The sequence below is a fragment of the Notolepis coatsorum genome, assembly GCF_963971535.1.
Source record: "Notolepis coatsorum genome assembly, chromosome: 7".
NCBI classification, from domain to species: Eukaryota; Metazoa; Chordata; class Actinopteri; order Aulopiformes; family Paralepididae; genus Notolepis; species Notolepis coatsorum.
The window spans coordinates 126,533,217-126,605,305 of NC_140171.1; the positions used below are offsets into that span (position 1 = coordinate 126,533,217).

Here is a 72,089-nt window from a genome sequence, read left to right on the forward strand (position 1 = left end):
GGAACTTCCTTAGGCGCCTGAGGAAGTAGAGGCGTTGTCGTGCCTTCTTCACAACACTGTCAATGTGTGTGGTCCATGTCAAGTCCTCGGATATGTAGGCTCCGAGGTACTTAAAGCTGTTGACTCTCTCAACCGGTGCCCCGTCGATGCTGAGGGGGCTGTAGTCCTTGACCCCCGACCTCCTGAAGTCCACAATCATCTCCTTTGTTTTGCTGACGTTCAGGGAGAGGCTGTTTTCCTGACACCATCCCGCCAGGACCTTGACCTCTTCCAGGTAGGCCCTCTCGTCGTTGGCAGAGATCAGGCCCACCACCACTGTGTCGTCAGCAAATTTGATGATTGTATTGCTACTCCGCTGAGCCACACAGTCGTGTGTGTACAGGGAGTAGAGGAGGGGACTCAGAACACAGCCCTGGGGGGCCCCTATGTTGAGGGTGATGGATGAGGAGGTGCAGTTGCCTGCTCTCACCACCTGGGGTCTGCCAGTCACAGGAACAGACAAGGACTTCAAACAAATCCTTGACAAATACAACTCTGAAATCCTGCCAGTGTTGGTAAAGCAATACGGAAACCTCAGTCCCACTCAACAGATCAAGGTTTCTAAAGTGAATGAGTTCCTGTGTGGTATACATTTGATCAGTGGTTTGGCTCACCAGTCTAAGATGACACTTGAGCTTTGGGAGAAGGTGATTTCTGGAGAATCAAAGTTTGCTCTCCACATGAACAATGGGATGCCAGAAGTAGTGTCTAGAACAGAGCTTTTTGTGAGGAATTTGAGTGACTTTGCCAAAAAACAGGTGTGTACAATGGATGGTAAACCTGTTCACTTCAGAGACTTTTTGATAGATAGAGGAGAGTTTGAGGACATTCCTTTGACTGCGACCAGAGAAAACGGCATCAGTGGATTGTTTAAGGATGCAGCAGGAGTTTACAGCATCTGTGACGAGTTAGTTGAATACACCAGTAACCATGTGTTGAACCATGGATTCTTGGGAACAGCTACAGCAGATTTGGAGGTTCAGCATTTGAAAGCAGGCTGCAGAGCTCTGGGTCTTGTTTCCAAGCTCATCATCGATCCTCTCTGGAAAGCCCTGACATCTAAGGAAAACCTCCTGGAGATGGAAATGCGCTACCAAACTCTCATCTCCAAGCTGATAGAATGGCAAGAGGATTGAAGAGACATGGTAGAAGGAAGCGCATGTCTGTTTGATGACGTGCAGGTACAAAAGGACCTTGTTTTTGACAGGCTCACCATGCAGACTGACGCAGAGTTTTTTGAGCTAACAGTCCAGATTGTTGAGGTGATGTTAGCCAGTTTTGTAGAGGTGTCGTGTAAGATGCTGACCTCCGGGATAGACCAAGACTTGAGGATGGATGTGAACTGCAGGAAGTATTCACAGATTGTCGAACATTTGCAGGAAGCCAGGTTGAGAGATGTTCCTATTGTGTTTGACAGCATGTTCACATTCAAGGAAAAGCGCTCATGGGAATGGCTTCAGTCTCTGGAAGAAAAACAAGTGTCCCTCTTTCGAGAACTACATTACTCACTGATGCATCATATCAGAATTCACTGTGACACAAACTTCAACCCTGCAAACATTAAATGCTGACTCTACACATCACTTTGGAACTGTCTGAATATGAACTTGGGTCTAAACATTTACCAGATTTTTTCCATTTTTAACTCCATTCAGATTAGTTTACTCAACAATATTACTATTATTACACCCGCACCAGCTATGACTCTTACAGATGGATGAAACTTTGCACATAGGCTGACAGCAGGCCAATGACCTGAATTCTCTTTTCTCATTCTCAATTTTCAACAAGTATTTTATTTGAATTAATTTCCCTTATTGTCCATTGAAATCAATATTGAGATTAAACAAACGCACAAGGGCACCTAGACTCCTGTAATCAGCATTTCCCCCCCAGCAAATCTCTGTTACAATATTGTGCTATCAGAACAGTCTTCTGTTTGTAGGAGTGTGTTATACGAATTGACTTGACAGACATCTATTATTAAAGAGATTTGCACTACATTCATACCTCATTTCCACCTTACCCTAAGTTTTGTACCTCATTTCTGCATTGTACCTCACTGTTACCCATTTTACTCTGTATTGTATATGTATATTGAACATTCCTTTACTTACTTTTTACCTACTTTTTTTTTTTTTTTTTTTAATACATATGAAGCACACTCAGGGGCTCATACAGAAACAAGCATTTCACCATAAAGTATTCTGTATTTTATTGTGACAAATAATAAACAAACAAAACTTGAACTTGGCTCAAAGAACATCAGAGCTGCACCCACAGCTAAATTCATTAATAGCTGTGTGTGTATGCAATTCACTTTTATTCTGTTGTATATGTGTATTTTACTATTTTTGTAAAAATGTGTATATTGTGATGATGAATTGTATTTTATGTAGGCCTATTTGATGTATGTTATGTATGATAACCTTTTCACTTTAGGTTGATGCCTTTTTTTAACATCTTGGCCAGCGACTACATATTAAATCTAGCCTTCTGCCTAAATCTGGCATATTTACATTTATTGTTGATTAATATGCACTGTCCCTTTTGCAAATAAACTTAAACTTAAACAAAAGAAATATAATAATTTCCCTATTAAAAATATTTGTTCTATGAACAATTTTAACTCAACTCCCAGCCTTTGTACAAGCAAGGAGATTTTACTCTCAGAGCTATGTGGGATAAAGACATTGTGGTCAAACTACTGTATATTGTGTATTGTTTAGAGTGAATGTTAATTTTTCTATTGATATGTAAACAAAGTACTACAAACTCGGCAGCATGTTTTCTTCTACAGTGCTCCATAAGACCAGATGTTCCTTTATTAATCCCCTTGGGGTAATTCAGGGGTCATAGCAGCATAGGGGAAGAGGGAGGGGAGAGTAGCATAATAGAAATTACAATGAAAATAAAAAATTTAAGATAAAATGTTAATATACAATTTTTATATATAAAGTATATAATGTATATATTCTCTCCCCACCGTATGTATATTTCTCTCCCATCCACCCCCTCCCAATGTACAGTCTCCTCCCCATCATATGTATAATACTCTCTGTCAGGATCTATGGGTAACAGTACTGTATCATGTATGTTGTGTATGTCATATATGTCCTGATTAATTGAAAATGGGGGACCCTGATGTAAACAAGACGAAAGTCTTTCTCTGGTCTGCATCCCCTTAACAATTGTGTGTATTGAGCTGTACTGCAATCTGTTAATAACGTTTTCAATCAATCAAACCTAACCTCAGTATCTGGGAACATATTTAACTGAATATACAAACGTCAGTAGGTGGCGGTAATGCACCAAAACAGTTTGCCAACCACCATAAAAACAAGAAGAGGTACTTCATACGTCATCATGTTTTGGTAGCAGAGCTGTTTTCACAGCATTGGTGAAAAGTACAGGTAAACATTACAAGTTATAAGAAGTTGTGAACTTGAACGCACTATATACAAAAGTATCGCAATATGCCTGAATTTGCAGGTAAGCTTCAATGATTACATATTGTGGCTAAAGAGTATTTCTTCAGTAGCTTACTAACGTTAGTTAAGATTGTAGGCTGATTGCATTGTCTGCATGTCATGATGGGTTAGCCGTGGCTATGTTAGCCCTACCTTGCTAAACAGTAGTGGCATAAAGCCATAGTTTGTGTTTTGAATTATTTACTTTGTTATTGGTTCAATGTAGCAGTACTGTGTTACGATGAATTGAAAATGGGGAACCCTGGTGTAAACAAGACGAAAGTATTTCTCTGGTCTGCATCCCCTTAACAATTGTATGTATTGTACTGTACTGTACACATTCTGCAATCTGTTAATAAAGTTTTCAATCAATCAATCCCTACTACAGCACGAGCACGCTAGCTCGGACCGTCCCGAGTTCCCACGCACTACGTGCACGCGGCAATAGATAGTACAGATGGTGCACATTGCCTTACAAACTAGTATACTATTAGTTTACTAACTAGACCTGATCATTTTCACTTAAAATGGAGCAGGATATCCATCATATCAGATACATTAACAGAGGTTTCTGAGTGTTCAAACCTTCTTAATGGAAGCCAAAATTATCCTTCTCCATTTCCCCTTGAAAACGTAGGTTTGTTTGCAGCCAACATATTAGATGTGTGTATTGAGCCGTACTGTATTGTACCCACTCTGCAATCTGTTAAATAAAGTTTTCATTCAGATTCCAATTTATTGTCATTAAACTGCACAAATACAGTACAACGAAAGTAAGTTTGGCATCTAAACAGAGTGCAAATGTTACCTTAAAGTGCAACAGCAAGATCCTGATGAACTTTAAATGGGGGACCCTGATGTAAACAAGACGAAAGTCTTTCTCTGGTCTGCATTCCCTTAACAATTGTGTGTATTGAGATGTACTGTATTGTACCCATTCTGCAATCTTAATAAAGTTTTCAATCAATCAAGTGTACAGATAATTATGTTAAAAGAAAACAAAAAAGCATATTTTATAAATTGTACTCCAGTACAGACTTGTGCTGGTCAAGTAGAATCTTAAAATGCCCAATTGTTGACAGGCCTACATGTCCCTGTAAATTCCACAACGGTTTCTGGTGTAATAACTGATGTATTACCCTTTCTTTCTACCCTCTGTCTTTGTTAGATGTCCATCACGGGGTGCAGCATCATGAAGTAGTGATGATTGGAGCTGATTCCCCATCTGCCAGAGTAAGTGTGTGGGGTAAATAATAATAACTTGGATTCTTAGAGCATTTCAAGAAACCCAAGGACGCTTTGCAGGCAACAAGAAAAAGACATTAGGAATAAACATAATAAATCAGAATAAGAATAAATGACAGGGAGACGGTTAAGTTAGAGGGTTGTATTCAATCATAGTTGATGATGAGTTTTTCTTTATCACATTCACACTGAAAGTGATTTGACTTTACAACTGAAAATGCATGCACTGTCCAAAATTTTTTAAAACATAAGTTATATGGTTCCTCAGTGCAATCCTGTAAGTAGCTCATAGATCTACTGCGTGGTGGTATTGACAGTGATGGTTCTGGCTTCAGAACATCCCACTCCACTGACGCATGCCTTCTCTATTTGAACGACCACATCAAACAAGAGGTGGACGCGGGCAAATACTGCGGCATGGTCATGCTGGACCTACAAAAGGCCTTCGACACTGTCAATCACTCCATTCTGGTTGACAAGCTAAAAGCAATTGGTTTTGATAGTGTATCAGTGAGCTGGATGCAATCCTACCTGGAGGGGAGAGAACAGATGGTGGAAGTAAACGGTACTCTACCCCCCCCCCCCTCACAGTGAGCTGTGGTGTTCCACAAGGAAGCATACTAGGACCGCTACTGTTCCTAATTTATTCAAATGACACGTCGTCAGCTTGTGACTGCAACTTGTTCTTGTTCGCGGACCACTCAGCCCTGCTGGTCTCTGACAAGAACAAGTTACAGGTTGAAAAAACCCTCAGCTCAGAACTCGGCAGAATCTGCACCTGGCTCGCTGATAACAAACTATCATTACACCTGGGTAAAACAGAATCCATTCTCTTCAGATCAAATAACAAACTCAGCAAGACCGACGGCTTCTCAGTTACAGTGGGTGACAATATTGTCACAAGGAAAGATGAAATTACATACCTGGGTTCCATCCTAGAGGCAAATCTTTCCTGTGACAAAATGGCATCCAATGTAATAAAAAAAGTCAACCAACAGACTAGATTATTGTACCGGATCTCTTCTCTGGTAAACAAGAATACCCTGAAGACTCTGGCAGGAGCGCTCATTCAAGGGTACTACGACTATGCTTGCACCTCATGGTACCAAAGCACCTCAAAGGCGCTAAAAACAAGATTACAAACATCACAAAACAAACTGGTCAGACTACTACTTGACCTTACTCCTAGAACCCACCTCACCCCTGCCCACTTTGACTACCTAGGATGGCTTAGAGTAGACGACAGAGTACAGCAACTTGCAATGGGCCTGGTCTACAAGATACACTACACCACACACAGGTACCCATGTACATGTTGAAATACTTTCCAAAGGTCAGTGAATACCAACACCAGAGGGAGTTCCACAAATCATGTGCAACCCAGATTCGGGACAAACAAGGGACTAAACCCATTTCGCAATTATGCCACAACATATGATGTAAACAAGACAAACGTCTTTCTCTGGTCTGCACCCCTTAACAATTGTGTGTATTGAGCCGTACTGTATTGTACCCATTCTGCAATCTGTTAAATAAAGCTTCGGCTCTGGTCTGTTCCTGGCGTCAGTCAGATGTCAAAAGGACCGGCTGTTCTGCAGCATTTAGTGCAGGGGTAGGCAACCCTAGGCACGCGTGCCTGCATAGGCACGCGGGGGCATTTTCATAGGCACAGGGGGCAGCATTAAAAAATAAAAATTGCTTTGAAATATTATAGTGAAATATTTTGCACTGTTGTCGCATTTATCTTCCCACAGGTTCTTTTTACTACCACATATTTAATTGAAACCCTTTATTTGTTTATTATTTCAATTTAGCTGGAAATACATTGCTACATCATTCAGTAACATTTGCAGAGCCTTATAACAAAAACATTATTACGGTCACCATTGTGACCAGTGGGATTAATCAACAAATTTTATTATTTATTTTTCTATTTCATTGAACATTGCACATGTTAAAAGCCATTTTTACTCAAAATGTGAGTATTACCAAGTCAAATTGTGTTCTTAAAACAATGACAATAAAGATAGTTTTATTAGGTTGAAATAATGTGTTGTGTACTTGTGTAATTTTTCTGTTAACTTATTATGGATTGAAAACTGATAACCTTAATGCACAGTAACTGAACTCAATATTTTTAAGTTCTGGTAACTTATTATTATTTATTTTTTTACAGTAGTCTTGCGATCAATCAAAACTTATTTACACGATATACCTCACATTCACCCTCCATTCACATCCTGGTGTTCTCCTGGTGTTCTCCATTAGGCCTGTAGGTGGAGCTATGACAGCACACGTACAGTACACACACCGATGGTGTGTGATGTGTCCAAAAATGAATGGGCAAATGTGAGTGAAATGGTCGCACTGTATGCAGCTGTTTGTCTGCATTGCACCCCCCCCCCCCAACTCAGGTTTAGGGTTTCAAGTTTCTTCAAGTTTCTTTAATAGTTGTCATACAGAAGTACAGAATACTTTCATACAAAATGCTTCTTACTGTTACGCTCCAGAGACTGTGCTAGAGTCGGGGTTCCCAAACTTTTCAGGCCAGGGCCCAGAAAATAAGGCGTCAGAGAGTCGCGGCCCAATGCACATCGTCAGGCTTTTTTTTTTTCTTTTTTTGCCAGGCGACCGATTTTTTAAGCCAAATATCACTTCAATCCTATTAAGTTAGTTCAAGTTAGTTATTCATTTATATGTGCTATTTATGAGAGGGCTAACTTGTTGCAAAATAATAATGATAATAATAATAGCCTCATTAAAATACTATTGTTGCTTCGGTTGTTTTCAGCGTTTTATGTGCATAATCTGTTATTTAGTTTGAAATGTTCGTTGAAATAAGTAGATTTTTCGTTTTTGTTTATTTATTAAGTTAATATAAAACCATATAGTCACATTTTAGAATACAATAGAATAGAATCTTAGAATACAACTAGAAACACTGTCCTGGCTTGCTTCTAAGTTCAGTGGCCTGACAAAAAAATAAAAATAAAATAAAATAAAAAAAATAAAATAAAAAAAATATTTTTTTTAATTTTTTTTATTTTTTTTTTTATTTTTATTTAAATCATCTCGCGGCCCACCCGTGGCTGCTCGCGGCCCACCTTTGGGTCGCGACCCCGACTTTGGGAACCACTGTGCTAGACAAGATAGTATCAAATAACATAGTATAGCATGTAATTTAGAAGAAGAAAATGAGGTCACAGTGTTCGGTATAGACATATGTACAATGTTCTGAGTTACCATATAATATACAATACTATGCAGTGTACTAATGTACAGTACTATATAGTGCAAAGCAGAAATGGAATGAGGTACAGTTTAGGTACAATTTACAGTAAGGTGTACGAGTTGTAGTGCAATCCTTCATCAATAAATATAAAGTGTGGGGAGTGGGTGCTACAGTGTGTTTGTTTAAAGTGGGTGTGTGCTATAAAGTGTGTGGAGTGGGTGCTACAGTGTCTGTTTAAAGTGAGTGTGTGCGTGTGGATGTGTGTGCTATGTGCGTTTGGTGGTTGTTGTCGTGTAGTGTTCATTGTTCGTTTAGCAGTCTGATGGCCTGGGGATAGAAGCTTCTTCTGAGTCTTTCTGTGCTCTCCTTGAGACTCCGGTATCGCTTGCCTGACCGCAGCAGTTCAAAGAGGCAGTTGTTCGGGTGACTGGAGTCTTTAATGATTCTCTTAGCCTTGCCCTTGCAACGCTTGTTGTAAATGTTCTGGAGGGTGGGGAGCCCCCCTCCAATTGTGCGTTCGGCTGAACGTGTCACTCTTTGTAGTCTGCTTCGGTCTTGTGCAGTGCTATTCCCAAACCAGGAGGTGATGTTGCCGGTCAAGATGCTCTCTATTGTACATGAGTAGAAGTTCTTAAGGATCTTCTGACTGACTTGGAACTTCCTTAGGCGCCTGAGGAAGTAGAGGCGTTGTCGTGCCTTCTTCACAACACTGTCAATGTGTGTGGTCCATGTCAAGTCCTCGGATATGTAGGCTCCGAGGTACTTAAAGCTGTTGACTCTCTCAACCGGTGCCCCGTCGATGCTGAGGGGGCTGTAGTCCTTGACCCCCGACCTCCTGAAGTCCACAATCATCTCCTTTGTTTTGCTGACGTTCAGGGAGAGGCTGTTTTCCTGGCACCATCCCGCCAGGACCTTGACCTCTTCCAGGTAGGCCCTCTCGTCGTTGGCAGAGATCAGGCCCACCACCACTGTGTCGTCAGCAAATTTGATGATTGTATTGCTACTCCGCTGAGCCACACAGTCGTGTGTGTACAGGGAGTAGAGGAGGGGACTCAGAACACAGCCCTGGGGGGCCCCTATGTTGAGGGTGATGGATGAGGAGGTGCAGTTGCCTGCTCTCACCACCTGGGGTCTGCCAGTCAGGAAGTCCAAGACCCACTGGCAGAGGTCATAGTTCAAGCCCAGATCCCTGAGCTTGGCTATGAGTATGGAGGGGACTATGGTATTGAATGCCGAGCTGTAGTCGATGAATAGCATTCTCACATAGTTCCCCTGCCTCTTGTCCAGGTGTGATGCTGCTGTGTGCAGCACATGGGCTATGGCGTCCTCCGTAAACCTGTTGGGGCGGTATGCAAATTGCAGGGGGTCCATGTTGATGGGGAGGGAGGAGCAGATGTAGCCCTTTACTAGCTTCTCAAAGCACTTCATGGCTATGGAGGTGAGAGCTACAGGGCGGTAGTCGTTGAGGCAAGCAGGCTTGGATTTTTTGGGTACAGGGATAATAGTGGACTTCTTCAGGCAGGTGAATATGTCAGTGAATACCGGGGCTAGTTGGTCGGCACAGACTTTTAGGACGCGGCCGGGGATGCCGTCCGGACCTGCTGCCTTCCTGATATTCACTTTTTTAAAGGTCCGCCTCACCTCATGCTCTGTTACCCTGAACACTGAGTCTCCATCAGCAGCAGACCCCCCCCCCCCATTGCCGTGGCTTGTGGGCTGGTGTTGTTATTACCAGCATCAAACCTCGCATAGAAGGTATTGAGGTCATTTGCTAAGGAGATGTCACTGTTCAGTTTGAGGGAGGCGCCTTTGTAGTCTGTCATCGTTTTGAGCCCCTGCCACATAGCTCTAGAGTCAGCTTGTTCAAACTGGAGTTCAATTTTATCCCTGTAGCGCCGTTTGGCCTCTGTCACTGTCCTCCTTACGTTGTATCGCGCCACCTTGTGGTCATTCATGTTGCCTGCCACTAGGCCGTCGTTGTATGCTTTGGTGTGCTCTCTGAGCTTCATGGACGGATTTGTCTACCCAGGGTTTTTGATTTGGGTAAACTCTCATTTTGGTAGTGGGGATTGTTTCTTCCACCCTAGTACAAACATAGTCCAGCACTGTCTCCGTGTAGACATTAATGTTATCTGTGTCGCGGAACACGTTCCAGTCTGTGCAGTCAAACGCAGCCTGGAGTGTCTCCTCTGACGTCAAATCCCATTTCTGCACCTCTCGCGAGACTACGGGAGTGCTTTTGATTCTCTGTTTGTACTTTGGTGAAAGGAAAATGGACGCGTGATCTGATTTACCAAAGCCACTATCAGAATGAGCCTTGTAGTCACCTTTAAATTGCGTGTAACAGTGATCTAGGATGTTACCGCCTCTGGTGTTGCAAGTCACATGCTGATAGAAGTCAGGTAATACCTTTCTCAGATTGGCGCTATTGAAATCACCCAGCACTAAAATGGCGGCGTTAACGTTCGCCGCTTGTATTCTATTTACCTCGTCGTGGAGTCTGGAGAGCGCGACGTTGTTACTGGCTTGCGGTGGAATATACACTCCGATCAGGACGATCGCCGTTAACTCCCTCGGGAGGAAGAAAGGACGACACTTGATGGTTATATATTCCAGATCTGGGCAGCAGTGGTTGGATAATTCCTTCACGTTAGTTGGATCGCTCCAATTGTTGTTCAACATGAAGGCTATTCCACCTCCCCGCTGTTTACCGGATTCTGCTGTTCGATCCTTGCGGTGGATGAAGAAGTGTTCGGCCATTATGATGGTTGATACAACCATCATAATAATATTGTTACCGTAATAACAATAACAATAATGATGTAATAATGTAAAAATTATCATTAAAAAGACCTGATTATGAGGAAAAAATATTACGATGCATGGAATATTGTTGAGGCACACTAGTTACAACTATATTTCAAACAGGCACTCTATGTCAAAAAGGTTGCTGACCCCTGATTTAGTGGTTCTTTGTCATGAGATCAATTCTGAACATTTCTGACAGTGCTTGTCTTTTTTTTATTCCCAGTCAGCTGAATTGCTTATAAGCAGTTGATGATGACATCTGTAACCGAGACAACAGGAAGTACTCTTCAAAGGAGTTGAGTGATGGATGCTGTTGGGATGGATGTCAACTTGCTCAGCCAAGGTTTGGAAGTAAAAGGAGTCGCAGACGTCATAGACCATGAGTACATATGGGAGCGCCGCATTCAGAAAAGTGCAGACTCTTTCCCAGACTGTGCTCAAATAGGTTTAGATTTTGATGTTGCACACAAACGAAGGGAAAAGCTGGATGTGGAACTGCTGACAAATGGCATAGTACTTGATATATGTGACTTTGCTAAAGCAGCTAATAAAGCTGAGAGGTACTTCATTTGTGAAATCCTAGAATACAACTTTGATCTGGGTATCAATGATGACATTCAGCGCCGTGAGTTTGCGACATGTGTCCACAAAAGTGCAACAGTCATGAAGGACACTATGAAAAATGACCTTAAGCAGAGGCAGGAAGTCTTTGTGCTTCCTGATGCAATGATATTAACATTGAGCCGTAAATCAAGTCTTTCCAGAGAGTGTCATGGCGAGCCACAGGAAATATCTAAGGAATCTGGAATCTCGGCAGAAGGCAGCAGAAACGGTGATGTGAACCTGATCTCATCAGAGCCTATCGAGGCTGACGCTAATGGAGAACTCAATAGTGAAGCAATAATCCACAAACCAAGAGAGCTAAAACTCAACTGTGATCTCTACCCTTTCTGTGCAAAGATTGGTCTGGATCTTGATATCAGACCGAAAGGCAAGCCCAAACTACATCTAGATTTGTTAACCAAGAGTGTGATGAATGAATTGTTTGATTTCGCCAAAGTGTTGTCCGGAAGTTTCTATGACATCGTTTTCGATGTGCTGGAGCACAATTTTGATCTTGATCTCCAAAGTGGTGAAGCCAAAGCACACAATGCTAGAATGAAAATAAGACAGGTTCTAGGAAGGGAAGAAAAGCTATGTTCAGGTCTCCAAGAGTTGAGAGATGCATTCCGTAAGGAAAGTCTTTCATTTGAGAACATTCCAACAAACATGAGGAAGGGGGAAGCTTGTACAGCCCCCAGTCATCAAAGACTAAATGTAATTACAGGAAGGCAGTTAGATCTAAGGAATAATCAAGAAGAAACATACAGGAGCTCAGAAATGAGATGCTCCTCAGAAACAGCCAAGGCAACAGAGACGATGCCCAGATTACTGCATGTAAAAAAGGAAGATGATGAGATATCAATTTCTTGTGAAGTCCCTGCTGCCCTCCCCCTATTGTCTAATACTTCTGATGAAAGTCACAAAGAGGATCAGTGTGTTGCCTCAGATTTTAAACGAAGGCGATGTTACACAAATGAAGAACAAGTTTCAGCTCCGTTTTCTGAGGAGACAGACACAGATGTGTACATAGATACAGAGACGGCCAGCAATCATGACAATGTCCAGAAATTTAAAACAAAAGAGAAAATCTTGTGGAGTCGTCGTTCTGCTCGCTCCAAAGAAATCCTCTCCGTGTCATGTGAAGGTAAAAGTGACCCATATGGCCATTGCCGGAAAGCAGGTCTAGATTTCAACGTGGGATCCGGGAGGAGGCAGAGTCTTGATCTCCAGCTAATGACATATGGTGTTGTAATTGAGATTTCTAAATTTGCCACACAAATGATCAAGGCTCACATGTTTTTCACAGAGATTCTAGAAAACAATTTTAACATACGTTTTCACAATGATGAGCAACGAAAAACTTTCCAGTTACAAGCTTGGTATAAAGTAAAGCCAGTGATTGATATAACTGGGCCAAGGGCGAGAGAGGTTTTTGAACTTCCTATGATTAAGGAGGAGGCTTATTTCGATTCACAACTGATCAAGGAGGAGGAGGCTTATTCAGGTTCACAACTGATTAAGGAGGAGGCTTATTCTGATGCACAACCATCCTTAACCAGGACACAAACAAGAATGGAACCCTACCCCTTCTGTCATGAGATTGGTCTCAATCTTCATGCAGTTGAAAGCCGTAAAATAGAGAAACTAAGTTTGTGCTTATTGACCAATGGGGTAGTGAATGAAATTGCCACTTTTGCTAAGGGCTTAGCTGGATCGCTTTGGCAGATTGTCCATGAAATCCTGGAGCACAATTTTGATCTTGATCTGCAAAGTGGGAAAACAGAACTTGCTAAACACATTGCGGCAAAGTCTGTTGCAGTGAGAAACAGATTGCAAAAGCAAAATGTCTCAAAAAAGGAACAATGGCTTAACACTCCCGTCCAAATTAATATTGTTAGAAGAAGTGCTCCTCAAACAACACTGCCTGGGCCAGAAAGCACTAGACTGAAAGAGGTAATGAAAAAAAGAAGGTTTGACATGGAGAGGAAGAAAGAAAGACTTATAGCGGCGAATGGAAATAGGCCGACCAAGACACATTTGAAAAAGCGTTACCCGCTTTGTGAGGGAGTAGGCTTGGAGCTTTGTGAGAGAAGTTTGGGGCTTATAAAATCAGAAGTGAAATCAAAACTTGACTTATCTTTACTGACCAGGGGCATTGTGTTTGAGATTCATAAATTCATTAAAGTTAAAAGAATGTATATTGGTAGCAATCACTCTATATATCTCTATAGAATCCTAGATTATAACTTTGATCTCAGTTCACAAGAGCACAGACGTAGAGAGTTTATCTCTGATCTTGAAAAGCAAGTGAAAGCAGTGGTGTATAATAAACTGGAAAGGATAAATGGGAATGAAAACATAGTCTTTCTATTACCTTTCAAATACACTGCAAAGGCAGTCAAACAAGGCTGTAAAGAACAATGTGGCAGCCATAGTACACAAAGCTCTGCTGATGCATACTGGCTGGACTGGCAAAGCCCAGTCCAAGATTCAGATGTTTGTGTGACTAACCAGTCTGATCAGCAGAGTACAGGGACCTCTCTTGGTTCAGCCAGGCCTTTCCAAGAACACATTTCTGCTGACAAAACACCAGACTCTGACCATACAAGCTGCTGGGGTGAAGACGGAGCATCACACCCAGAGAGACAAGTAGACATTTGCAGAAAGATTATTCATGACATTGTTATGAATGAAGGGACCACACCACAGAGGGAGATATTTCACAGACTAGCAGATATCTTCAGCGATGGCACAGGAACAGACAAGGACGTCAAACAAATCCTTGACAAATACAATTCTGAAATCCTGCCAGTGTTGGTAAAGGAATACGGGAACCTCAGTCCCACACAACAGATCAAGGTTTCTAAAGTGAATGAGTTCCTGTGTGGTATACATTTGATCAGTGGTTTGGCTCACCAGTCTAAGATGACACTTGAGCTTTGGGAGAAGATGATTTCTGGAGAATCAAAGTTTGCTCTCCACATGAACAATGGGATGCCAGAAGTAGTGTCTAGAACAGAGCTTTTGGTGAGGAATTTGTATGCCAAAAAACAGGTGTGTACAATGGATGGTAAACCTGTTCACTTCAGAGACTTTTTGATAGATAGAGGAGAGTTTGAGGATATCGCTCTGGCTGCGACCAGAGAAAACGGCATCAGTGGATTGTTTAAGGATGCAGCAGGAGTTTACAGCATCTGTGACGAGTTAGTTGAATACACCAGTAACCATGTGTTGAACCATGGATTCTTGGGAACAGCTACTGCAGATTTGGAGGTTCAGCATTTGAAAGCAGGCTGCAGAGCTCTGGGTCTTGTTTCCAAGCTCATCATCGATCCTCTCTGGAAAGCCCTGACATCTAAGGAAAACCTCCTGGAGATGGAAATGCGCTACCAAACTCTCATCTCCAAGCTGATAGAATGGCAAGAGGATGGACGAGACATGGTAGAAGGAAGCGCATGTCTGTTTGATGACGTGCAGGTACAAAAGGACCTTGTTTTTGACAGGCTCACCATGCAGACTGACGCAGAGTTTTTTGAGCTAACAGTCCAGATCGTTGAGGTGATGTTAGCCAGTTTTGTAGAGGTGTGTTGTAAGATGCTGACCTCCGGGATAGACCAAGACTTGAGGATGGATGTGAACTGCAGGAAGTATTCACAGATTGTCGAACACTTGCAGGAAGCCAGGTTGAGAGATGTTACTATTGTGTTTGACAGCATGTTCACATTCAAGGAAAAGCGCTCATGGGAATGGCTTCAGTCTCTGGAAGAAAAACAAGTGTCCCTCTTTCGAGAACTACATTACTCACTGATGCATCATATCAGAATTCACTGTGACACAAACTTCAACCCTGCAAACATTAAATGCTGACTCTACACATAACTTTGGAACTGTCTGAATATGAACTTGGGTCTAAACATTTACCAGATTTCTTTCCATTTTTAACTCCATTCAGATTAGGTTACTCAACAATATTACTATTATTACACCCGCACCAGCTATGACTCTTACAGATGGATGAAACTTTGCACATAGGCTGACGGCAGGCCAATGACCTGAATTCTCTTTTCTCATTCTCAATTTTCAACAAGTATTTTATTTGAATTAATTTCCCATTCTCATTGTCCATTGAAATCAATATTGAGATTAAACAAACGCACAAGGGCACCTAGACTCCTGTAATCAGCATTCCCCCCCCAGCAAATCTCTGTTACAATATTGTGCTATCAGAACAGTCTTCTGTTTGTAGGTTAAGTATTTAATGTTCGCTGTTGCCAATTTCGCCTCTGTTGAGGTTGATAAATCTAGTGATCAAGTCAAATACAGATCAAATACAAATGTTAGTTTAAGAGACTAATAACAGCTGTAGAATTGGATGTGGAGTATTATCAGGTGTGCCATTATGGTCAGTAAATGCGCACAGCTGTCAGACAGTGGTTCCAAGGACATGCAGTTAGAGGAGTTACTTTCATGGCAGGAATGAAATATAACCTAGTAATAACAAATGTTATGTTGATTATCTTGAGTGCCCTTTTCGTTTTTGTTATTGGTATTTTTATTCATTTTATTATCAGTTTAATTTATTTTAATTACAAATGCTACACCTATTTTCTCATTTCTCATCTATTTTCTTTTATAGTTTGTAAATAGGAGTAATACGAGTTATCTTAACTGTATTCAGATTAATTACCCACAATATTATTATTATTATTATTATTATTATTATTATTATTATTATACATGTTTGTATTGTTTTATTATTGATATTCTTGTAATTATGTAATAAATTCAGTTTTGATTTATTTGTATCTATTTATTTTCTGTGTTCTGCTTCATGTTATTTGTTTATACACTGAAGGATTCAACAGAAAGAGAGCTGTCTGTTTACACATTTTAGTCAGAAATTAAACATATTTAGCTATGTTTCAAGAAACGCATTTGCTCCAAATTTATGTAAATCGACTGGAAATCACATCTACAAGGTCATGCATTTCCCTCTCCACCTAATTAAACAAAAGTGGTAGTGATACTGTATGTTTATCGGTAGGAAAAGGGCATTCATCAATATGTTCCAAATGCATATAAATACACATGCACATATATAAATACATATGTTTTTCAAATGTTAAGGCTTATGTTACCAGATTTAGATTTGGTGATGTGTGCGTCAGATATGAATACTATTCTCAATTCTAGTTTGAATAAATCAAATAACTTGAATGCTAACACACTCAAAAGATTTACTCAGATTTTGTTTATGTATGGCAGTCTACTTCTCTTGTGTTTTTAATGTCTATATCTCTAACCGCATGAGTTTGACAAAATGCTCATGAATGTATGTTGGTCTTCAATCTAACTCCAGAAACAGGAGTTTTGTGACTATTTTGAATTGGAAATTGAAGAATTAATTTAGATTAATCAGCCATATGTGGATGATTCCAGCTTTCTTTTGGATTCCATCTAAAGTAATACAACCACTTCCTATGTTTCTAAACTAAAGGTGTAACTTACAGTAAGAAAATCTGTGAATTGGAGATGGATATATTATCCGCTGTTAATTCGGAAAGGTGAATTTGCTGTTCACAAAATAAGTCCTATATCTTAGCCAATAAATTGAAAAATAAAATATAATAGCAAACATATCCACTATAGTATCTGAAACAGGGACTCTGGTAACGCACCCTAATCTAATAAATAACTACTACATTTTCAATGCCTATAAATAATTATACAATACTGCATCAATGACATTAATTCTGTTTGGAAAATACATACATTTACTTCTTTATTACCAGAAGATTCTGCTGCACTAGAGGTCCCTATTGTTGAATTGTCACTTCAGAAGATGAACAAGGTCAAATCACCCTTGTATATGAATGAAAATGGACTGCATACTTTTCAGGACCTGAGGAAATCAATCGATCATCTAATTCACTTCAAGAATTTTCAGACGCCTCTTTCTATTAACACTTTGAGTGCCAGCCACGGCATAATTCGTTAGTTCATGCCAACCGTTGAGTTCCAGCCGACGAGATATCTCGCTTTTAATCGTTATTTTTTTAATGAGCGATTTCCTTTCATATTTCATCAATCTAGCCTCACGTTACCACTGCAAACTCTCTGAGCTCCATTTGGAAAATACCGCCCCCTATAGTCTCTCCCTGTGGTACTGCACCCCTTTGGATTGGATTGAATGAAACGCATGGGGGGGGGGGATCCTGCTTCCACATTTTACTTCTCAGGCATGTAACTCGAGCCGATCGGATTCATTGTGGACCATCAGAACAGCGTGGAATCGGTGTTTCGACCACCCAGCGTTGGATCAATAAACGTGATCGATATTTGGAATGGCGATCAGGAATTGGAATAATCTTTTTGGAGAACATCTGATCTGAGGTAAGGAATCTATTTTACCAGTCTTAGGATAATCAGAGCTTTTTTCACAGAGATATCAACATGGGCCCTGTGTGTGTGTGCTGATCAGGAAATGGATAATCGATTTTTCAGCCCGCTTCTATAGCGTGCATAAGTACACATATACTATCGATAATCTAGCGTTTATTTGAAAACGATTCATAAATAGGTCGAAAAATTACAACGTGTTTTGTGTATTCCAGTAAAGGGCGATTATCACAGAATCTTCTGAAATCTTCTGGAAGTTTCAAAATGGTATAAAACGGAAATTAACCGATTAAAAAAAAAAAAATCCGTTTCGACAATGTTGACAAGTCATTGATAAGCGACGGCCATATTAGACACATAGCCATAATTTAAGATATAGTTTATGCGTTTGCAAATATGAGAGCTCTATCATTGAAGTGGGTGGTGGCATTCAACGGGGTAAATAGGAAACGGAGGCCGGCACTGAAAGTGTTAAGACAGTTCTTGTATGAACCCTTACAAAATAGTTTATCATTTAAATGATTAATACATCTAAAGTTTGCACATAGAAAAAAGATAAATGATGAAAGTTAGTTTGTACCTATGTTACTGTATGCATATGATGTGAGTGTCATATAGTTAAGATATTTTGGGAAGGAGTTTCTAAATCCAGAACGGTTGAGTAGTTTTAGTCTGTTTGCCACAGTTAATGCTAAATTATGATATATCTCACCAGCCCGAATTCTTCATAAATAATTTTTTTCTAAATGTTCCCTTTGTCTTTTTGTCTTTAAATTGTATTTCTTTTTTCATAATAAAGATGAGAATCATACAGAAAAACTGTAGTCTAAAGTGGGAGGTTTAACAGCCTCTGAGGGGTGCATCATGGGAGGTTATGATTCATGATGGAGCAGGGAACTGGGAATATTTGGGAGGATATGGGGGTGCATTTAAGGGAGCATATAGCCTTGCTTAGATGATGGACTGATAGCCATGGATAATGAACAGGTCACTTATATGCATGCAAACTCTGCTTAATTCTAAATCTTTCTCAAGTCAAATCTTGGATATTCCTGCTGCCTACTGTGTTCTCTATCATTCTGATTATTTTCTTTTTATCCGCAATGTATCTGTTTCTCTATAATAAAAAGAAAATAATAACGTTTACTCTGATGGGGATTTATATCATCATTAGCAGCAATACACTACAGCAATGCATAGAATGAAATATAAACATTTGTGATGTTTGTTACCTTTAAGTATGTGGTTCATTTGTCATGATATTGTTTATTCCAGGTATTCTTTTCTAGTCCATAAGGACTGTTGGTGACAGGTATAGACAACGTAAGGTTATCCTATAACCCTAGTTATATGAATACTGGCTGAGCGTCTCGCTCTGCCTTCTGAGATATTATCTCCAGCACCTATTGTGCCCATGGAAACCAAACACACCCACTTGCATGTGACCACGCCTCTCCCCTGCGTGCCTCTACAATAGGCAGGAAGTGGTCACGCTTTCACCCTTCCAAGTTTGAATTCCATACGCAGAAAACATCCAAGGGACCTCAGGGTGCTGAAGAGCGAGACGCTCAGCCAGTATTCATATAACTAGGGTTATAGGATAACCTTACGTTATATCTCATACTGGCAATCGAGTCTCGCTCTGCCTTCTGAGATAAAGGGCAGAGTGGACGTGTGGCCACGTCAAATGCACCCCCTGAGGGCCTGTAAGCCCCTGCCAGGGAGGAGGGGAATCCCGTCCACCCGCCCGTCCTAACGAAGGGGGGGAGGCAGTCAACTACAACCAAAGTGCGAAAAAGGGGAACCAGGCACCCCCGAACGCACAGCGCAAGCGGGACCACGTGTGACACAGCACTCCGCGGTCCACACCCACACACTCCCGCTAGCCCACCTGATCGCGGGATGCAGGAGAGGTCCCGGACCTCAGGACTGCCTGGGAAACAGAACCCCCAGTCATGTCCACCAGCTAAAACCTAACGAAAGGACTCAGGGAGGACCAGGAGGCCGCAGCACAGATGTCCTCCACCGAGGCCCCCCCCAACAGGGCAGCAGAGGAGGAGGGCGAAACGCCTGAAGCACAATATCCCTGGAGCGATAAGAGCTCCAGATATTCCTTGGCACGAAGGCCGGATCAGGCCACAGAGTCGCCTGCTATCGGCCCGAACAGACAGGTACTCCGACCGCAACGAGAGAGCACACGGCTCACCCACGCATTCAGCGGAGGTGATGACCAAAGGAATGCGGTCGTAAGACAGACGATCCAACGGCGCCTGCTCAAGAGGCTCAAACGGGGCCCCCAACAGCCTTTCCAGAACAGTTGGAGGTCCCAACTCGGAGACAGAACGTTCCACAGGCTTGAGACGCCGTGCGCCAAGCAGGAAACGTCCCACGAGAGGGTGGCAGAACAGTGTTCTGCCCTCAAAGCCCACATGACAAGAAGATATAGCTGCGGCATATACCTTCACTGTTGAGGCCGACCGCCCATCCAGGATAGACTGCAGAAGGACAGAACCGAGTCCAGGGGGCATGACACCGGGTCCAGTCATTGACCAAACTTGATATGCATGACCTTGGTGGGCTCTAGGTCAACTCCTGAAAAGGGGGTCAATGTCAGACTTTGCAATCAAAAGTTAGGGGGCTAATAACCCTTGCCATAATTTCAGTGCGCCCCCTAACTTTTGATTGCAAGGTCTGACATTGACCCCCTTTTCAGGAGTTGACCTAGAGCCCACCAAGGTCATGCATATCAAATTTGGTCAATGTCAGACCTTGCAATACACTGTAAGGCACTGTAAGGCTACTGTCCTGCCTCACTTCCAGTGATGAAGCTAAGCTGTGCTAACGGAGCGTCTATTCCCAAAGCTAAAATGCACGCACAGAGACAAAAAAGGTATGTATCTTCTTGTCTAACTCCAGGGAAGATGTTAAATAAGCTAATTTCCCAAAATGTTGGAGTTCCCCTTTCAGAGAGATCCTCCCCCACGCAAGCATTTTCAGACCTAATGACCAAAACCAAGACCACATCTCCTGGGCCCCAGTTCACGTCCCAGCTGTGGACTTCCATTACCCAGCAGTTGGGTGTCTCACTCCACCACATTACAGCTTATCACCCGCAGGCCTGTGTGAACACTTTCACTGATCCATGAAGGCTGCCCTTATAATTCAAAACTACAAGGAGTACAATAGAGGCCTTGCATGGAATGTGTGTGTAGTTTCCTTTCTTCCAGCATGGCTGCCTGTAACATAGCAACCATTGTTTTGCACACAGCAGTGGAACAAATAACGGTTGCTATGTGTCTATATATAAGAAATATATCACACCTGCACGGAATGTGTGATTTAACAGATTAACAGGCAACCACTGATCACTGACGTGACGACACAGAAATATTGCGTGGTACAAACAACGTTATACTATTGGCTCACTAGCTTAGAACCTATTAGAACAATGTAAACAAACTAGGGATGTTCGATATTGGCTTTTTTACCGATATACCGATATTGTCCAACTCTTAATTTCCGATACCGATATCAACCGATACCGATATATGTTTCAAGTTTCAAGTTTCTTTAATAGTTGTCATACAGAAGTACAGAATACTTTCATACAAAATGCTTCTTACTGTTACGCTCCAGAGACTGTGCTAGACAAGATAGTATCAAATAACATAGTATAGCATGTAATTTAGAAGAAGAAAATGAGGTCACAGTGTTCGGTATAGACATATGTACAATGTTCTGAGTTACCATATAATATACAATACTATGCAGTGTACTAATGTACAGTACTATATAGTGCAAAGCAGAAATGGGATGAGGTACAATTTAGGTACAATTTACAGTAAGGTGTACGAGTTGTAGTGCAATCCTTCATCAATAAATATAAAGTGTGGGGAGTGGGTACTACAGTGTGTTTGTTTAAAGTGGGTGTGTGCTATAAAGTGTGTGGAGTGGGTGCTACAGTGTGTTTGTTTAAAGTGAGTGTGTGCGTGTGGATGTGTGTGCTATGTGCGTTTGGTGGTTGTTGTGTAGTGTTCATTGTTCGTTTAGCAGCCTGATGGCCTGGGGATAGAAGCTTCTTCTGAGTCTTTCTGTGCTCGCCTTGAGACTCCGGTATCGCTTGCCTGACCGCAGCAGTTCAAAGAGGCAGTTGTTCGGGTGACTGGAGTCTTTAATGATTCTCTTAGCCTTGCCCTTGCAACGCTTGTTGTAAATGTTCTGGAGGGTGGGGAGCCCCCCTCCAATTGTGCGTTCGGCTGAACGTGTCACTCTTTGTAGTCTGCTTCGGTCTTGTGCAGTGCTATTCCCAAACCAGGAGGTGATGTTGCCGGTCAAGATGCTCTCTATTGTACATGAGTAGAAGTTCTTAAGGATCTTCTGACTGACTTGGAACTTCCTTAGGCGCCTGAGGAAGTAGAGGCGTTGTCGTGCCTTCTTCACAACACTGTCAATGTGTGTGGTCCATGTCAAGTCCTCGGATATGTAGGCTCCGAGGTACTTAAAGCTGTTGACTCTCTCAACCGGTGCCCCGTCGATGCTGAGGGGGCTGTAGTCCTTGACCCCCGACCTCCTGAAGTCCACAATCATCTCCTTTGTTTTGCTGACGTTCAGGGAGAGGCTGTTTTCCTGGCACCATCCCGCCAGGACCTTGACCTCTTCCAGGTAGGCCCTCTCGTCGTTGGCAGAGATCAGGCCCACCACCACTGTGTCGTCAGCAAATTTGATGATTGTATTGCTACTCCGCTGAGCCACACAGTCGTGTGTGTACAGGGAGTAGAGGAGGGGACTCAGAACACAGCCCTGGGGGGCCCCTATGTTGAGGGTGATGGATGAGGAGGTGCAGTTGCCTGCTCTCACCACCTGGGGTCTGCCAGTCAGGAAGTCCAAGACCCACTGGCAGAGGTCATAGTTCAAGCCCAGGTCCCTGAGCTTGGCTATGAGTATGGAGGGGACTATGGTATTGAATGCCGAGCTGTAGTCGATGAATAGCATTCTCACATAGTTCCCCTGCCTCTTGTCCAGGTGTGATGCTGCTGTGTGCAGCACATGGGCTATGGCGTCCTCCGTGGACCTGTTGGGGCGGTATGCAAATTGCAGGGGGTCCATGTTGATGGGGAGGGAGGAGCAGATGTAGCCCTTTACTAGCTTCTCAAAGCACTTCATGGCTATGGAGGTGAGAGCTACAGGGCGGTAGTCGTTGAGGCAAGCAGGCTTGGATTTTTTGGGTACAGGGATAATAGTGGACTTCTTCAGGCATGTGGGGTTTCCCCCCCAAAAAAACAGAATAATTTCAGGTAATTAACATTACATATCTCTTGTTGTGGAATTAACACAACATTATGCATACTTTTGACAATAAATAAAATAAGAATTTGTTCTTACTTGCTTGCCTGGGTAAATAAAGGTTAAATAAATGTAAAAAATAATAAAAAAATATATTTTTCTTTTTTTTAAACCGATACCGATATTTTCCGATATTACATTTTAATGCCAATATCGGCCGATAATATCGGTAGGCCCAACGGGTCATATTGTCTGGCGAGTGTTCTGTACACACTCCGTCTGGTGGTCGGTATCGCCGTCGACCTTCCCTGCTCCGTGGTCAGGGGTTTGTGTCTATAGTGGAGCGAGTCTGTTTTGAAGCGCCAGACTAGTCCTAGTGTCATTTCTTGGGCTTCTCCTGGGATTGTCGCCATCCAGGTCTCGCTGCTGGCAGCCTTGTCCGCGGGGGAGAGGCTGCGCAATACGTGCGGGTCGCTGCTGGCCCACTGCCTGAGATCAAAGCCGCCTTTGATCAGGGAGGCGCGTAGCTTGAGTAGGAGAGCCTCGGCTTCTTCTTGAGTCGAAACGCTTTGTAAACAGTTGTCCACGTAGAAACTGTTCTTCACACTGTGTCGGACCTCTTCATCTGCTGCTGGGTCCTCTGCGACGTGTTTCTGTAGTGCAAATGTAGCACAGCACGGGCTGCATGTGGTTCCGAAGGGGAGGACTTCCCACTGGTAGATGGCTGGGTGCTCATCTCCGATCCTCTCTCTCCATAGGAACCGCAGCAGGGGCTTATCCTCCTCCACTAGTCTCACCTGCAGGAACATCCCTTTGATATCCCCGCTGATAGCCACCTTGTCCTGGCGGAAGCGTAGTAGCACGCCTAGTAGAGAGGGGCCGAGTGTGGGGCCGGGCAAGAGCTCTTTATTCAGATTTTGGGATCCGATCTGGTAGCTGCAGTTAAACACAATGCGATCCTTGCCGTTGTGGTGGACCTTGTGGTGCGGCACGTACCATGATTCGGTCGTCTGATCGGCCTCTTTAATGTCAATCTTTGTCACGTGTCCCGCTGTGATTAGCTTCTCAATCTCAGCACGGTACACACTCTCTTGAGCGGGGTCTTTGGCTAGGCGCCGCTCTGTGTTCAATAGATACCGCTCCGTAGCGTCTTTCTTTGCGTGAAAGGTGGGCATTCCCTCTCGCCTCAGGAGTGGAGTTGCGTATCTCATCACTCCGCTGACTGTGACTCTCTTTGTCCCCTGCTCGAGGAGGTTTATGGCGTAAATGTCTTCTTTAGAACGAATGTCTTTCTTTTCGTTCTTAAAGGGCATTGTCTCTAGTGTCCATAGCCTCTCGACATGCTGCAGGAGAGTGGTGTCTTCTTCTGTCACTCTGGAGTGGAGGCAGCTAGTGGCTGCTGTTCGGTTAAGAGATTTAGCGAGGGGGCCTTGTAATGTCCATCCTAGGCGGGTCTCGACTGCTGCAGGACAGCCTCTGGGTCCTGTATGGACCCGGTCTATCGGGACTATGAGGTCTGCATTGTCGGAGCCTATCAGCAGGGTCGGGGTGGCGCCGTCTATGAGCGGGATAGGTAGTTGACGCAGGTGCACATATTTATCCATCAGTTTGGCGATGGGGTAGGTGTACTGTGATAGTCCTATTTCTTGGCTGGTGAAAGCATTTGTAATCCTATACCGTCGCTCTGGCTGCCCGCTTGCTGCGATAGTGAAGGAGACATTCTCGCCTTTTATCGTCTTTAAATCTCTTCTTATTGTCCGAATCGTCATTTGGTTCTCGCTCCCCCGCAGTCCCAGCTGGGCCGCAGCGGACGCGAGCAGAAGGGTCTTCTCTGACCCGTCATCAAGGACGGCGTAAGTGTCCATGACTTTATCTTGGTAGCTCAATGTTACACGGACTACCTTTAAGAGCACTTGGGCGCCGCTGCTGCTGGCGGGGTCAATGTACATGACACTTGCCTTTGTGCTGCTCGATGGTGCAGGTGCAGGCTTTCTTCTGTTACTGTCGTGTAGGACATCTAGGTGGGCTCCGTCACACCGACTGCACCTCTTCTTTAGGCGGCACTCGGCTGCCATGTGACTGCGCGCACATCGGTAACAGCGCCTGTTGGACTTTATCCATTGACTCACTTCTTCTGCATTCATCTTTGTGAACAGGTCACATTGTGACAGCCAGTGTTCCTTCTCGCAGTACGGGCACACCATCTTCCACTTCTCTTTTCTCGAGGGGGTACTGTGGTTCTTACTGCTCGGTACTGATTCTGATTGGTGCATGACAGTCACCGATCTTCTTCCATCGTTTATTCTCCTGGGTCCCTCTCTGGAGCTTGGTGTGCTCCGCACAAACGTATCCAGTCGTAGGCTGCTGACTTCTCTCGCCAGGAAGTCGGCTAGATCGAGGAGGGATGGTTCGGGACCGTTAGGATCACGGTGGTCTCTCTGCCGCCTGAAGCACTCTTGTCTGGCGGGTGGCAGCTTCTCTAAAATCCTCTCGACGTTAGAGTTGGCGTATAGCTCGTGCATACCCTTTTCTCGTTGCGCTCCCAGCATCCCTACCAGGGACTGCACTTTTATAGACGGGTCGTCTAATGAGCGATTGTCTGTTGCTGGGGGTAGGCGGTCAATATGCCTTATCTCTTGGATTACGTAATCCCATATACGTCCATATCTCTGGTCCAGCGCTGCTAGAGCCGCGGTGTATGGGGTCGTAGAGGTGGCATAGGCTAGCGCTATATTGTGCGCTCGGGGTACTTTCAGGTGCTTCAGTAATATTGCATACTTGTGGCGTTCATCAGCGGCATCCACCATCATTGTCTCTAAGCACATCCGGAGCTCCGTGTACTGTGCTCGATTCTCATAGGTGAAGTCTGGAAACGTCGGTGTGCCAATGTATGACGCCGTGGATGGCTGATACATCGGCGAGCGTTGGGGGAGAGGCCTCCTAGGCGAGTCTCCTCTTGCGCCTCTCTGTGGGCTGGTACCGGCAGGGTACCATGGCCCGCTGGTCCAGGTGCTATTCCTCGGGGCTGGTCGTGCGTCATGCTCACCCGTGAATAGAGTCGGGGGTCTGTAGCGCAGCGCCGCGGGGGTATAGCCTGGGCTGTACTGGACCTCCTGGTCCGGTGGAGTACTGTGCTGTCGTCGGGCTTGGTTCTCCTCCTCTCCCTCTTCTTCTTCTATCAGGTCCTCTAGATCCTGTAGTCGTTTATTTAGCTTCTCCGCAGTGTATGCCGCTCCTTCCTTGTAGCTGGGTCTCGCTTGGACCGGTCGGGGAAGGGGGTCTGCGGGGGGTATAGGCTTGGTCTGTTGGTCAAGTTCAGGGTCGCTTGCTCGGTTAGGGGATGCTGCCCTTGACTGTTGTCTCGACGAGTTCCTTGAACCCCTGGCGGAGGGAGAGGGTGTTGCCTTGGTGATCAGCTGCTCCATTAGCTGCGCTTGTAGTCTGTCGCGCTCGCCCTGTAGTCTGTCGCGCTCGGTTTCGCGCTGGATGAGAGCGAGGTCGCGCTCTGCCTCTCTTTGGGCACCGTCAGCGGCGCGCTGGGTGTCTGCTCGGTCTCTTGCCATATTCTCTTCCATCTGAAGGCGTCTCATCTCCAGGCGTATGCGCTCTTCTTCGCTCCGTTGCTGCGTCTGGAGTCGATCGCGTTCACCCTGAAGTCGATCGCGTTCACCCTGGAGTCGATCGCGTTCGGTAGAGGCTGTCAGGCTGACGAGGAACGCCTGTGATAGTATCCTCTCCGCTTCGCTGGGGGAAGACGGTTGTAGAGGTGAGCCGCTCCTGGCTGTACTCGTTGGGGAGTCCTGGAGCTCTATCTCCTCGGCGCTCTCCTCATCTTGTTCCGTGCAGAGTTCTCTCTCTGTAGGGTTGTCTTCCTCCCGGGGCTGGTCGGGGACTACTTCTTCGGTATTGGCGGGGGGTAAAGGCATGTCAGCTCCCTCCTGGTCCCCACCGTGAGCTTGGTCAGTTACATTAGAACCCACTAGGGCCTCTGTGGTCGGGGTAACCTGGTCGTTAAGGTCAGACATAATTTTACTTTCTACTTTTACCGCGTTTACCGTTTGTCGAAGGCTAGGTAGTTGACTGACAGCGTAATCCTCTAAGTACTGAGGTGTCTGTCGTCTGCGCCGCGGGCGTTCTACGTTAGGAGGACCGTTTCGTGGAGTGTTCATCATAGGCCATTTCAATATTAATAACACTATATTAATATTACACTAGTTACCCTCCGGCTCGAAGGACCAATTGTAACTGAGGGGTACAATTCCCTGACTGTATTGATAAGTATGGTATCATTAAACCACTACCGCTTTATGTACTTTAACTACTGGCCACACAGTACATGATATAGATATGATGAACACTTTCCCACCATGAAACCAAGTCCACACAAATGTATAAGTCGAATATTTAATATATAGCAAAGGGTATATACAACGTTCACTTAATGACATTTATGATTTGAATGCACTTGTAAGGCAAATGAGTATTCGTAGGCAAATCAACATTGAATGTCCAATCTCTGGTTACGCAGGAAGCAAGTATACAACCTGGTTCTTTAGGGAACTATAGCGATGGTACTTAATGATTATAGCTGGATATACTAAAGGGGGGTCCTGCTGGTTGTAAGTCAGTAGGGGGGGGGGGGTTAGGAGAGCCGCCGGCGATATCCCATCTGGCCAACGATTTCTTGGGAGAATTCAGAGTGCTGAACACGGTGCCCACAGAACCTTGGTCCACAGATGAATACAGTTGGGCCCTCTTGTAGACGGTAGCTGCCGGTCCACAACGAAGAGACGTGAGGCGACCTCACTCGGGGTAGAGCGCCGTCTCACCTGGACTCCTCTCGGGGGGGTAGTTCCAACACTCACCAGTGTTGGCTGTTATCCATGGCATAAATCAAAGCACCCAAAGCAAGTAGATAATCCAAGCCGTGTAGGGCTCGCCGTCGTCCGGGTAAGGTAATCCAATGTGCAGGTCCACTCGTCCTAGCCCAGAACTCCTCGGATGAAAGCACCACACGTGGTCTGCCCAGCCTGGTTAAGACTCTAGATAACACGAGGAAACGATGGGGGTACTACTCACTGTATAACTCTAACCGAACGATGCACCATACATAATAGACTATTATTAACTTAATAGAAATACGTCCCACTCGACGGTATAGTGCCAAACTATGACAATTCAACTATTAATCCACACGATGTCTCAATGCCATTCTGAGGCCAAGTTGACCATACTGCACCACACGTGTATCGTGGGTGAGGCTTAACGTCTTGCCACTAGGTTGGAGGGTAAAGAACTAAGGGCTAAGGGACTAAAAGAAAGTTCTACTTTACTTGCGCCATATATATATGCGCTGTGAACAAATAGTACCATTCGTATTTCGCCAGACGTATTCCTACGCGGAACCGGGCTAGTAACGACATGTTCGTCGGCACGATTGAACTTGAACCAAGGGGCTTGGCTGCTGGCGCCAAGTTCTTGTCCAATGAGAGAATGAAACTATTATGGGCTGTTAGTAGACTAAAGGGATATTCAGTGTATATGTACAAGGAATATACAAGGGATATCAAACGATATACAAATACTATTAAATATATATCCATAAATAAATATATATATTCGGTTTAATCTGATCCTTCACAACATTCTCTACTCTCCAGTTTAATAGTGAATTAGTTTACCTGATGTTCTCTACTCTCCAGTTTAATAGTGAATTAGTTGACCTGATGTCCTCTACTCCAGTTTAATAGTGAATTAGTTGACATGATGTTCTCTACTCTGCAGTTTAATAGTGAATTAGTTTACCTGATGTTCTCTACTCTCCAGTTTAATAGTGAATTAGTTGACCTGATGTCCTCTACTCTCCAGTTTAATAGTGAATGAGTTGATCTGATGTTCTCTACTCTCCAGTTTAATAGTGAATTAGTTGACCTGATGTTCTCTACTCTCCAGTTTAATAGTGAATTAGTTGACCTGATGTTCTCTACTCTCCAGTTTAATAGTGAATTAGTTGACCTGATGTTCTCTACTCCAGTTTAATAGTGAATGAGTTGATCTGATGTTCTCTACTCTCCAGTTTAATAGTGAATTAGTTGACCTGATGTTCTCTACTCTCCAGTTTAATAGTGAATTAGTTGACCTGATGTTCTCTACTCCAGTTTAATAGTGAATGAGTTGATCTGATGTTCTCTACTCTCCAGTTTAATCGTGAATTAGTTGATCTGATGTTCTCTACTCTCCAGTTTAATAGAGTGAGTTGACCTGATGTCCTCTACTCCAGTTTAATAGTGAATTAGTTGACCTGATGTTTTCTACTCTCCAGTTTAATAGTGAATTAGTTGACCTGATGTCCTCTACTCTCCAGTTTAATAGTGAATTAGTTTACCTGATGTTCTCTACTCTCCAGTTTAATAGTGAATTAGTTGACCTGATGTCCTCTACTCCAGTTTAATAGTGAATTAGTTGACATGATGTTCTCTACTCTGCAGTTTAATAGTGAATTAGTTTACCTGATGTTCTCTACTCTCCAGTTTAATAGTGAATTAGTTGACCTGATGTCCTCTACTCTCCAGTTTAATAGTGAATGAGTTGATCTGATGTTCTCTACTCTCCAGTTTAATAGTGAATTAGTTGACCTGATGTTCTCTACTCTCCAGTTTAATAGTGAATTAGTTGACCTGATGTTCTCTACTCTCCAGTTTAATAGTGAATTAGTTGACCTGATGTTCTCTACTCCAGTTTAATAGTGAATGAGTTGATCTGATGTTCTCTACTCTCCAGTTTAATCGTGAATTAGTTGATCTGATGTTCTCTACTCCAGTTTAATAGTGAGTGAGTTGACCTGATGTCCTCTACTCCAGTTTAATAGTAAATTAGTTGACCTGATGTTTTCTACTCTCCAGTTTAATAGTGAATTAGTTGACCTGATGTCCTCTACTCCAGTTTAATAGTGAATTAGTTGACCTGATGTTCTCTACTCTGCAGTTTAATAGTGAATTAGTTTACCTGATGTTCTCTACTCTCCAGTTTAATAGTGAATTAGTTGACCTGATGTCCTCTACTCTCCAGTTTAATAGTGAATGAGTTGATCTGATGTTCTCTACTCTCCAGTTTAATAGTGAATTAGTTGACCTGATGTTCTCTACTCTCCAGTTTAATAGTGAATTAGTTGACCTGATGTTCTCTACTCTCCAGTTTAATAGTGAATTAGTTGACCTGATGTTCTCTACTCCAGTTTAATAGTGAATGAGTTGATCTGATGTTCTCTACTCTCCAGTTTAATCGTGAATTAGTTGATCTGATGTTCTCTACTCTCCAGTTTAATAGAGTGAGTTGACCTGATGTCCTCTACTCCAGTTTAATAGTGAATTAGTTGACCTGATGTTTTCTACTCTCCAGTTTAATAGTGAATTAGTTGACCTGATGTCCTCTACTCTCCAGTTTAATAGTGAATTAGTTGACCTCATGTTCTCTACTCTCCAGTTTAATAGTGAATTAGTTTACCTGATGTTCTCTACTCCAGTTTAATAGTGAATTAGTTTACCTGATGTTATCTACTCCAGTTTAATAGTGAATGAGTTGACCTGATGTTCTCTACTCTCCAGTTTAATAGTGAATTAGTTGACCTGATGTTCTCTACTCTCCAGTTTAATAGTGAATGAGTTGACCTGATGTTCTCTACTCTCCAGTTTAATAGTGAATTAGTTGACCTGATGTTCTCTACTCTCCAGTTTAATAGTGAATTAGTTGACCTGGCAATATCACCTCCTGGTTTGGGAATAGCACCGCACAAGACCGTAGCAGACTACAGAGAGTGGCCCGTTCAGCCGAACGCACAATTGGAGGTGGGCTTCCCACTCTCCAAGACATTTACAACAAGCGCTGCATGGGTAAGGCTAAGAGAATAATCAAAGACTCCAGCCACCCAAACAACAGCCTCTTTGAACTGCTGCGGTCAGGCAAGCGATACCGGAGTCTCATGGCAAGCACAGAGAGACTCAGAAGAAGCTTCTATCCCCAGGCCATCAGGATGCTAAATGACAATAACACTATGTAACAAACCATCAAATACACTCACAGCACACACATCCACACGCACACACTCACTTTAAACAAACAACTCACTGCAGCACCCACTTTACCCACTTTAGACACCTAACACACTTTATATTTATTGGTAAAGAATTTGCACTACAACTGGGGGCGGAGCTGAGCGATCATGGAGTAGACGTGTTTCACATGAGCTCCCTTCTACCGTGCTGAATATACGTTTCTCCCCATTAGTCTTTATTTTATTTTTATTTGTTTTTTATCCGTTTGCTAGGTCGTCGTGTTTAGTATACTGATTTTCTGCGATGACGGGGGTGGAAACCAGAGCCATGAGCGCCCCATCCAGCAAACCACCACCACCGGGCCTGGCCGCATTGTCGTCCGGTGCCGGGGAAATAAGCGAAGCTGTGCTCTTGGTCATGACCAAGCTACACGCAGACTCTGAGGCACGCGTCGCTGAAGCACAGAAGAAAGTGTTGGCGGATTTTTGTGTCAACCTCCGTCGTGAGATATCAGAAGAAATACGGCTGGCGGTGGTCCCGCTGACAGACAAGATGGAGTCGATTCACGCTGCCTCATCGGCTAATGCTAACGAACTAGCCATGCTAACGACGGAGGTATCATTACAGTGCGAGAAGATGGCGGGTCTCGAATCCGCCCTGCTGGCTAGGCAGGCTGAAGTCAACAAACTACAGTCGGCAATGGAGGAGATGCAGTCCCGGGATAGACGCCACAACGTCAGGATTGTTGGAGTACCGGAGACCAGCGGTGAAGGCCGTCTCTCTGAGACCATGCCCGAACTGCTGCAGAAAATACTAGGGACGGACGTCCTCCCTTCGCCTCCTGTCTGTGAGTCGGCCTACAGAGCGGGCAGGTTTTCTCCCGGCGTGAACAAAGAGCCGAGGCCCATCATAGTCAAGCTGAACAGGCTTCAGCAGAGAGAACTCATCATGCGGTCGGCTCGTACCAGAAGGGGTAATCTGAGGCTTGGCGATCACAAAGTGGCCATTTTCGAAGACTTTACGCCGGAGGTTCAAGCACAGAGAGGCGAATACAAGGTGGTCCTGACTAAGCTATGGAAACTAGGCCTGAGGCCCACGTTATTCGCTCCCGCGAAATTATCTGTATTGGAGAAGGTCGATGGTCAGCGTTCATTTTGGTCGTTGGCTAAAGCGAAGGAATATCTCGCGGGGATACCCGAGACTGTTGCTTGATATCTATGTCGGGTGAGTGACTTGGCGGTGTGGGCCTATATTCATTGATTAGGCCGACTATTCACAAATACTTGCTGTCATGCCCAGACATGCTAACTGCCCACTGCCCATCCAACTAGCGGGGCTTCCCAATGACTTCTGTTACTTGCTAAAGCTGACCTCATGGTCGTACTTGTGTATCGCCTCTTTGGAAGCTAACGAGCTAGCTGAACAATGTACATAATAGGCTAACGTGCTATCCGGATTCATCACTAGCTTACGCGCTAGCCTCGGGCTAGCTAAGCGGGCTTCGTCTATCGTCTGCGCTGAGACATTCGAGACCCGTTAATGGTTACGTATTTTGGTTGCTGTTGCTGTTCAAAGTGACATTGGTTTGCACAATTCAAGAGTGATCGGGTCCTTAACTAACTTCTGGTATGCTTTTATTTTTATATCCAGGTTGTTTTGAGCTTTGGGATCCAATAGTAGAAGCCAAGGTCGGTTGAATATGCATATACAATATATGATAACAGGTTGGGTCGGGTATGGCTTGCACTTTATGGCTATATGGTTATATGGCTTGCACTTTAGCCATAACCCTCTTTTCCTTTTTTTTCTTATTGTCGCTGTTTTTATGTCATCTGTATGCGCGATTTAAATGTGATCCGATTCTACCTTGGACTAACTGCTGATATGCCTTAATTTTGTTTTGAATTTTCCGTGATCCATTTGTGCTATAACGTTGCGACATTAATATGCAGACTCCAAGGTAGATGGTTACAGGGTTGATGTTGAGTAATTATATAATAATGGCTAATTTTTCCATTATAGCTGTCATGTTAGGGCCAAGGCTCACGTTGGCTCTCGACCGAATATACATAAAATATGTGATAACAGGCTGGCTTAGGTTTAGCTTTGCTTGCACTTTAGCCATAACCCTCTTTTTCCTTTTTCTATTATTGTCGCTGTTTTAATGGCATTTGAATGAGCAATTTAACTGTGATTCGATCCTACCTTAGACTAACTGCTGATATGCTTTGATTTTGTTTTGAATTTTCCCTTATCCATTTATACTATAACGTTGCAACATTAATATGCAGACTACGAGGTAGATGGTCACAGGGTTGATGTTGAGTAATTATATAATAATGGCTAATTTTTCCATTATAGCTGTCATGTTAGGGCCAAGGTTCACGTTGGCTCTCGAACGAATATACATAAATATGTGATAACAGGCTGGGTCAGGTTGTGAGGTTTTGTCCTTTGCTCACCTACTCGCTCTGTTCCTTTAAGCCTTCTCGCTCTGTTCCTTTAAGCCTACTCGCTCTGTTCCTTAGGTTTCTGTTAAATTCCCTTCTCCTCACCTCACTAGCCCCCACCCTCGCGTTCGTTTGCTCTCAGCAGCCACACCCTTGGACTACCTGTCAATATGTGTTTGATTGGTCTGGTGCCGAACACACACTTTTAGTTCAAGTATCAATTACCTTCACGCACCTGATGTTTATTCTAATTAGTTCCCCTGTGGGCTTTAAGTACCTCGCTCTTCCCCTCTGTCCCTTGTCGGGTCGTGCCGTATCATTCCGTATCATATTCTCTATCACCAAGACTCCTTCGGGAGGTCCTCTGTCTGTCTATGCTGTTTTCATCTCCGGCGTTAGATGCGCTCCAGCCTTCGCCTCCTGTCGCCGTTGCCTGAGGGAGACACTGGACTGCGCTCTCTAGACTTCCACGGGAGGTTCCCAGTGTTCCACTTCAGACCTCCGCGCAGCAGACGTCCTGACGCGCATCCAGACCTCCGCGCAGCAGACGCCCAGACGCGCATCCAGACCTCCGCGCAGCAGACGCGTTCTTCACTCCAGACGCGCATCGCTTCCTAATACTCTACGGGAGGATGCGTCTCTCCGAGCCGACGCGCTCTTCCGCGCAGACGCGCTCTTCACTCCAGGCGCGCATCCAGACGCACTCCAGATGCGTCCTCCGTAACGGCGCGTACTCCAAGCAGACGCGCACCACTCAGACCTCTGCGCCAGATGCGTCCTCCGTACCGGCGCGTACTCCAAGCAGACGCGCACCACTCAGACCTCTGCGCCAGATGCGCCCTCCGTACCGGCGAGTACTCCAAGCAGTCGCGCACCACTCAGACCTCCGCGCCAGATGCGCCCTTCGTACCGGTGCGTACTCCAAGCAGTCGCGCACCACTCAGACCTCCGCTTGGACAACCCGTTTCCCCGTGGCGACGCGCTCGCCCCGTTTTGATCCAACTCTCTTTACGCACAGCGCCTGGGTGAGTTTTTATGACTGTCTTTGATCCTATTCGTTTTTCGTGTGTTTAATTACACTGAAGATATCCTGCTTTTTGTCAGACTGTCACTCACCCAGCGTCAGCTTTTTGGACTGTTCATTGGGATAATATTTGGCCTTAACATCGCTCACTGTGTGTATACACACCGAAGATATTATCACTTGGATTTGTATTTTGGGACTTCGCTCACAGTGTTTATTTGCACCGAAGATTCTATCACGTGGATTGTGTTTGGGACGTTACTCACAGTGTGTATATACACCGAAGATTCTGTCACTTGGATTACTCTGTTTTGGGACAAGTCACCTCTCCTGTCACCTGCTCTGTTCCCCATTGTACTCTGAGCTAACCCACTCCCTCTCTCCCTCTCGGTCCCGTTTACCCACCTCGGAGATCTGCAGAGAGAAGTCTGCAGAGCGGCTCTGATGTACCCACCTGCTTCCCCAGACTAACCATCCCGGGAGAAGCTGCAGAGCAGCAACATTCATTAATGCTTATCCCAGGCGTTGTCTGTTTTCTCTGTCCCAGTATGCAGCTCCAGCCCTCGCCCTGTTCCAAGGCCTTACCCTGTTTTTCTCTAGTCCTCCTAGTCCTCCCTGTCTAGTCCTTCCAGTCCTCCCTCTCCCCAGCCCGCCTCCGCGGGCCTCTGTCCCTGTTTCCCCACTCAAGTCCTCCTAGTCCTCCCTGTCCCCAGCCCGCCTCCGCGGGCCTCTGTCCCTGTCTCCCCTCTCTAGTCCTCCTAGTCCTCCCTGTCCTGTCCTCCTAGTCCTCCCTGTTTCCTGCCTTGTCCCTTGCCCCGGCCCTGTTCCGTTAGCCTTCCCTTAGCCTTCCCCTTAGCCAGCTCGCCTCTTAAAGGCACTGTACCTTTCCCTTCTTGTTATCCAGTAATTTGTGTTCTCCCTTAAAGGGACAGTGCCGTTTTTCTTTGTTATTCAATAAATGCCCAGTTCTTGGCTTACTCTCATACCTGTCTTGTGTTGTGCGATTGGGGTCGGTTACAAACCATAACACAGGTTTAACTTTGCTTGCACTTTAGCCATAACCCTCTTTTTCCTTTTCCTATTATTGTCGATTCTTACATAGGTTATGTCATTTCAGCCGTTGTGCCTGATCAGAGGGACTGCTTCAGGGGTGCACTTTAACCATAACCCCTTTTTTCCCTTTCTTATTATTGTCATTGTTTAATTGACATTGTTCACACAATTTTGCACAATTAACCTGTGACCCGATCCTGCCTTAGACTATCGGCTGGGATGCTTTAATTTAATTTTGTTTTGAATTTTCCTGTACCCATTTGGGCTATAACATTGCGACGTTTGAAGTGGATTCCCAAGCTGTTTCGGTTCTGCTCTGCTTCAGAACCGGGTTGCCTAGTACTCTGCGTTGTGATTCAATACCTTAAAGCTGGGATCACTTCTCTTCAAACTGACTGAGCAGGCCTAAAGGCAGAAGGAATTAGGAGGAAGGTAGTTTAACAGTTGTTTAATCAAAGTTTAAGAGTGTATACAAATTACAATAAGAAGATGCTATGGTTGTTGATCACAAACACTATGCCGTAAGATGATACAACCAGACTAATATTACAGTATAAAGAATGATAATTGATAAGTTGTTGCTGGTCTTTGTTTGATAACAAAGACTTGGTTTTCCCTCCAAAAAGTCCTTTTGTTCTCGTTGCCTGCTTCCTTGGTGTTGATGGGTGAGATGGTAGGTGAGGTCCTGTCCTTGTGGGTTTGGTTGGTTCAGAGTCCTTCTGTTGTTCCTGAGTCCCTCTCCCCCCATCACACACCCATTATTATAGCCAAGGCCAGTCTCTTGGAGTTGATGACATCATCACATTATTGTCCCAATCACAAGCCTGCTAAGCTGGATTTGAAAATAAGGGTTTGGCTTATAGGCCAAACCCTCTTCACATTTCTGCAAATGGAGGCTGTATCAGCAATCTACCTTAATCAAAGTTTAAACATTGCATCATTTTCATTTCCTTATATCTATATTTGAATTACAATTGCCCACATATATATTTCTTTATCACTAAGTCTACTGACTTTCAGACAATATCTAACAAATCTAATCATTTAGCTTAATAGAATACATTTCAATACATAGAACAATCAATTAATCATCTTGAACATAAATGAAAATAGCACAGACACATTAACTAATTGTAAACATTTAAGTATGACCAAACCTAATTATATTTTAACTTACTTCAATGACTTAATTCAAGATTCAAATTACTATTTTAACAATATACCAGGAAATAGTTAGCTTGTTTGGAGATCTTCTGTGTGTGTGTGTGAATGTGTGTGTGTGTGTGTGTGTGTGTGTGGATGTGTATTTGAAAATGTGTGTGTGTGAGTATGTGTGTGTGTCTGTCTGTGTCCCCCAGGCCGTAAAGCAGCTGATAACACTTCATGGGCGCTTTGATCCTTTTAACCTCATCACTGTGTGTGTGTGTGGATGTGTATGTGAAAATGTGTGTGTGTCTGAATGTGTGTGTGTGTGTGTGTGAATGTGTGTGTGTCTATGTATGTGTGTGTATTTGAAAATGTGTGTGTGTGAGTGTGTGTGTGTGTGTCTGAATGTGTGTGTGTCTATGTGTGTGTGAGTGTGTGTGTGTGTGTGGATGTGTGTGTGTGTGTGTGACAGGAAACTCCAGCGAAATAACATGTTTACGTGACCTTTTGTCTTTTGTTTTGATCTCACAGAGCCCATTGTCCCAGGCCATGGCAGATGGTCCTTGGGTTGCGGTCGTAGATAGAATCATTTGACCACTCACTTCATGTGTAAATCGACCTGTGGCCACAATGGCAATCACGTCTATGTAAACACACACACACAATCTATGAATTATTGTTTTGAGGCCCAAATATTTCTACACATTAGTTAATCATGATATATATGTTTGGATTTTACAACAGTCCCCACTTGGATAGTTTACCTATCCTTAATATGTCAAACATAGATATCAATCTCTACACACTACTATCTAGATAACACTTAAGACATTTTAAATCATATTAGGATAACATATGTATGGTTTGCCACACTCAGATCCTAAAATTCAAATTAGCCATTTCAGTTTTTGTGATCATGTGCACAGTCTTTAATAACTTGTTCTCGTACCAAGATCAAATCATTGGTCTCAACTGTGAGTTGTCAAATTCTGACTTGGAGCATTTGAGGAGGGGGGTCCATGTTTTCTAGATTTGACCCTGCCTCCTCTTTATTGCTCAGAGCTGGTGCAGTATCACAACTGCTGGGTGCAACTCCACCTCTGGGAGGTGGAATTTAGAAAGCAAATTGCCTTTCTTATTACACCCCATCTTCTGTCAAGAACATCTTGACTCGTGTTGGTCTCTATTAGGGGGTAGAGCCCCCTGCTGTATCTTCTATCGCTGTCATCGCGGTGGGGAGGTCGTCGCTTGCTGCTCGACCCTCGTTGACCCTCGGATTAGTGGAAGAGGTTTGTTTCTCCTCCCCTCCGCCTGGTCATCGATAGGGGCGATAGCAGCTCCCCTCCTCGCTTGTTGACCCCCTGGTCAATAGTTGAGGCCTTGCTTCTGTTGACAGCCGGAGTTGTTGCTGTCTCCTCGTTGGTTGTCTGTCGTTTCCTTCTGAAGCCTCAAGACTCGGTCACTGCGTTGGCCAAGACTCTCCCGGCCCAAGAGGTAGGCGTCTCCTGGTTCTCCGCAGTGTTGTGGTTCCCCATGGAACCGCTGGGTAGACACTAGCCAGTGTCCTCTCCCATCCGTATCCTGCAGTGAATACATCGCTTCGGGGGACAGTGGGGATCACTTCTACCACAACAATTGATTGAGAATCCATAATTTTCCTCCCTCAGACTCTCTTTACTGGTCGGAGCTTTGACAACTTTCTTTTCCAAATCATTTATCTATATATTTCATGGCTTCTAGATCATTAAATTTCAAAATTCTGAAAAATTCACATGGCTCTCATTATATTATGCTGTCAAAACAGTATACGTATACTCCTCCACCTCTCGATGTGGAATACACATTCAAACATCGTTACCGTCTTCCTCTGGTTTTGAACAGCTGCACCCCGGGCCGGACAGCACTGACATCCATTCTCCCAGTAACCTGTGTGTATGGCAACAAAATCACAGTCCGCCTTAAACACACATCTTCCACATCACAAGCCAATTATCAATTGCACATGTTCACACCCTACACAAGACCAATTTGGCCAATAGCGACCAAATCTATTGAGCTTCATTAATGTACAGAGAATCATGCTCCCCAACACTATCACCAACCACGACACACCCCCAGCCCCTAAAACTGGGTATTCAATGGGCGGAGAACAAAAATCCATAACTAGCTCATGTTCCTTCACTTTGTTCCCAGTCCATCTTACAGACATATACTACCCCGTCCTGATGTGTCGAGATCACTCCCAGCTTGCCAGGTACCCTAAGAAAAAACACACAGAAAGAAAGAAAACAGAAAACAAAACACAAAGAAAACGCTGCCAAACCAATAAATGAAAAAATAAACCAAACTTGTGAGCTTTCTAGCTCATTTTTAACTAAGAAACAAAAAGGGAAATCAAATGAATAAACGAAATGTACGCTCCCGGCCTAAGTCAGGAATTGCTCATATCACACTAGAAAAGAGAAGTAAAAATAAAAGTAAACAAACACCTATCCTATTGCTCATAACTGTTAATATGCTTCTATCAATACTATAAAATACTAGAAACAACTATGAGTCTTTTCAATTTCTTAATCATGCAGTCCACCCCTTGATCAATCTGAATGTTGACCGAGCATGGATAATTTACTGATCACTAGCTGCCGCAGTGTCACATCATCACACTGTCTAATATCGATTAACTGTTTAACATAATTTGATCCTCTTGTTAGTCTGATTAGTTCATGCATTTGTCAGTCACCTATACATCCGTTTTTAGTAACTTTCATTCCTAATCTAATCACCTAACACCTCTATTTTTATTTTTTATTCTATTCTAATCTAATTAGGAGCATATTTTATCATTCAATATATCCCACCTCTACCCTAGTCAGTTGCATATATTTTTATTCTGCCGGTGGCCTCTGCAGACATGACCTTTGAAAATGACCTTTCACACCACAGCCCCAACAACACTGGCGGTCTCCCCCGGGTTGTGAGACCCGGTGGGTCAGTTGCCTGTGACCGGATGACCCTGGGGTCATCGGGCCCAGAACATGTCCTGGTGGTATGCCATCATCGCCATGGTTCCCTGGAGCCTGTTCGGAGGAGAAAGCCACATACCTATTTGGTCCAGTCACAGTTCCTTGAGAGGGGCCCGTGGTTGGGAGGGGCCCGCCACCTGTTCCTGTACAAACACGCTCTGTTGTGGATAGATGGGCCTGCTCTGCACAGTTCCGAGAAATGTGTCCGAGGGTCCCACACGTCCAACAGTGCACCTGCCGCACACGGTAGCCAATCGGATTCCTGCCTTTGCCTACACCTTTTCCTCGTGGTTGCCACCTCGTGGGTGGTCCTATTGGGGTTTGTTGTTGTTCCGGCACGGGACCCCCTTGTGGCCCCAACTGGGCCTGTCTCTGGCCATCTGGTTCTCCAGAGGGAGAGGGAGAGAGGCGATTGGAACCTGTCTCCCCTCCGGGCTGTGTGGACTGGAGTAGGCCTTGGAGATAGTCCACTACCCGTCTAGCCTCGGCTAGCTGTTCTTCGAGAGGGAGGCACGTCTGTAACTGGCAGTCATCTGCAACGGACACTTCAGCTTGGATTGACTCGGGTAATACAGCTGTCTCTGGGTCGCTTGCTGCAACGACTCCCTGTGGCGGAGTAAAAGACATTATTTCCAGTCCCTCCGTCTCACTGGACACTAAAGGGGAGTCGATCAAATTCCAGTCAATCAAGTCAACGTCCAATTCGGTCAATGTAATGTCTGCAGAGGTTATCGGCATTATCTTGCTTTGGGTACGCATTCTACACCGGCCTCCTTTAACTACAAGGTTCTGTAATGGCCTGAATATCTTTGGCCATCTTTTCGTCACTTCTATTGTGACATCTCCAGTCGTTGAAATAGACAGATTGTCTACCCTTTCTATGGTCAGTGCATCTAACCCTCCGGTTGCTCCTATCTGTGTATTTTCCATTCTCACCTTCCTTCAATCACTCGTAACGTCACCGTTTGGAAAGCAAGTTTCTCTGTATTCAAACTATTTTTACCAAACTTGAGTTAATTTCACTCACACTTCTATATTGGTGTAAACAGGAATTGATAATCTCGGTCTTGTGATACTATACCCCCTGACTGTCAACAGTCTCTTCGATTTCCCTGTTGGGGTTCGGAATTGTCAGCGCTGGCCATCCGTCCTGGAGCAGCTGTGAAGAGAGAAACAAAAAATACACTTAATTATCAGTGACATTTGCCATTCACAATCCATCATTTGTCTTTAAGCATGGAATGTCGGGCATCTCCTAGACTATGATCATATGAGAGCATTTGTGCAATTTTCGTTTTGATTTATCAATGACACAGCCTTAATCTTTTTTCCAGTTGTCTCCATTGGAAACCCAGACTCTCAATCCTGTTGTCAAGATCCTCCTTAATACCACTCCGGGGAACTTATTTTCCATCAGCTGTTTCCTGAGATGGTGGTCAATCAGAAAGTTGTTATTTACAGCCTATCATTTCTAAACATCTGTATCGGACATTGTAATTTAGGTGAATAATCTCACTTTTACTCTAATCGTTCTTTGCAAATGACTATGTGTATGTGTAACTATATTTATTTCTGTCCGTGAAAGCCTAGTATGTATTTTGCTCATATTACATTACACATATCAGTAACACACATATTTTCCATTCACAATCTCTCACACAGTTATTATATATCCCCCGTAACACCTAACCCTTTAGGTGTTAAAATAACGCGCTCCTCACGGGAACAGAAATCAATTTTCAGTGCCTCATGTCACTGAAGTCCCCGTGCATTTAGAACAGTGTCACACAACCCGTTCATAACCACAGGCGGCGACACCATCCCCACATTGAAAATCCTGCCGACCAATGACATTCCACTGGCCAACTCGTCCTGTGGCCCACGGCATCACCCCCAGTTTGCAACCTGGAACGTGACACCCCGGGCCCCCTACTCAAGGATATTCAAAAATTATTCCACTCACAACCACTGCCACACACATACAGCACCTCTGACCCCACCGTAACCAGTCACCCATACACTCACACACAATATAATTCGACGCGCGTAGTGTGGCAGCGAGCCTTTGACGAGTGCACGCATAGCGCACCCCCGTTAATGCGCAGTGGCAGACAGCGAGCCCACCCCCGCCACGACGTTTAGCAGTCCCCGTACCCCTGGTAAAATGAAAAATGTGCGCAGTGTGACAACGAGCACCGACGAGTTGCACACAGCGCACAAGGCGTGGAGGCAGACAGTGAGCCACGACGAACTGTCTACCCACACCCCCATCGCAGGCGCAGCCGAGTAGAGTATTTATGCTCCGACTTACGGCCCACCAACATGAACTGGAACGGAGCCCCAGCCGGGGCCCGTCCAAATGTAAGGAAAGAAGTACGAGCGCCTTGTCGAACAAAGCGTAGCGCCAACGCCAGCCAACACCACTGCCAGCACTAGAAATTCCCTAAAAATAACAATAAAACTGAATTTGGAATAACAACATACGCATAATAAGTCCCAAACTCAGCCTACCGCCTTTGAAACCTTACAGTAAACAGCATTAAACAATATACCTAGCACTACACCGCGTTTGAAACCCATAAAAAAAAAACTCTATATACAGGCCCCAAACTAGGAGAGAAAGAGAAAGCGTTTCGGGGGGGCCGAGGGGGGGAAATACATGGAAGAGAGGCGGTGTCGAAATGAGGGGAGCGAGCGAGAGGGGGGGGTAAGAGAGAGAGAGAGAGAGGGAGAGGAAGAAAGAGAGAGAGAGAGAGAAAGAGAGAGAGAGAGGGGGGGAGGTGAGAGGGAGAGGGAGAGAGGAGGGAGGGAGGAGGGTGAGAGGGAGGGAGGAGGGTGAGAGAAGGAAGGAAAGAGAGGGGGGGGGTGAAAGAGAAAGAGAGAGAGCGGGAGGGGAGGTGAGAGGGAGAGAGAGAGAGAGAGAGAAAGAGAAAGAGAGAGAGAGAGAGAGAGAGAGAGAGGAAGAGAGAGAGAGAAAGCGAGGGGGAGAAAGAGAAGAGAGAGAGAGGAAGAGAGAGAGAGAAAGAGAAAGAGAGAGAGAGAGAGAGAGAGAGGAAGAGAGAGAGAGAAAGAGAGAGAGAGAGAGAGAGGGGGAGAAAGAGAAGAGAGGGGGAGAGAGAGTGTACAATGAAAACGTTCTGTGAGCAGAATCCAAACATATTCATCCTGTACACTTCTGCCCCCTACTGTATTCCCAATAAACTCCACCTTCCCCTTAACAATGGACGCTCGCCACCCCTACCAAGATGGACGCTCGGCACCCTCCCAAGATGGACGCTCGGAGCCCCGTCAAGATGGACGCTCGGAGCCCCGTCAAGATGGACGCCCCCTCGCGAGACATACCGAGAGTCCCGTCATGCCATGACGTCAGCACAGTTAGCTTAGCGCGCACCCTTATGACGTCACAACCGGCGATCGCTTTAGCCGTTAGCGTGGCTAGGTAGCATTAGCTTAGCTTCTCCCATGATCCCATAAAAACGCTTCCCAACGACCCGTTTCGCCGCGCGGGCCGTCCCCTCGCAACGTTAATATAATACCACATACCCCACAACAGAATCCTATTCCCCTCAAAACGCCAGTGTAGTGATCTAAACAGAAATATAAAAACATAATAGTAAAACACTAGTTTGACCCCTCCGTCGTCATTTCCGGCGAGCTTAGAACGACTTCCGGGTCCCCGTCTAGATTATCCCAACCACATTAAACATTACACATCTATTTTATCCGCCACGAATATGAAAACATTTAAGTGCCTTACTTATCCCCGTAATCTCAAGACACTATCGATCGACCTTATACATTTGAATTACGTCTACTTTTCCCTCCGTTTGCTCCGGTGCCTCAGAGGCTAACACAACAGCTAACCGCTGCTGCGTTCGACGGGCCTCGGAAAACCGGCGTTCATTAAACTTCCCCACGGCCAATCGGTGACTTAAATTACATAATAACATAACTATACTCTCACACATCCCACCAATCACTCCTAACCATAAACATTCGCCAACCATACATTCATACACGCTTCCTAACACAATTAAAAAGTACACAATTAAAAAGTACAAAATCAGCATTCACGCACATTACCGTCTCTCGAACGCCGCACGCGGCGCGACCGGTAAACCTTTCATTAAGCACTATTTTTGTTACAGCCTAACGCCGTCTAATCGCAACACGCCCGCCCGTGCCCAAGGCTAAAACCAGACCTACTTGTGCTAACTCTCTACTGTAGAAAATACTACGCAACGGCGTGCTTCAGTCTACTTCCTATAAGACATACAACGCACGGTGTCTACCTTGGTCCAACTCTGAGCACGAATCTAAGACATGTTCCTACTCCCTTACTTGGTCCGACTGGCAACGGCGCCCCGTTCATTGTGCTAACATTTTACATTAAAATATACTACGCACGGTGATTACAGAGCCGCCCTCCCCAGCCAGAACATTCAATTTAATTTTCCCTTACATCATGTCTACATGAGGTCAAATTCTTTAGTTTCTTTCCCCAACCCCTTGTTGTTCGAACTGAGCAGCCCATTCTTCTTCCACACTCACCTCTCTCACAGGAACGAAGCTCACGCAGTTGTGTCCTCTGTCGTCCGCCGATGAGGTTGATGAGTGAAGGGAAAAAAATCTCGTCCAGGGCCGCCACTTGTTCACGGGTCAAACGGCACCAAAAATGAAGTGGATTCCCAAGCTGTTTCGGTTCTGCTCTGCTTCAGAACCGGGTTGCCTAGTACTCTGCGTTGTGATTCAATACCTTAAAGCTGGGATCACTTCTCTTCAAACTGACTGAGCAGGCCAAAAGGCAGAAGGAATTAGGAGGAAGGTAGTTTAACAGTTGTTTAATCAAAGTTTAAGAGTGTATACAAATTACAATAAGAAGATGCTATGGTTGTTGATCACAAACACTATGCCGTAAGATGATACAACCAGACTAATATTACAGTATAAAGAATGATAATTGATAAGTTGTTGCTGGTCTTTGTTTGATAACAAAGACTTGGTTTTCCCTCCAAAAAGTCCTTTTGTTCTCGTTGCCTGCTTCCTTGGTGTTGATGGGTGAGATGGTAGGTGAGGTCCTGTCCTTGTGGGTTTGGTTGGTTCAGAGTCCTTCTGTTGTTCCTGAGTCCCTCTCCCCCCATCACACACCCATTATTATAGCCAAGGCCAGTCTCTTGGAGTTGATGACATCATCACATTATTGTCCCAATCACAAGCCTGCTAAGCTGGATTTGAAAATAAGGGTTTGGCTTATAGGCCAAACCCTCTTCACATTTCTGCAAATGGAGGCTGTATCAGCAATCTACCTTAATCAAAGTTTAAACATTGCATCATTTTCATTTCCTTATATCTATATTTGAATTACAATTGCCCACATATATATTTCTTTATCACTAAGTCTACTGACTTTCAGACAATATCTAACAAATCTAATCATTTAGCTTAATAGAATACATTTCAATACATAGAACAATCAATTAATCATCTTGAACATAAATGAAAATAGCACAGACACATTAACTAATTGTAAACATTTAAGTATGACCAAACCTAATTATATTTTAACTTACTTCAATGACTTAATTCAAGATTCAAATTACTATTTTAACAATATACCAGGAAATAGTTAGCTTGTTTGGAGATCTTCTGTGTGTGTGTATGTGTGTGTGTGAATGTGTGTGTGTGTGTGTGTGTGTGTGTGTGTGGATGTGTATTTGAAAATGTGTGTGTGTGAGTATGTGTGTGTGTCTGTCTGTGTCCCCCAGGCCGTAAAGCAGCTGATAACACTTCATGGGCGCTTTGATCCTTTTAACCTCATCACTGTGTGTGTGTGTGGATGTGTATGTGAAAATGTGTGTGTCTGAATGTGTGTGTGTGTGTGTGTGAATGTGTGTGTGTCTATGTATGTGTGTGTATTTGAAAATGTGTGTGTGTGAGTGTGTGTGTGTGTGTCTGAATGTGTGTGTGTCTATGTGTGTGTGAGTGTGTGTGTGTGTGTGGATGTGTGTGTGTGTGTGTGACAGGAAACTCCAGCGAAATAACATGTTTACGTGACCTTTTGTCTTTTGTTTTGATCTCACAGAGCCCATTGTCCCAGGCCATGGCAGATGGTCCTTGGGTTGCGGTCGTAGATAGAATCATTTGACCACTCACTTCATGTGTAAATCGACCTGTGGCCACAATGGCAATCACGTCTATGTAAACACACACACACAATCTATGAATTATTGTTTTGAGGCCCAAATATTTCTACACATTAGTTAATCATGATATATATGTTTGGATTTTACAACACGTTGAAGCGCAGATTCGGAAATAGATGGTTGCAGGTTGATGTGGAGTTATTATTTAATAATGGCTATTTTTACCATTATGGTTGTCTTATGTTGGGGCCGGGGCTCAGGTGGTTTTCGACCGATATCTTTATTGAATTTTATTTTTATTATTATTTGTGTTTATTGGACTAGTGGGGGTTTACTCAGGGGTTTATCTAGAGGGGGGTTAGAGTGGGGAGCGTCTTATTGGATCCATGTCTCTAGTGGGAAGTGATAGGAAGATGACCATCCTCAGTGGATGGGGCATAGGGTGGGGATTGGAGAGTGGGTATAGGGGGGCTTATAATACAACGGGTGGGTTAGGGTTTAGAGTAGAAGGAGGGGGGGTTGTAGCTGGGGTGGTATTTTTATGTGTTTTATGTACTGTTGTCTTATATGTGTGTAATTGTTCCTCCTCTGAACTCCTGGGATTGACCGTCTGGGCCCGCCTGGATCAGCGCATCTGTACTCAGCCTGGCTGCACTGGTATGTTCTCTACGCATTTAGACGAGCTCGACCATGGCTAAATTGAATATTTTAATTTGGAACGCAGGAGGGCTTAACGCCCCACACAAGCGTGCCAGTGTCCTTTGGCTATTGAAGAGGAGAAATATTGACCTTGCTCTCCTTAGTGAGACGCATTTATTGGTAGGTGACGTGTCAAGACTGGCAAATCGGCAATATCACGTTATCTCCTCATCCTCAGCCGATGATAAGACGAAAGGAGTAGTCATAGTTACAAGACGTAACCTTGATATCAAAGTCTTGGATGTATGGTCGGACACGGAGGGAAGGATTACTATAGCAAAAGTTGAATTCTTGCATAGGAAGATGGCTATAATAGCATTGTATGCTCCTAACACATTTGATTCAGCGTTCTATAATACAATCACGAAGAATATGTTGGAACTTAATGGATACGCTCTCATTGTGGGTGGCGATTTTAATGCGTGCTGGGATGCGGAGATGGATAGGTCCGGGCCCTCTGAAACGAGCGACCAAAAACGGGCCTCTAAGGCCCTTAGGATGTGGGCCAAGGACACGGGGCTCACAGACCTTTGGCGCTTATCCAACCCCACCCTCAAAGATTACTCTCACCTGTCAGCCAGACACAAAAGCTTCTCTCGAATTGACTATGCATTCGCGTCCCCTAATATGTTTGATAGTTTCGATGTCTCATTGGTTCCCTTGGCTCTCTCAGACCACAAGGGGATTTTCCTTACGGCAACCTTTGGCAGGCTCTCCGCAAGAGCTCCCAGATGGCGTTTTAATTCGACCTTGCTAAAGAACGATGACTTCTGTTCTGAGTTCAGGAGTAAACTAGCTGAATTTTTGCAGATCAACGTTGGCACAGTAGAAGACCCTAGGGTCCTGTGGAACGCATTGAAAGGATTTGTCAGGGGTCATGTCACACTATTTGCCTCCAATTTGCGAAAATCCCGGTCAAAAAAGCTAGAAGGACTGGAATCATTATATGCGGACCTATACGCATCCTTGCAAACTAACTATAATGAACGACTAAACACACAACGTAAGATAGTCAAAAAAGAAATAAACTCCATACTTAAACAACAGTCTGAGTTCTTGATACATAGGACAAGACAAAATTACTATTTTCACGGCTCCAGACCTAGCCATCTATTGGCAATGAAAATACGCTCAAATGATCATTTCTCGGATATCCCCTCGATTAGGACGAGCCAGGGTGCAGTCACTACTGATTCGAAAAAGATCAATGACACTTTTAAAGAGTTTTACTCACAGTTATATAGCTCAGAGGGTAATCTTGATGACTCTAAATTTGAATAGTTCATTGGCGGGCTTGAGATACCCCACATTTCTGAGGAAGAGGCCAAGGAACTGGGGAGACCGATTACTCTCGTGGAATTGAGGGAGACGATTGTTGAAATGCAGAGGGGTAAGGCACCAGGCTGGGATGGTATGCCACCCGAAGTGTATTTAGCTTTCTGGGACCAACTGGGTCCATTGATGCTCGATATGATCAATTACGCTATCGAACAAGGGGAGTTCTCAAGAGATGTCAATATGGCGTTGATTTCTTTACTTCTCAAGAAGGACAAAGATCCCAATGATTGTGGTAGCTATAGACCCTTGAGTCTTCTCGGGCCGATTTAAAAGTGTTTGCCAAGGTGCTGGCCCGTCGCCTGCAGAGATTTATGTCTGTATTGGTACACTGCGATCAAACTGGTTTTATCCCGGGGCGTCTGGCTGCAGATAATCTTAGGAGGCTGTTGCATGTAATCGATAACAGTAAAGACAATACAACTCCATCCACAGTTCTGTCTTTGGATGCCATGAAGGCGTTTGACAGACTTGAGTGGTCATACCTGTGGAAGGTACTTGAGGTCATGGGTCTTGGGAAGAGTTTTATTCATATGATTAAAGTCCTGTATGCCTCGCCGTCTGCGATGATACTGACAGGCAAAAACTGTTCCACACTCTTTCCAGTCTCCAGATCTTCTAGACAGGGTTGTCCTCTGAGCCCAGGACTGTTCGCGCTTTCCCTCGAACCTTTGGCCCAATTTATTAGGCAATCGGAGGACATCGTCCCCATAATGGTCAATAATACTCCACACAAAATTGCTCTCTATGCGGATGACCTGCTGATTTTCATGGACGACCCCTCCCGGTCGGCCACAAAATTATTGAGGATAATCGACGACTTTGGTAAATTGTCAGGCTTTAAGATTAATTGGAACAAATCAGCCTGCCTACCTCTTAATGAACTGGCCAAGGCGGTACGACTACCAGCTGATATCCCCATAGTAGAACATTTTAAATACTTGGGCATAGAGATATTCCCCACGCTGAACCAAACTACTAAGTACAACTTCACGGGTACTTATGATAAAATACGCCAGGATCTAGACAGGTGGTCGTCCCTTCCTAACTCCTTACAAGCCCGGGCTTCCATAATCAAAATGAACATCCTGCCTAGGATAAATTTTATTAGCTCAATGCTCCCCCTGCCCCCTCCAATAGACCACTGGCGCAAGGTACAATCGATGGTGTCTAAGTTTATCTGGAATAACAAACGCCCGAGAATCAAAAGGGCTACTACTCAACGTAGAAAACAAGATGGGGGCCTCGCAATCCCTGATTTTAAACTTTATTTCTGGTCCTTTTCACTGAGACCTCTGATGTGCTGGCTAGACCCTGTAGAGGCTGTATCGTGGCGCTCCTTAGAAGCGGCGGCGGTATCTCCGCTAAGATTGCAGGATGTAGTGTACTCCACTGTCTCTATTTCGAAATGCCGGCTGAGGTATGGACCGATCATAACTCACGTGATTCAAACGTGGCGTAATGTACAGAGGTCGTGTGGGGTTAAATGCCCATGGCACCTGGACTCTCCGATTTTTAATAACCAGCAATTACTTGTTGGACACAAGCCGGTTAATATTCCTCAATGGCAAAGGAGGGGAGTGCATACTCTGGAGGATATTTATGATAAGAACGGCCTCTGTGCATTTCAGGACTTAAGAGAATTTTATGATCTTCCCGGCGAGTCCTTCTTTCTTTACCTTCAACTAAGGTCAGCACTGAGGGCGCATGGCGTACCGTGGGCTCAGGCCTCGCACCCACATTTCATACTTATCTTGTCATGCACAGTCTCTGGAGCGCAACAGTAAGAAGCATTTTGTACAAAAGTATTCTGTACTTCTGTATGACAACTATTAAAGAAACTTGAACTTGAAACTTGAAACACACCCCTTCCTCAGGCTCATAGTGGACAGGACGACATCCAGAGGGTTTGTCTCCGACTTTTATACGCTCTTAATTCAATCCACGTATAAAAATGTATCATTGGATACAATCTGGCGTGTGGATATCCCGGAGTTGGACCCCGAGTTTGACTGGGATGATGTTTGGGCAAATGTGGCATTATCTTCCCGCAACCCCAATCACCAGCAAATTAATTTTAATTATATTCATAGGACCTATCTTACACCTAGGAAGCTATATGCTATGGGACTGATAACCGACTCTCGGTGCACTTTGTGCTCTCAAAAGGCCACTGGCGCACTTATATGCATATGTATTGGGATTGCCCACCAGTGGCCCGCTTCTGGAGGTCAATAACGGACAAACTTTCAGATCTGTGTGGCTTAACTATCCCATTCACAGCTGTTACGCTACTCCTGAACGATATAACGACACTACCCGCGCGCCGTCCGTACAACTGAAAAGGGTTGTCCTAGCGGGCGTCACAGCAGCGAAGAAGCTAATAGCAATGAGATGGAAGGAGCCTGAGAAGCTTACAATGATTAACTGGTCCCTAACTCTATTGGATGTGATTTATCTTGAGATATCCACGGCCCGGGTGATCGGGGTAGGGCAGGCTGGAATTGACCTGTGGTTCGCAGCAGCTGAGAAGGTAAAGACCGCAGTGTGCGGCTGAGCGGGGTTGGGGCGCTTGATCGGGGGGGTCCGGCGGTCTCTGGGGAGGGGGAGGAGGAAATGTCTTGTCTGTCTTGGTTTTTGTCTTGTCCTTCTTAACTTTGACTGGGGGGATTTTAGGGGGGGTTGGTATTTAGCTATTCTGCGCTATATGTCAATTCACATGCCATCTCCCTAAGGGACTAATATTGGCAGACTGATTGACCTGTCAACCAACTTGGAGGAAGAATTTCTTTCTTCTTACACTTTACCTTCTGCGAGTTTGGCAGTCTTGAACATGTGTAAGGGACCTAGGCTATCTACAGTAAATCTGCGGCAACACTCTCATAAACAATCTTTTAAGTCACTCCACTTTGTAAAGGTGGGGAAAGGTTGCCATGTTTTGAAGACCCTTTTTGTTATTGAAGTAGCCATCTATATTTGATAGGTTGGACGCTGTTTCTTTTTCTTTTTGTCTTTATAATTTATTATTCTGTATTATTATTGTTTGTTATTCTCCTGTGAAGTTATGTTTTTTTGTTACTGTGGTTATTGTGTTGTCCTGTTTCATGTAATTAATAATAAAAAAAAATTTATCAAAAAGAATTTGCACTACAACTCATATCATCACAACTTACTGTAAATTGTACCTCATCCCATTTCTGCATTGTACTGTATATTGTATTGTAACTCAGTTACTTTTCTACTCTGCATTGTATATTGTATATATGTACATTGAACACTTTTGTCTACGTACTTGACTTCTATTTTATACTTATTATACTATTTTATACTTATCTATTTTTATCTAGCACAATCTCTGGAGCAAAACAGAAAGAAGCATTTTATATAAAAGTACTCTGTATTTTTGTATGACAACTAATAAAGAAACTTGACCTGATGTTCTCTACTCTCCAGTTTAATAGTGAATTAGTTGACCTGATGTTCTCTACTCTACAGTTTAATAGTGAATTAGTTTACCTGATGTTCTCTACTCTCCAGTTTAATCAGTTCATCATTCTGGGCTCTAATTGGACAACTATTTTAAATACCACGACCACAGGGTATCACTCGAGATAATCAGAAAACATTTGTTGATGCTCTGACTGTGACATCATTCAGGCATAGTAGTTGTGCTCCTGTGGGGGAACCATCTTGAGGAGTCTGTATAGCAATGCTGCTCTCACAACATGAAATGACTACACCTAGGGGCTAGATCCACAAAGAATGGATTGCACGGTGCTAATTGCACCCTTACTTACAATTCATTATGAATTGAAAATGGGGGACCCTGATGTAAACAAGACAAAAGTCTTTCTCTGGTCTGCATCTCCTTAACAATTGTGTGTATTGAGTCGTACTGTATTGTACCCATTCTGCAATCTGTTAATAAGATTTTCATTCAATCAATCACAGCGCACCACTGCATTCACCTTGACACATTCATTCATTACTGGACATCACCACATCTCGTGAGTCACATGGTGTACATTAGATGGCCTAGAGGTGGAGAAACAGACCAGAATCCAAAAGGCCACTGGTTTCACCCCTGTGTGAATTTCTACTATGAGCTAAGGGTGGCTGGTGTTACATCTTTGCCAAAGTGCCCTTGAACAAGTAAGTAAGTAAGTAAGTAAGTAAGTAAAGTTTATTTATATAGCACTTTTCACAGAGACAACTCACAAAGTGCTTTACATACAGCAGAAATTAAATAAAATAAAAAGCAAGAACCATTCAAGAGATAAGAGACAGAACAAAACACAATGCATCACAGAGAAACAAAACTAAACGAAAGACATATTTTATACCTGGAGGAGAAGCTCAAACATTACCCAAAGGCCTGTTTAAACGGTAATGTTTTTAGCTGATTTAAAAAAAATTAAACAGACGCTACAGCTCTTAGGCCACGAGGAAGGGCATTCCAGAGTCTAGGCGCTACAGACTGAAAGGCTCTGTCACCTTTGGTGATCAGCCTGGTGCGCGGAATGACCAACAGATCCTGGTCAGCTGTCCTCAGGGTCCTGCTGGGCACATATGGTTCCAGCAGGTCAGTTAAATATTCTGGTGCCTGGCCGTGCAGAGCTCTGAAAGTGAGCACCAGGACTTTGAAATTAATTCTAAAATGTATAGGAAGCCAGTGCAAGGAAGCCAGAACTGGAGTAATGTGACACCTTCTGCTTGATCTGGTTAGCAATCTTGCAGCAGTATTTTGGATGAACTGGAGGCGGTCTATGGATGATTTATTGAGGCAGGTGAGAACCGAATTGCAGTAGTCTAGACGAGAAGAAACGAAGGCATGGCTGATCAACTCTAGGTCAGAATGGGAAACCATCGACCTGAGCTTAGCAATATTCCTGAGATGGAAAAAACAGATGCGGGTCACCGACTTGATATGGGTGTCGAGGTGCATGGCCTGAACAAGACACTACTAACCTTTAGCAGATAAATCATACCCCCCCAACAAACCACTAACCGCCTCGGCCAGTCCTTCGTACCAGCGACCATCAGGCTCCACAACAGCAGCCAGAGAACTAACGTTGGCATAACTCAAGAACTATTACGAATGTCTGATCACTAAGTGTGTCTGACTCTTACCACCTAACCTGCAAGGTATAACGTATATCATGCCAGTTGGTACCTTGTGTATACCGCACCTGTGTATACTGTTTAAATGCTAAATGGTTTATTCAAAGCTCTTTACAATTTTGTTCCTCACATTCACCCATTCACTCACACAGTGGAGGCAACCATGCAAGGTGCCAACCTGCACATCGGGAGCAATTAGGGGTAAAGTGTCTTGCTCAAGGACACTTCAACACGCTGCTCGGGAGGAACGTGAATCGAACCAGGAACCTTCCAACTACCAGATGACCGATCTACCTCCTGAGCCACTGTCGTCCCACAGTGTATGAGTACTTTACTTACTCATAGTATATACTCCGATTCTAATTCTTTATTGCCCATATTTATTGTAACATATAATATAATTGATAGGGCATATAGAACCTCATCTGCACCTTTTTTTGTCCACTTTTTCTCCCCATTTTTTTATTTTTCTTCCATCCCAATTTCGTATTTCCAATTATTCCTTCCCCTGTCTTGGACGTTGCTAGACTATGCCTCCCACTGGTCGGCTGTAGTGAGGATAGAAGCCTTGCATCACGTGTCCCCTCCGGTACACGAGGAGGCAGCCTGTCTCATCTTTTCACCGCAGCAGCTCGAACTCTCAGTGGCGAGGAGTAACGCGTGGGAGGCTCACGCTATCCCCGATACTTCCTGTTTCCGCCGCACCGGTGTCACCCAACCGACCTGTAGGAGTCGCTGTCCACAACGTCCAATCCCCACCCACCGGCTTTCCCACCCTCTAACACTTGCCAATTGTGTTAGTATGACGGCCGACCAAGCCGGTAGCAACGCCGAGAGCTGGGCTCTATACCAGCATATCCTACGTTAGTGGCGAGCGCCTTGCTCACGGCGCCACTCAGCCGCCCACTTTTTATTTTTTTTAACTATGTTTATTGGTATTTTTATTTTTCTGTTTACAGCATCAGTATACATAGTAATCAGACAACATCAAGTCAGAAACTGCTGCTAACTGCCCCCCTCCCACTCCCCTCCGCCTGTAACTGTTCCGCAACAGTAAGTGACTTCCGGGGTAGGCCTGATTGGCCCCGACAGGCACGTGACGCGGCAAACTCAGGACGCGCAACGAGGCTGCTGAGAGCTGTCGCGCGGAAATAGGCTGTCTATTGCCATTCTCTAACACAAACTCTAACCTTAACCAGCTCCTTAACAGCGCCTAAACTTAACCGTTCTAACCTTAACCAACTCCGAAACAATGCCTAACCTTAACCTTAACCTTAACCATGCCTAACCTTAACCATAGAAAGAATATTGCCATTCTCTAAGACAAACTCTAACCTTAACCAGCTCCTTAACAGCGCCTAAACTTAACCGTTCTAACCTTAACCAACTCCGAAACAATGCCTAACCTTAACCTTAACCTTAACCATGCCTAACCTTAACCGGCGAAAGAATACACGTTAAAAAAAAATCATGTTAAAAAAAAAAGATTTGATGGGATTCGAACTCACCAACAACGGACCGCAGGATCGCAGGACCGCTGCTCTGCCAGGTGAGCTGAAGCGCCGAATGAAAGTCATGGCGTATTTGGACGGTTACGTAATTCCGCAAGCTCTGCCGCTCGGCTCCGCGGAGCGTGCCGCGCGGCAGAGAAAGTTGCGCGTCACGTGCCTGTCGGGGCCAATCAGGCCTACCCCGGAAGTAACTTACTGTTGCGGATAAGCTATAAGCCTCCCCTCCCCACGCCGGACGTGTCTATGCCAAATACAACGGCGTTCGGTTTCCGGGTTCCTCTGATTGGCCACTAAGCCCACGTGACCGCGCGCTAGCACGCCCCCCTTATCGCCCACTCTCGCGCTGTGAAGCGGAAGAGCCAGCGGGGCGAGGCGTGGTTTCTCCCCAGCTCCGTGCAATAGTATCCAGCTGCAGCCGAACAGACCGCAGCGCTTACAAGCCCCGCACATAGCAACCCCTCGCTTCCATTGGCTGATTTTGGTCACGTGATTTTGGGTCACGTTGCACGTTGCACTGCGGGATTGATTGATTGATTGATTGAAAACTTTATTAACAGATTGCCGTATGATTTGGGTCACGTTGCACTGCGGGATTGATTGATTGATTGATTGATTGATTGATTGATTGATTCATTGATTGAAAACTTTATTAACAGATTGCCGAATGGGTACACGTGACCACAGGCCCTGATTGATTGATTGAAAACTTTATTAACAGATTGTAGAATGGGTACACGTGACCTGACCGATTGATTGATTGATTGATTGATTGATTGATTGATTGATTGATTGATTGATTGATTGATTGAAAACTTTATTAACAGATTGCAGAATGGGTACAGTGACCGATTGATTGATTGATTTATTGATTTATTGATTTATTGAAAACTTTATTAACAGATTGTATAATGGGTACAGTGACCGATTGATTGATTGATTGATTCATTGATTGAAAACTTTATTAACAGATTGCCGAATGGGTACACGTGACCACAGGCCCTGATTGATTGATTGAAAACTTTATTAACAGATTGTAGAATGGGTACACGTGACCTGATTGATTGATTGATTGATTGATTGATTGATTGATTGAAAACTTTATTAACAGATTGCAGAATGGGTACAGTGACCGATTGATTGATTGATTTATTGATTTATTGATTTATTGAAAACTTTATTAACAGATTGTATAATGGGTACAGTGACCGATTGATTGATTGATTGATTTATTGATTGATTGATTGAAAACTTTATTAACAGATTGCCGAATGGGTACACGTGACCACCACAGGCCCTGATTGATTGATTGAAAACTTTATTAACAGATTGTAGAATGGGTACACGTGACCTGACCGATTGATTGATTGATTGATTGATTGATTGATTGATTGATTGATTGATTGAAAACTTTATTAACAGATTGTAGAATGGGTACACGTGACCTGACCGATTGATTGATTGATTGATTGATTGATTGATTGATTGATTGATTTATTGATTTATTGAAAACTTTATTAACAGATTGTATAATGGGTACAGTGACCGATTGATTGATTGATTTATTGATTTATTGGTTTATTGATTTATTGATTGATTGATTGAAAACTTTATTAACAGATTGCAGAATGCAGTACAGCTCAATACACACAATTGTTAAGGGGATGCAGACCATGCAGTACTGTTACATTTGTGACATACAGTAAATATATACAAGGGGGAGGGAACTGTACATTTATGATGAATTGAAAATGGAAGTCTTTCTCTGGTCTGCATCCCCTTAACAATTGTGTGTATTGAGCTGTACTGCAGATATATTTCAATTGCCTTACTTATTTACATAAGTATTATAGGCCTACAGCAGTATTGTACAGACAGTCTGTGTGAAGTCTGTGTGGTTATCCAGCTGCACAAAGGCAGAGCAAGAGGCTCTACAGAGGGTGGTGAAGGCGGCAGGCAGGATTGTCGGGACTCCTCTATCAAACATCACCTCCGTCTTCACCTCCCGCTGCCTCCACCGCTCCAAGTGTATCATCAAGGACCAGTCTCACCCAGCACATCACCTCTTTCAGCTCCTTCCCTCAGGGAGGAGATACCGGTCCATACATGCCAAGAGTTAAATATTTAAGAACAGCTTTTTCCCCCAAGCAGTCAGACTGTTAAACGCTCATTGACTGTCCCCTCACGTGCACCATGCACTTACCTGGACTTGATAATCACTGTTACCACTCATCATGCACTTTATTTAAAATATTCTGTTATGTACAGTGTTATATGTGTTTCATGTATGTATATATTGTACTACGGTCTGTGGGAGCTCCCCTGAAATTTCACTCACGGTCATATAAGAGTTTTAATGTAGAAGGTTTTATTAATGAAATGTTGGGTATAAACTGGGAGGAGGTATGTTGTGAGGATGACCCAGAGGTTGCACTGGACTTATTTATGTCAGAAACAAATCAGCCCCATGGATAGATAGTAGCTTTTAATGAATTTTAATGAATGAGAGAGACATACTGTAGCCAAAAAAGCATCAGTGTGTTCCAGTTCTGCAGATGACAGACAAAAGTACCGTTCCTTACGTAATCAAGTCACAAAGTTAAATAAGGTGAGAAAAAGGGAATATTTTAAACCATGGTTATATGATGTGAGAAATGATGGTAAAAATCTATGGAATGTTTTAAATCAAATTATGGGTAGAAAATCCAATGTCTGTACACCTTTTGTTGAGTCATATGGAATTGTCCTAACCAAACCATGTGATATTGCCAACCATTTTAATGATTTTTATGCAAGTAAGATATCTCAGCTCAGGCAGGGAATGCACATCTCAAACAATACAAAATCAAATGACATAATTAAGAATATCATAATGAAAGATAAAGGGTGTACATTTGATTTTCAACAGGTTGAGGTTAGTGATATTGAAAGGTTACTCCAGGCTCTACCTGACAGCAAGTTAGCTGGCACAGACAACTTGGATAGTAAATTATTGAGAATTACTGCTACGATCATAGCAAGTCCAGTGTCATATTATTAATAGATGTATACAAGTGGGACTATGTCCAAAGAGATGGAAGGAGGCTAAGGTTACTCCTTTACCCAAAGACTCCAAATCAGTTTTTAATGAGGGCAACTCCAGACCTAATATAGAAAAGATAGAAAGGCTGACAAAGAGAAGAAGAGTGGAGCAGAAGCTGGAGAAAGAAAAAGATGGAAATATTTGAGCATTCTCAGTTTTTTAGAGCCACACTTGCAAGACAGGGAGACCAGCAGCTATTTCAGGGAGATGGAGAGCCAGCAGACTGTGGACTCCTTGCTTGCCTCCATCATATATGTCAGAGGTAATAATTGACTTTAGGGCCTGATCACTTCAGTGCAAGCAGGGAGTAGGAGATGAAGGTTGTTGTGGAATATTCCAATGAGCCAAACAGTGAAGCTGTAGGAATTCAGATCGAGTCAATTTGTATAAAAATATAGAACAGTTTATTTCTGTTTCCATGCCCACAGAAAAGTGCTCAGTTCATCATCAGAGACCAGAATGTCATATCTCCTTCCTCAACCTTGGCTGTTGTTTATAAGAAGGCCGTCAGACTGTAACCTAGTGTCTTTGCCTAGTATACTAGTTGATCATATATTAACTAGTCAAAAGCTGTACAGAGATTTAACACAGATGGACATAGATAACATTTCCAGTCACAAGGTTTTTATTGTTAAACATTCACAGAATGTGTGTGAGATACCACTGATGTAATCAGGTTTGTTTACATAAATGGCAAACTATATATATATATATAGCTTTGGCATTTTGTGGAAAACTGGAAAAAGTGGAAACTTAATTTAATTATTCTAGTTTTATCTCCAAAACTGAAATATTCTGTCGTCTGTCACCCAGACGACCCAAGGTTTGAGCAGTGAGGAGGAGGGCCCTGGTCCATCCACAACACTGCCCCGCTCTGCACCACCAGCGGAGATAGCTGCTCCACCACCTGCTGCACAGAGGGAGGTCCCTGGCACCTCCATCGTCCGTCGGGGACATAACAGCTCTGCACCACCAGCGGAGATAGCTGCTCCACCACCTGCTCCACAGAGGGAGGTCCCTGGCACCTCCATCGTCCGTCGGGGACATAACAGCTCTGCACCACCAGCGGAGATAGCTGCTCCACCACCTGCTCCACAGAGGGAGGTCCCTGGCACCTCCATCGTCCGTCGGGGACATAACAGCTCTGCACCACCAGCGGAGATAGCTGCTCCACCACCTGCTGCACACGGGGACATAACCGCAGGGCAGGGCTCCTCCTCCACCACCACCACCCGCCTGACTACCTACCAGCAGGAAACAGCAATGAAAATTTTTTATTGAGCCTGCTGCCAGCTTTGGACACACTTGATGGTGAAAATAATTCACTTTTAGTAGAAAAAGGGGGTAACCACTGCGCTCAGACAGGTGCGTAGTCCAACATTAATTAAGTTGCAAAAAAGGAGGTAGGGACCGCACTCAGAATATCGTTGTTTTTATTTTCAAGTTGTTATAGCGCACAAAACGTTTTCAGCCATCCGGCCTTCATCAGTGTGCACAGCAGTGCGCTATAACAACTTGAAAATAAAAACAACGATATTCTGAGTGCGGTCCCTACCTCCTTTTTTGAAAAGAATTCACTTGTCAGAATGAAAATCCAGCAGGTTTTGCATGAGGCTCAGTTTCCAGTTGAGTTGTAGGTTCTTTGTTTTATTGTAATCAGTTCAATTGTTTTTAGGTTTACTTGTTTTTAATGATTTAATTTAATTGTAATCAGTTTAATTTACCTGTGCCTTTGATGATCTGTAAATAAAATAAATATGCACTGTTCTAATAATCAATTCAATGTCTAAATGTATCTGTGCCCATAATTGTAATATGTATATATGCATTGGTCAAAGTTTAATCTTGATTTGCATCGTAATAGCCAAAACATTATGCTAGTTATGAATAACATTTATACAAAATTGTTGGTAATAAATAGTTATTGTACAAGGACAATCTTGGTTGAGCATGGGAACAACTCTCTCAACACAAAGTAGGTGGCTCTGAAAAGAGCCTTTGGGTGGCTCTGAAAAGAGCCTTTGGGTGAATACGGGAGGTAGGAGTAGGAGGTCCTCAGATGATCCCATTCTGCCATGGCACCTATCCTGCAGCTGAGCAGCTGAGAAGTACCCAGTGAAGGTTTCCCTGACAGTAATGGCCTCTCTGGTGGCGTTGTTGCTTCCCATCCTTCTGAGGGCCTGGGCACCAAGGAGTGGCTCTGCTGGCACCACAGGCACTGGCACAGATCCATCGTCCCACCTGATTGATTGATTGATTGATTGAAAACATTATTAATTGCAGAATGGGTACAATACAGTACAGCTCAATACAAACAACTGTTAAGGGGATGAAAGACTTTCATCTTGTTTACATCAGGGTCCCCCATTTTCAATTCATCATATGACATACATGACATACAGATAGACAGTACTGCTACATCTATACATTTATGACATACCAGATCTACAAATACAGTACTGTTTGTGATACAAAAAGGGTCTAAAAAAGAGAGTATACATTTGAGGGGGAAGAAACTGTACATTGGAGGAGGTTGGGTAGGTGGGATGGGGAAACTGTACATTGGAGGATGAATGAATGAATGAATGAAAACTTTATTTAACAGATTGCAGAATGGGTACAATACAGTACGGCTCAATACATACAATTGTTAAGGGGATGCAGACCTGAGAAAGACGTTTGTCTTGTTTCCATCAGGGTCCCCCATTTTCAGATGCAGACCTGAGAAAGACGTTTGTCTTGTTTCCATCAGGGTCCCCCATTTTCAATTCATATAGACATTTATGACATACACAACATACATGACATTTATGGCATAGGGACATATAGGTATTTAGTACTGATACATTTGTGACATAACGGTATTCAAATATACAGTACTGTTACCCCTAGATCCTGACAGAGTGGGGGGGCATGTGGTAAACATGTTTATCTTTTAATTTAGTTTTGAATGACCAATTGAAGCTCTGACATACCTGCGGTGCAGCAAGGGGCGAGGGCGAGGGATCCAGATGCGGACGGCCGTGTTACTATTGTCTCAAAGGGAAGCGTCTTGTACTCTGTGTGGCACTGCCACTCGGGACAATAATACGGTCCGGTCGTGGAGTCACTCCACAAGTCTCCAATACAGTGCTTGCAGAACCGATGGTCGCACTTCAATGTGATCGGGTCGCGATATGAAGACTTACACAAAGGACACGCCGCCGCAGGGGTGTTGAAAGATGCGCCCATTTTGTTTATAAACTTTATATCTGTTAGTGTTCTTCTTCACTTAGTTTCACGTAATGTTTTGGTTGCACAAATCACGTGACCCACCCAAATCAGCCAATGGAAGCGAGGGGTATCTAAGCGCGGAAGACCTCAGCCATTGGGTGGGACCCAAATCACGTGACCAAAATCAGCCAATGGAAGCGAGGGGTTGCTATGTGCGGGGCTTGTATGTGCGGGGCTTGTAAGCGCTGCGGTCTGTTCGGCTGCAGCTGGAAGCATCTCGCTGCTGCTGGAGCTGGACCGAGTCAGCAGCGCACGGGAGCCGGGGAGAAACCACCGCCTCGCCCCCGCTGAGTAGGGGGTATCTGCAGAGCCGCAGAGCCAGGCTGGACGGGTATAAGTGGTCTGGACAAGTATATAAGTGGTCTGGACAAGTAGTTGCGAATGGGGGGGGGGGGGGCGGGGTTCGTCTCGTTTACATAGGTACATTATACATAGACAGTAATGTTACATCTAGACATGTAATAATAGAGTCAGTGTGTCAACAGTTGGAGGATGTGTGTTTAGTTGTCACTTTGTTCCCTCAAAGAGACTGTCTCATGCTTTCCTCCGACGCATGTGCGGCCAGCCTGGCAGCGCAGATTCTCACTGGGAGAGTAACGTGTGGAAAGTCGCACTACCTCTCTCATTGTACTGTACTTGTCTAATAGCCCTTCAAGAGCAACGGGTACAGGGTCGATATGACCCTGATGTAAACGAGACACTAATCTCTCTACCCCGCGCTCGGTTGCTAACTTGCTATTGTTTTTTTACAGTCTGCCGTGAACATGGGAAATAATTGCGACAGCTCTGCTGTACACTGGGAACCTTGGTTGCTATGCCCACACAAAACCGCAAAACTTCACCCTGGACTCCGGTTTTCAAAGACCGGGGTTGCAGTGTAGCAAATCCCCGGTTGTGTGTGGCCGAACAGTGCAACTGCGCACATACAATCATGGTTATATTAAATCCAGCGCTCGTGTGGACTGGGCAACTTGCCTGCCATTACGTTTCGTTCTGAAAAGCGAAACTGACCCTGAAAACGAAACGAAAATGGCCCTGTGTGTAACTGCAGCCGTCTCTGTGCTAACAGTCACGTTTTCAGTACGAGAAGACAAGACAAAACTTCTTTCTCTGGTCTGCATCCCCTTAACAATTGTGTGTATTGAGCCGTACTGTATTGTACCCATTCTGCAATCTTGTTGCAATAAAGTTTTCATTCACACTCAAAATCTGTGTTCATTTTTTATTTTGCATACTAATGTTCTGTGTCTTGAGTCGTACTTGTATTGAAAAACTGATCTGTCTGAGGAGAAGACCGGTACTCATCATCTTCGTCTCCACAAAAAGAAAAATGACATGTGAAGTATGTTGTGTGCCAGGTTCAAACAGTGCTGTATATGTACAGTTTATTCCTACTCCTATCCAAGCTCCGGGAGGGTCATCAAAGAGAAGTCGGGTCATCAAAGAGAAGTCGCCTATTCTTAGTCCTTGCCCCACAATGGTGGAATTGTCCTAATAAACTAACCTACACTGTAGCACTCAACACTTTATGAACATTGTTACTGAGACGAAAGTTAAGTTTACTCTATTATTACTAGATCTGGTATGTCTAGATGTAACACTGTATGGGTACAAGTTTACTCTATTATTATTACATGTCTAGATGTAACATTACTGTCTATGTATAATGTACCTATGTAAACGAGACGAATACCGCCCCCCCCCCCCCCCCCCCCCCCCCCCATTCGCAACTACTTGTCCAGACCACTTATACTTGTCCAGACCACTTATACCCGTCCAGCCTGGCTCTGCGGCTCTGCAGATACCCCCTATTGCCCCCGCTGGCTCTTCCGCTTCACATCGCGAAAGTGGGCGATAAGGGGGGCGTGCTAGCGCGCGGTCACGTGGGCTTAGTGGCCAATCAGAGGAACCCGGAAACCGAACGGCGTTGTATTTGGCATAGACGCCCCCCGGACCTCCCCATCACCCCAAGGCTTCATTAAGAATTACAAATAAATAAATAAAAATAAACAACCCCCTCCCCTCTAGTAAAAATTGCAGCCGAAGGCATCTAAATCACCCCCCCCCCCCCCTAGACTAGGACCTCAACAAATTCCATTTGTGCACACCTTGAGTACCTAATAAGCCCAGCTACCACACTGGAAGAAAACTACAAAGGTCTTTGCCGCATTACCCATACATAGCACCTTTCCAAGACTAAACAATGTATGCATGAGACAAATAAATATGGGTAGACAAATATTAAGTAGTGGTTTCAGAAAAGGTAAGATGACATGTTTTAAATATCCAGACGGTTTCAATCACAGCTTCTGCCCAGATCTTGGGGGAGGCCATACATTTGTGATCACATTTTAACGGGTATACTGCAGGTCATGCATGAGGCCTAGTAAGTCCATCCAGAAAAACAAAAACAAACATAATTAATAACATACATTGTCAACCTGCTATGTAATCTGTCCTAAGTATTGCCTAAATCCAGACCAGCATTTATCAAAGAGATGTGTTTTTTTATTTTTTAGATTGAACATTATTTTCTCTGATGCCATGTATGAAGAGATTTCACTAAGCCACATAGACAAGGGGGGGGAGTCAGCACTCTTCCACAGCATGGCAATATACTTGTTACCAGCAATCATGGCCAATTTGATGAGCCACACCTTGCTTCTCTTATCAGGAGAGATGTCAGACATGTCGCCTAATAAGGCTAATTTAGGTGTACATGGGATCTCAAACCCTGTGATCTCTTCGAGAACCTCCCATATTGAGCCCCAGTAAAGTCTGGTTTGTTACAGTCCCAGAACATGTGGAGCAGGCTACCTGTTTCAGTTGAGCACCTAGGGCAAAGGTCAGAGATAGTCATTCATCCTGTGAAGTCTTTCCGGCGTAAAATAGGTTCTATGGATAATGTTAAATTGCATACGTTTATGTCGAGTGTTATATGAAAAGGATAATGCAGACTCACATAGTGATTCCCATTCTCATCTGCACCTTTGATTACACTGTTTACTTTATCATATTCTTATATTCAGAGTTAATTATTCAAGTTTCAAGTTTCTTTAATAGTTGTCATACAGAAGTACAGAATACTTTCATACAAAATGCTTCTTACTGTTACGCTCCAGAGACTGTGCTAGACAAGATAGTATCAAATAACATAGTATAGCATGTAATTTAGAAGTAGAAAGTGAGGTCACAGTGTTCAGTATAGACATATGTACAATGTTCGATGCAGAATAGACGTAACTGAGTTACCATATAATATACAATACTATGCAGTGTACTAATGTACAGTACTATATAGTGCAAAGCAGAAATGGGATGAGGTACAATTTAGGTACAATTTACAGTAAGGTGTACGAGTTGTAGTGCAATCCTTCATCAATAAATATAAAGTGTGGGGAGTGGGTGCTACAGTGTGTTTGTTTAAAGTGAGTGTGTGCTATAAAGTGTGTGGAGTGGGTGCTACAGTGTGTTTGTTTAAAGTGAGTGTGTGCGTGTGGATGTGTGTGCTATGTGCGTTTGATGGTTGTTGTTGTGTAGTGTTCATTGTTCGTTTAGCAGCCTGATGGCCTGGGGATAGAAGCTTCTTCTGAGTCTTTCTGTGCTCGCCTTGAGACTCCGGTATCGCTTGCCTGACCGCAGCAGTTCAAAGAGGCAGTTGTTCGGGTGACTGGAGTCCTTAATGATTCTCTTAGCCTTGCCCCTGCAACGCTTGTTGTAAATGTTCTGGAGGGTGGGGAGCCCCCCTCCAATTGTGCGTTCGGCTGAACGTGTCACTCTTTGTAGTCTGCTTCGGTCTTGTGCAGTGCTATTCCCAAACCAGGAGGTGATGTTGCCAGTCAGGATGCTCTCTATTGTACATGAGTAGAAGTTCTTAAGGATCTTCTGATTATATTGTTTACACTGTTTATTTGTATCTTTATTATAATTGTATTGGCTATATTTATCTACTATTACCATGCCCATACCTGTACCTCCCTCCCCCATGCTGCTATGACGCCCGAATTTCAACAAGGCGATCAATAAAGGAATATCTTAATCTTAATATGAGAGAAGGTTAACTTTTAAATAAAGCAAATCAGGAAATAATATTTGTTCTCAAAAACATGCCACATGTCACAATCATCAGCACCCTGAGAAATTATTATCAACAATTCTGATTACTTTTAAAGTTCTTTGTGAACTCTTAAGTGGTGATTCATGAAATAATTTAGTCTTTCCTCAGAGCAAAGCCGCTCAAAACATCAGGATGCTCAATGACAATAACACTATGCAACAAACCATCAAATACACTCACAGCACACATCCACACGTACACACTCACTTTAAATAAACAACTCACTGACACTGTAGCACCCACTTTAGACACTTTAACACACTTTATATTTATTGGTAAAGAGATTTGCACTACAATTCATATCTCATTGCACCTTACCCTAAGTTATACCTCATCCCATTTCTGCATTGTACTGTATATTGTATTGTAACTCAGTTACTCATTTTTCTACTCTGTATTGTATATTGTATATATGTATTGTGAGGAGGCGGCCAAGCGAAGGAAAAATGCAGTCCGAGTCAGGTTGCCATCACCCAGTGGTTGGTTTTTTATTCTATTTGTTCTTTTGCTTCCCAGTGGGAAAAAACGGGAAAAAACATATTTTAACATAAATACAAAAATAATACAAAATGATTAAACTTTCTTTTAACAAATATAAACAACTAGGCCCTTGGCTAAGGGACCTAGGTCTTAGTACGGCTGTGTCTCGCTTCCAAGCCTGTCACTACTTCTCCCTGAGAGGAGCCTCCATCCCTGGCTTTATGCTGGAAGCTCCTCCTACAGGGACAAACCAAAAACAAACAATCAATTAATCAATACAGACATCAATTTACACATCCAATAACTCTGGACAACATGGATACATTACTCCATCATGATCTATCATAACCAAACACTAAACAGTGTTTAGGGCGCTTCATAAACCTATTCCCCTCTTGTTATGAAAATCCCCCCCCCCTGTACTCTACCACACTTGGTTCCTTCCAAATCTCCCCTCCAGAAAAGGCCCTGGCCTCTCCCAGTTCTGGTTGGGCAGCCAGAGATCCTACAAGGAACCAAGTGGGAGCACAGACAAATGGTATTTATCAACAAATGCATGTACTTTAATTCTACATCACATGTTATGCTTTAAACCAATGTGTCTGTATTACAAAACAACATAACAAAACAAACTAGGCCGAAAGCCTAAACTAAATGTTTGGCCGCATGACCACATGTGGGAACAGGTCAAACCACTTAAGGCCCATGTGCATCCCTACTTACAGGGCATGGGATAGCCCCATGACATTACCCCCCCCTTCTGGAGTAGACACTTGTGGCGTTCTGGAGAGGTAGTCTGCTGTACAGTTCTCCTTCCCTTTCCTATACAGTACCTCGAAGTCGAAAGGTTGCATGGCAAGGAACCATCTCGTGATTCTGGAGTTGGTGTCCCTCATGCTCCCCAGCCAAGACAGTGCCCGATGGTCAGTCTCCAGGCTGAATCTCCTGCCCAACAGGTAGTATCGGAGAGAGTCCAGTGCCCACTTGATGGCAAGGCACTCCTTTTCCACGATGGAATACCTGACTTCGTGAGAGTTGAGCTTCCTGCTGATGTAAGCAATGGGCTGGAGATTACCCGGTTTCCCTTGCAACAAGGCGGCTCCAATACCCAGATCCGATGCATCCGTTTGGACTGTGAATGGCTGCTCAAAGTCAGGACTCTTAAGCAGGGGCTCACCGCACAACGAGGTCTTCAAACCCTGGAAGGCCTCCTCACACCCGTCCGTCCACCGCACCTTGTTGGGCTCGTTCTTCCTCGTGAGGTTCGTGAGAGGCACAGCAACAGTTGAGAAGTCGGGTATAAACCGCCTGTACCAGCCAACCAAACCCAGGAAGGACTTGACCTGAGTCTTGGTCGTGGGCCTCTGAGCGGACTTGATAGCATCAACCTTCCCCACCTGCGGTCGGATCAGTCCCTTCCCCAACACAAAACCCAGGTACCTGGTCTCCTGCTTGGCCAGTGAGCACTTGTCAGGGCGGATGGTGAGGCCTGCTTTCCTGATCCTCTGCAAGACCTCCTCGAGATGACACAGGTGCTCCTCCCAGCTGTTGCTGTAGAACACTATATCATCCAGGTAAGCAGCGGCAAAGGCCTCTGTGCCCGACAGGACCTTGTCCATCATTCTCTGGAATGTCGCCGGCGCTCCATGAAGGCCGAAAGGAAGGACCGTGAACTGGAAATGACCAAAGGGGGTTCGGAAAGCCGTGATCTCTCTGCTCCCTGCTGTAAGGGGAACCTGCCAGTACCCTTTGCAGAGATCAAGAGTGCTAATGAAGCTGGCGCCTCCTAGCCTCTCCACCAGATCATCGATCCTGGGCATGGGGTACAAATCAAATTTACTCACCCCATTGATCTTCCGAAAGTCCAAACAAAACCTCAGGGTGCCATCCTTCTTTGGGACCAAGATGACTGGGCTGCTCCACTCACTGGAGGAGGGCTCAATCACCCCCAGTTCCCTCATCATTTCCAACTCCTTCCTCAGCACCGGTAACAGACGTTCTGGCACCCTATAGACTGGCTGACGAAGGGGCTTAGTCTCCTTCAAAGTGATGTGGTGGTGCACCATGTCCGTGCGCCCCGGAGTCTCCATGAAGAGATGGAGGGGCAAGATCCGAAGGAGCTCTTCTCTCCTTCCTGCTGAAAGGTGGTCCATGTCCAGCTTCTTCCCCTCCTCCCGACCGGGTAGGTACTGCTCCATGGGTTCCTCCTCTTCCTCCACTGCCTGGATGAAGAGTGAGTGCGGTACAGGTGTCACAGAGACTGGGCGGGGGTGCCATTTCTTGAGCATGTTTATATGGAAAATCTGAAGTGGCTGCCTCCTCTCTGGCATGTGGATCTTATACGTTACCGGCCCCATCTTCTGCTTGACCCGGTATGGGCCCTGCCACCTTGCCAACAGTTTGTGCTCTGACGTTGGCAAAAGCAACAAGACTTCCTCCCCAGGTTCCAAGCTCCGCTGTCTTGCCGACCGGTCATACCACTCCTTCTGCTTGGCTTGGGACTTCAGAAGGTTTTCACGTGCCATTGTGGTGGTCCTCATGAGCGTCTCTCGCATTTTCAGGACAAAAGAGATGACATTCATGTTCTGTGGTTTGTCCAACTCCTCCCAGGTTTCTCGCAGCACATCCAATGGACCTCTGACCTGGTGGGCATAAAGCAGCTCGAAAGGTGAAAACCCAGTTGAGGCCTGGGGAACCTCACGGTAGGCAAACAACAGAAACGGCAGCCATTTATCCCAGTCCTTCCCTGACTCAGAAACGAACTTTTTCAGCATACGTTTCAGGGTCTGATTGAAACGCTCAACAAGGCCATCAGTCTGAGGGTGGTAGGGAGTGGTCCTTACTCTCTTGATACCTAACAGCTGATAGACCTGTTTGAGTGTGCGACTCATGAAATTGGTCCCTTGGTCCGTAAGTACCTCCCTCGCGATCCCTACCCTAGAAAAAAACTGCAGCATAGCTGTAGCTACTTGCTTGGCTGTCACTTCTCTCAATGGAAAGGCCTCTGGATATCTGGTGGCATAGTCACAAATGACAGGGATAAACCGGTTGCCTGCTTGGCTTCTCTCTAATGGACCAACAATATCCACCCCTATCCACTCAAAAGGGGTGCCTATCACAGGGAGTGGCATAAGGGGTACAGGGGCTGTAGCTTTCCCTGCTGTAAGCTGGCACTCTGGACATGTCTTGCAGTAATATTTGACCTGGCTATACATCCCTGGCCAGAAAAACCTTTTTGAAATCCTCTGGAAGGTTTTCTCAAAAGCTAGGTGACCCGCCCAAGGAATAGTATGGCCTAGCCTCAGCACTTCCTCCCTGCATGCCTTTGGCAGTATGAGCTGCCTGTCATATTCACTCTGTTTATAAAGCAACCCATTGTCGAGCAGAAACCGCTTGCTAAGGGGACTAGAACTAGATTCCTTCTCTGCCTCTTTGAAACAGTATATTAGAGTGGGGTCCCCACTCTGTTGTCTGGCAAGATCCCCAGAAAAAACCTCCTTTACCGACAGCCCTGGAAACTCCATATCCTGATCTGGCTGGTCAGCTGACTGCAACACAATTCCTCTGACTTGCTCCCTGCGTTTCTCACATCTCTCCTCTTGTGTGACTCCTGGCACTCCACCTACCTCTACCCCAAAAAATGGCATCAGCTGCACTGTGTCCGCATTGGTAGCTGGTGAATCGGAGTCTGGCCTGATAAGTGGTGGGTATTTCTGTGTCAGTTGTGTCTGGCTGAATCAGTGGTTGTGTCACAGAGACTGGTGTATTAGTGTGCTCTCTCGCCTTGGACCTAGTAACTACCCCACATAATCTCCCTTTACTCTCATGAATGAGGTCTAGCAAAATAGGCAGATCTGTCCCCAGCAAAATAGGGTAGGGCAGTTCGGGGGCCACTCCAACCTTCACCAGATATGCCTGGTTGTTTACCTCAACATATACCTCCGCTATGGGGACTTCTGATTCATGCCCATGGACACAGACAATTTTAACTCTTTCCTCACTCCACAACTCCCTGGGGACATACTTGGCCTGTACCAGAGACTGTGTGCAACCTGTGTCTAATAAGGCTGACAGGGGCCTGCCATTCAACATGACAGACATGACTGGTGACTCAGAACTGTCCTTAGGGGAGGCGCCTAGAGCTGGCCTAGGTACATAGCAGAGACTTGCTATCTCTGGCTTTCTAACGGGACAAACTGGACTGATATGGCCTGCCTCACCACAGTTGTAACATACAACCTCTGACCTATTCCTGGCATATCCTCTTACAAATGGCTTTGGCCTAGTCTGGCTCGAACTGGGCTGGTTGAAACCGGGCTGCCTAGGAGAGTAACTACCTGAACCACCCATCCCAACACCCTCAGACTTACCTCTGGCCTGGTGTAGTGCGCCAGCGTAGCGGTGGCCCCTTGGACCTCCATGTGCCGTCACATATGTTTCCACAAGCTCTGCAGCCTCCGCCGCCGTTTCTGGGTTGCGCTCCCTCACCCAGGTCTTAACCTCTGGATACAACACCTTGATGTACTGCTCGAGGACCAGCTTCTCCATGATCTCCTCTTTGGTGGAGGTGCCATAACCCACCCATCTACAGAACAAGTCCTTGAGGCGGGTGTAGAGCTCATGGGGGGCCTCATCTGGTGGTGTGTCGTCGGAGCGGAACCATTGGTAATAAGTGTCACTGTTTATCTCATACTTCCTCAAAACTGCTGCTTTCAAAATGTCATAGTCTCTGGTATGAGCTGGGTCCATAGCTACAAAGGCACATCTGGCCTTACCAGTCAGCAGAGGAATGAGGCGGACAGCCCACTCTTGTCGTGGCCAGCCATACACTGCTGCCAGTCTCTCGAAAGTGGTCAAAAATTTTTCAACGTCATCAGATTCCTCTAACCTCACCATCCTGGGTTCTCCGCCTGGGACCCCACTGGCTCGTCCCGTTGGTGGACCAGACCTGGTTGCCTCCAGGTCCAACTGAAGCTCGGTGACCTTGTCGCTGATAGCACTGAACTCCCGTTCTTTTATTTCTGCTTCTTTATCCTGCCTTTTATCCCGATCCATCTGGTACTGCATATGCATCTCAAACATCCGTGCCAACCTGGCGAAGCTGGCCTCCGGACCTGCAGTGGGGCCACTTTCCGATTGAAAGCCATCCTCGAAGGCTCCCCCTGTGGCACCCTCCTCTGCAGGCTCTTGCTGTTGCTGTTGCTTTTTGGGAGGCATCCCTGAAGCTTGTAGTCCTCTTTACTTCTGACACCAATTGTGAGGAGGCGGCCAAGCGCCAGGCCAAGAGTCAGGTTGCCATCACCCAGTGGTTGGTTTTTTATTCTATTTGTTCTTTTGCTTCCCAGTGGGAAAAAACGGGAAAAAACATATTTTAACATAAATACAAAAATAATACAAAATGATTAAACTTTCTTTTAACAAATATAAACAACTAGGCCCTTGGCTAAGGGACCTAGGTCTTAGTACGGCTGTGTCTCGCTTCCCAGCCTGTCACTACTTCTCCCTGAGAGGAGCCTCCATCCCTGGCTTTATGCTGGAAGCTCCTCCTACAGGGACAAACCAAAAACAAACAATCAATTAATCAATACAGACATCAATTTACACATCCAATAACTCTGGACAACATGGATACATTACTCCATCATGATCTATCATAACCAAACACTAAACAGTGTTTAGGGCGCTTCATAAACCTATTCCCCTCTTGTTATGAAAATCCCCCCCCCTGTACTCTACCACACTTGGTTCCTTCCAAATCTCCCCTCCAGAAAAGGCCCTGGCCTCTCCCAGTTCTGGTTGGGCAGCCAGAGATCCTACAAGGAACCAAGTGGGAGCACAGACAAATGGTATTTATCAACAAATGCATGTACTTTAATTCTACATCACATGTTATGCTTTAAACCAATGTGTCTGTATTACAAAACAACATAACAAAACAAACTAGGCCGAAAGCCTAAACTAAATGTTTGGCCGCATGACCACATGTGGGAACAGGTCAAACCACTTAAGGCCCATGTGCATCCCTACTTACAGGGCATGGGATAGCCCCATGACATGTATATTGAACACTTTTGTTTACACTTTTTACGTACTTTTGACTTTCTATTTTATACTTTATCTATTTTTTATCTAGCACGCTCTCAGGAGCAAAACAGAAAAAAGCATTTCATATAAAAGCATTCTGTATTTTTGTATGACAACTAATAAAGAAACTTGAAACTGAAACTTGTATGTTCAGCGGATTCTCCATCAGAATGCTCAAACACAGTATGGGTTGTATAGTTGTCTTCTTTCAAAAGAGATTACACATCTATCAAAATAATTTCTCAGGGTGCTAATGATGGTGAAAGAAAAATAATAATTTCCCTATTAAAAATAGTTTTTCTATGAACAATTTTAACTCAACTCCCAGCCTTTGTACAAGTCACATTGATACAAGGAGATATTACCCTCAGAGCTCTGTGGGAGAAAGACATTGTGGTCAAACTAACTGTATATTGTGTAT

The 72,089-nt window shown here is 44.4% G+C and overlaps 1 protein-coding gene across 1 annotated transcript; it reads left to right on the plus strand.

Annotated features, from left to right (window-relative positions):
* Positions 1 to 3,431: 3,431 nt before the first annotated feature.
* LOC311231753 (uncharacterized protein) lies at positions 3,432 to 59,819 on the plus strand (the record flags this gene model as incomplete). Its single annotated transcript, XM_084318376.1, has 4 exons — positions 3,432 to 3,531; positions 4,678 to 4,742; positions 58,528 to 58,836; positions 59,808 to 59,819. Exons 1-4 carry the CDS (start codon positions 3,516 to 3,518, stop codon positions 59,817 to 59,819), a joined length of 402 nt encoding a protein of 133 aa, XP_084174502.1. The 5' UTR covers positions 3,432 to 3,515.
* Between the last annotated feature and the right edge of the window lie 12,270 nt (positions 59,820 to 72,089).